Consider the following 72,089-nt stretch of genomic DNA (forward strand, 5'->3'; position numbering starts at 1 on the left):
AATCTAAAACCAATTATATAATTATTGTCACATAGTTAGCAAACGCTGTACGTGTATGATTAATCAATATAAAAATAAATATGAATAATCGATATGAAGATTGATTATTCATATTTGTATGGTGTATAGCGGCTAATTTACACTGAGACATTTTGTATTGATCTTCGATTACTACTTCGAGTTTGTACTATCATGAGTTCCTGAATGCTTTTAACGTTCAAAGAACAAAGTGATAATAAATGACAATGTTCATAAGATTATTATGAATAATTCTAGTTATACACTTAAATTTTTCATTTCGTAAGATCATATACTCAAATTTAGTAATTGCTTATATTTAAAATTCTGTATGTATAGTTGGATATCAAGATCGTTGTCATTTTCAGCAGTCATTTCCTTATGGGTTTGACCGTAAAGAGCTCTCTGAATTGACGTCCTTATACGACTACACGTTCAAGGAAAATTATTAAAACTGTATAATTTAAGAATTATATTGAATTATATCTTCATATACTTTCATGGCATAGATAAATCCGTGAATATATATATATATATATATATATATATATATATATATATACATTTTTTAACCACTAAAGGATTGCTTAACTGAGATTATTTTCTTTGTTTCACGTGTTGCCAAGAGTATGTCTCATCTGTTTGACTTTCCGTGGTCAAATGACGAATTGTTTTCAAAATGTGTCCAAACTGGGCCTGATATTCTAAGTAGACATACACTTCAAACTAATATAAATGTTGCTAGGATAATGGAAGAGAAAGTCAAGAATTGCAGCTTCTCAACCCTTACAGTTTATATGAGGGTATTATGCGCCAGAGTCACTGAATTTGTTTGCTAATGGTCTGCACTACACTTGTCAAACAACTCGCAGCATAACGTAACTTATTTTACTATTTTCTTTAAACAATTACGACAGTTCGACCAAAAATTTCAATGGCTGACAGCGATGCCGGGTCAAAAAATGTAGACGATTTTTGTTCTAAAAGTCACGTTTTAGTCTATTCCATTTCATTTTTAGTTGATTTTATCGTCTTCTTTGAAAATGTGTATTGGTTTTGTCCGGCAGATTAACGATTATACTGTTTTTTCCTGAATAGTGGTTATGTTAAGAATTGAATCAGAGATTATTTACACAGAGAAATCGGAGATTAACGTGTCGCATACTTTCGCCACATACTAACAAATTTAATTAAAAATTAATTTTTTAATCAATCAAATTAGTTTTTAGTTAGAGCTAGACCCCCGGAATAGTGATGGGCTTAGAAAATGTTTCGTTAGGTTAAGATAGGGTAGAATTCAAATGCTGTGATGTCCCAAGGTAGTAGTTTTTTTGTTCATCAGATGGCTATTGTGAATTCCCCTTTATCTTTCCTGTCCTCAACCTATACGATCGACAAGTTTATATAGATATACGTGTATGTACACATATGTATAATTTCTTTGATCATTACAAAAATAATTAAATTCATTTAGTTATATTAAATTATTACTATTTATTATTTATAATTAGCATCATTATAATAAAAGAAAAAGTCTGATTGAAGTCTGAGGAAAAAAGTGTACTTTTCCACTTTATGTTGAAATTATGGATAAAAACAAAGATATAGGAAAAACATAGTAATGTAAATTTGTTGACCCGGAATTGTAAATCCGACTAATTTACTTTGGAAATTTTATCAGAATTGTTGTGACGGCTACTGCAATTTGCTATTGTTCAAATACTAACTATTGTGCTAATAATTGCACTTACACGTTTTTCTCCGTGTGATTTGTATTGAAAATTAAATTTCCGTCAGTGCATGTAAAATATAAACAAAATTTATTCAGACTAAAATAAAGATAGACGTAGGCATATGTAAGTGATGTAATTCACGAAATAAAAATTGTAAATTTTATACTCGGTTCTTGACAGAAAATTTAAATGAAATTTATCTTGTATACATTAAAAACTTTCCAATTTAAAAAAATCACATGCCAGACGTGTAAACCAGAAACTTCTAATTACGTAATATTGTAAAACAAAATGTTTTTTTTACTTTTTAGAATGTATACGCAATTTCATACGTACTGTGGCGTAATATCGTCAATAAGTTTTTCGTTCAAGCAATCCATCATAGCAATAAGTTTATTGGCTTGGATAGGAGGTTCGTAAAATTTTTCATCAATGGTGTCTTGCGGACAATTTGCATAAGCGGTGGAAACGTGAATAACAGACTGGAAAAAATACATAAAATTCATGCTAAAGAATGCCATCATGATTGACAAATAATTGTTTACAACATGCTTTGATTAATGATTATGACTGACCTTTAGCTTAGGCATTTCCTTACATAGAGTAAGTACATCTTTTAGACTTTGTACATTGATGGAGACTGCGAGTTTCAATTTTTCATCGAATCTTACTGTGGCTGCAACGTGGAATACAATGGATACTTCTCGAGCCAAGGTAGCTCTATCGGCCGCAGAAATACCAAGTCCTGGAGTACTGCAGTCGCCCGCAACTGCACCAATCTGATGACGGAATTTCGGTACTTCCTCTTTCAATCTTGCGAAAAGCTAAAAATTGAAATATTTAAAAACAACATCGTTCGTCGTTTACCCATGAATTAGTTATACATATATCAAGTTTCTATACCAGAAACCATATGAAGTTTTATGAATTTTCGAATGCAACTTACTGAGCACTTGTAAATTAGTTGCTTCCAAAGCGATTAGTAGTACGATGATAACAAAGAGATCTAAATATTTTATTCAAAATAAGCGTCTGAGGTAAATTATTAAAATTTTATTGACAATGAAAATATCAATGAAATATCTAGGCATAATTTTAGAGCCCGGGAATATCATCATACACCTTGTCATCATATAACTTGTAACCTTTCATGTGCATTCTAGAAACTCGTGAGATGATCAAATTTTAATTTTATCAATTACCACAATTTCAACTTACCGGATCGTCAATGAGATTTTCGACGCGCTGATAAACGTCCTTGCCCTTCTTTGGACGCACCAGAAGGTAAATGAATTTAATTCCTGGACAGCATCTTAGGAGTTTGTCAATTAGAAGCTTTCCCAAGAATCCGGTTCCGCCAGTGATGAAGATAGTTTGTCCAGCATAGAATTCTTGAAGGGGTGAAAAATTCATTGTCGTTGGCGAGATGTGAGTAACTTTCGGAGTGCACTCAGTTGGGGTCTCCGCCCTTGAACCGCCACTTTCCGCTATGGCTACTTCTTGTCCACCTGATTCCATAAGGACTTCTACCATTTTGTTTCACTAAGACATACAGAATAATATCAATTTTTTTTTAATGAGCGCATACTTCACATTATGATTATTGTCCTTATCTACAAGTAAAATACACACAAAATCTACATACTAGATATTAAATAATTACTATTACACAAAAAACTTCAATACGCAATACTGTAATATTTATAGCATTAAACGGTTGTGTTACCAATTTTAATCAGAGTCCTTGGAAATTCTTTAAGTGCAAATAATGCAATAAGAAGGTCATTGCATGAAAAAAAAATTTAATGAGTGAAGTAGTTATGGATACAGTATCCTTCACACATACTATTGTACAAACCATGATTTCCATACGCTTTGACATATTCAATGTACTAAATAATTCCGAATGCTAAATATATCGCATACATGAGAATCTCGTATAGCCTGACATGGTCCCATAAAAGATTACGATCGTGTCGTAAATACGATAAAACCACTTTTCAAATGTATTATCATCAACTTTCTATCCATCATATGCAGAATCACAAAGTAATATCTAAAAGTGGCATTGTATAAATAGTGCCAATATAATAGATCCAAAATTATATTTGCTACGTCACCAAATCATTGGCTAACTTGATACATTGGTAGCAGAGCCAGACAATAGTGACTTCAGTGACAAATATTTCATTGACACATTCATACACATACATTTATACGTCATATATAATGTACGTCGTATATAACGTCGTCTTATAATAATTAAGTAATCGCACAGTTGATATTTTTTCTACCCTTTTAAAATTAACGTCAACGTGGTCAGAGAAAATTGTGAATATATCATGAAATTGACACGTTGCTTTGAAGTTCCTATAAGTAAAGTTGAGTATGATATATGGAAGTATGTGTATTAGGTAAGTCTTCTTGGCCCATTATATCTGACTAAAGAGTCATCGCTCATTCAATTCGCGTATCACATGTTGAAACGACTTCTTCGCCATATTATGTTAGCACCGCGTAGGACTCTAATTTATGCACGCTTGGAAAATAATGTATATATAACATAATACGTTAACCGGCACGATAGAATACGATTCGTATTTGTATTAACTGCTAAAGAGTAAATCGACGTCAATAATATAGCATTGATTGATATTAGAAAATATATAAGGAGAAACTAAGTTTTTCATAAGCTCACTTTTTAGCCAGGAATGATCATGTGATTTTGTTCTCCGTTTCAAAAGAATTCACTTACCGTATCTCAGACACCCCACACGCCTACTTCCTAGTAATATTGTAATATTTAACAGTGGAATCATTACATATCTAAATATCGGCATTCCATGGCTGAATGATATAAATATCTTTCCGAGTAACTTATACACACTTTATGATTATAAGTGTTAGCACTTAGCCCCAGTAATCTTCAACAATGGTGAGATCCTAACTGGTCAGCGGAAATTATACGAAGAGATTACCTGTATGATTTATTTCTGTCAATTTTGATATTTGTTTACTTTAGTGTATGTTTTCATCTCAATTTAAAAATACAGCCAGATGTGAGTGCATAATCAGTTATTTTATTTAGTGATGGTCATGATTATTATTTTTTAGAAAAAATGAGCAGCGTCAAATCGTTATACAATAATTACATGTTATTATCGTCAAAAATAGTACTGCCAAACATTAAAGCAGATACTGCGCTACACGCTCGTCAAATGAGTGTTAAATTTTTATAATGAATTTTACAAAGTCAAACGTATTGATTGATCAATGGTAACTTCCATAGAGATACGTGGAGTTTTTTTCAAAGAATAACTCGTCATTTCGTACCTATTTTAATGCGCAAAAGTCATTCTGTTTCTTGAAAGTTGCTCTACGAATTCAGCAAATGGATTTTTTTGTAGTGTTGACCATTTAAAAATTACAATCTATTATTTAACCAGCGAATAAAATTCTATATAAACAAACTGCTATAATTTTTAAACGGTCAATGCTACAAACCTTTTACATGATAAATTTATAGAGCAACTTACCAAGAACAGAATCAGCTCTGGCTCGTTGAGATCGGTAGGAGATTACGCAATAGTGTACAATTTTTGCATTAACATGTGCCAAATTGGTGTTTTCAAAGTACAACTTCTCAAGAGAGCAGCCATTAAATTATAATTTGCCAGTTCTTATTTAGACGTGATTGAATATTTCTACATTTCTTTCAAAATACTTAACGACTCAAAAGTATAATATGGAAATGAGACTTTTACAAAGAAACCAAATAGAAACCGTCACTCCACTACGTCACACAAAAAACCTGATTCATTGACATGCGTCACTGAATTCTTAATCATTGTAAAACATGGCATTGAAAAAGACTAACGTATTTACAGGGAAAGCTGAATATTACCATCGATGAACAAAAAAAAGTAATTTGACTTTGAAATATACCATAAAAATATTCAACTCTTTTTTACAGATTTCTTTTTTCAACTAGCAATCTAATAATTAGTATAATTTTCAATTCAACTATTCAGTCGAACAACTAATTCGTCATGACTATACTATGTACAATAGATATTGACTATTGCGATGAAGAGCGTCACACATACCAGACATGAGACGTCGCGATGTGAAAGTTGATCGTGAACTTCAACGGTTTATGCGGCTTCGAAATATAAAACTGATAACTAGCATAAAACGACCCATATAATGCAATTTTTAACATGGCAATCGTGATTCATGGGAACTAGTATGAAAACCGGATATCAAAGAAGGTCAAGATTGTGATATGACAATATTGTCAGAAAGTAAGGTTCGCAGTTCCGTACAAGCGCAGCATAAGCGTAAACTTTCAGAATTAATTCTTTTTACTTTCACCGGTTGAGCACAAAGCTTGTATGCAGAAAATATTTAGCAATATCAGATAGCGGATAGCATTTCCCTTTGACCATCTTTCATGTATTACAAGTCAAATTGACATCAATCATTGAATATAAATCTTAATGATCTAAGAATAATTTTGACAAATATAATATTTACATACAAATAACGATCTTTAATACGATAAACATTTATATTGAAAAGTATGACATGAAAAATGGTAAAATTTAAGCTTGTACGAAATCTCATATTTTAAATTGTATATAAAAAAATATTTTATTTTTCCACACAACCAAGAATTCTTATACTTCTTGCACGTTCTGATAGAGTGTCTATTCTTTATTGTAGTACTAAATATATTCCGGTTCACATAATTTCTAAAATGATTGCTCATAGGACTCGTAATGCATTTCCTTATTCTCATTTTCTTATGGTTTATATGCCATCTTCTCCAATTGGAGTAAAAGTTGTAGGCAGCTCATTACAATCCAACACGGAAGGCTGATTAGATCGTTACGCAAACTCTGTGTAAGAAAAGTCCCACTTGCGCAATTACATGATAACATGACATTTACTCATGTTTTATAATAAGTAAGCACAAATGCGTGTAAGATATCTTCGATCGATATATTATAACAACATATGATAAGGAAGTAAGTGAGTTATGCGGTAGAGCATGCATGGAGGTTACACGAAAAATCTTTCATAAAAGTATTCCTCCTGGATAGTTAAACAGTTCTCTCACAATAAACATTTTCAAAGAAAATTAATACTTGCGTGTAAGACAGGAATAAGCACTAGAGAATGGAAACTTAAATCATGTTGAATGGCAAACATAATGATACTTATGTTTTGGGTGGCGCGTAATTCAAAAAATTCAAAATATTAAATTCTTCGCCATTATTGTTTCTGCACTCGAATTATAATTATATACAGTTATGACAGTGAAGTCTGTTTTACGCGTTTATGGTTAACTTTATATTATGTGAAAATCGTAAATATCACTCAAACGTATTATTTTGCAAAATCTAAATTATCGACTAAGCAAAATTCATCGATATGTTACTCGTTGCACTTTTTTACCGACCGAATATACTATAATGATAATAATAATACTTTAAACCTGTATTTGGACCTGAACACCTTGAACCCGAAGTATTTCTTTGACAAACGATGGACTTCCTCCACGTATTTCCATAAATCGTTTCCACCTTTATTGACACTCAGGGGAATTCCGTGTTGCAAGCGCATCTCGAAGGTAACACGCTAAATTCATTGATTAATACGAGTTTACTCGACTGATCGGTTTCAATTACGACTGCTGCGCGATAGGGAAAATAATCAACGACGTTACACATCATTGGGAAACGGTAACTTCAATAGGAATTTACGTATAGGCAGGCATACGAAAGCTAACTAACGTAAAATTATTTTTTTTATTAAAAATTTAGTGCGAAAAACTATAAATTTGAATATTTAAATTTGAATAGCTGAGAAACCAACGACTTATTTATATCCTTAACATTTTTTTCTAAATTTGATTAAACATTTCAAAATTAACTATGTCTCAAAGACTTAAACAGTTTGCGTACCAGATTCGTCATAGATTATCAATAATCGTTTTATTTAACTCTGGTGAAGTAAAATGCAAAGTGGGACGTGCTAAAATTTTATTAACGGTAAATAAGACGAAAAATATTATGTCCAAATCCGTGAGTGAAAACGGTACCTGCTAAATACTATTCATGATGATCACAGATATACCTCGATTTCAGTGGGTCGTATAACACTAGCCTTTCTCTTTGGACGTTCACGTCTCTGGCTTTGGTCCACAATGTAACGGTACGTGATGCTGTAAAAACACGCACCGTTCTTCTTCCTATGGCACGTTCCGTTTTTTCTGTACTTATTGCGCCCCAAGGCGATAATTTATACGAAATATCAAACAGTACTTGACGAAAGACATAGAAAAGTGCATATATATGCATAATAAGTGCATATGTATACATACTGCACATACCTATCATATATATATTCAATACGAAACCTATTAATAAATAGAATATAATATCAAATAAATTTATCGGATCCACGAGAACCATAAATTATTAAATTAAACAATTTTAATTCGTCATTAATTTATTCGTGGTTTTGACTATAGCGTACAGCTTTTATAGCACCAACTTCTATGTTTTCCTCCTTTTCATAGGGAAGCCAATAGCCATTATATGCGCAAGTATATCCAAAACGATCTTCGGTGCCGTCTTGTCTTGTTGAATATCAGGAAAACATTACGGGCACGTACATTCATCACTCATGGGAACCGCGTCCTGATACAGACACCCAATACGTCATACTCGAAGAATGTGCAAAAAATATCTGCCCTTGAGTGTGTCTAGACCATTGGGATGTTCAAAGTGCCATTAATACGCAACATCAATAAATCGATATGAATTGTAACAACATATATCCTAGATAAATCGTCAAAAATGTATATGTTGTTAACACCAATAAATAATAATTTGCAAATTTTACCGAATACCGTGCTTCTTTTCCTTTTCTGCTTAACAGCATGACGATATGTTTATGGTAAAGTTTATTAGAGATGCATCTACATTTTTAGCCATTTTTGAATTTCTGCTTTATTAATTTGGCTTTTAACATTACGCGATTATTGTGACGATTAGTTAAGCCAGACGGAACGAGAAAGAAGCATATATCTATACAGCGTTTTAAGGAAAGATTCATGCTTAGATCATAACTTCTAGTTGATCGATGACCATGACTTTTAGAAATGACAGGTGTGTATTGACTGACATTTTTTTATGGATATAACAATATTGAAGCAATTACGAGAATTTCGCAGATGCTAATCTTATTTACCACGAACGAGTTGTAGTGGTCAATAATCAATCTGTTGGCGTAATTATTCAAGACTATAATTATTAAGACTATAAGTATAACGTGCAGAAGGTAAAAACTAGCCAAATTTGATAAGATGTTACTGATGAACTATAGTAATTATTAAAACACATTAAAAGGTATATTTATCCATGGTAACAAAACCAGTATGCTTCATGAATAGGTCAAAGTGATTTTAAATGAAAAGCTTGAAATACTTTCCCAACTTGCCTATTTGGGAGGCCTATTATATCTGTTTAACTATTAGTCATTAAATCATTATTCTTTATATTGCTATTGTGACTTATATATCATATTGTGTGTCAGTATATTACGTATTCAAACTCTTATTTCGAAATAAATATTGAGACGCTGCAAATTTGAATTTGCTTAAAAATCTGTCAAATAATTTGTGTACATAGTTCCATGTGTATATTTTCCAAAAAATTTTATGTAAAGTGTACTTTATGACCTCATGCATATATATATATACTTTCTATTGAAAACTACAACTAGATGCAAACTACACATCTTTTTTAGTCATGGAATATACTAGAATCATTTAAAAATCATTAACGATTTATCTTAGGGTGACATTCGTTTGTGACTCTAGACGGCTGATATGCGATTCGCATAAATATTAGGTTTTTTATCGCTGATTAAGCAATCTAATACTGCAAACGAGTGTGAACCATTTGTATATGGACAAAACACCATTTAACAGTAAGTAAATCGCCAACAGAAGGAATTAGGGCAGAACATGAAAAAGAATTGTTCCTTTTATTTTTATGAAAAAAAAAAAAAAAAAATTTTTTTATAAGGGATTATAATATTGAAGCATTTCGGCAATGTTTGATAAATAGAGGCAATTCAATGTAAACAAAGTCACGTACTTCATGAGATATTGGTAGAAGAAATCATTGCGCAATGTATCCTTAGTTATTGTTATATATGATATTTATGATTTTATCAGCTCCACTTTTAATCGTATTAAAACTCTAATACATAACATAAATCATAGGAAAGTTTAATGACGAAATCTTAAATTAAAAAATTTGAGTTTTCGCATTTTTATTTGAAATTTGAAATCAGTGATTGACAGAAATGTTTGGACACTAATTTTCATGAAAATCAAACGAACAAAAAAATGAAAGTTTCAAAGGGCTATTATTTGTCTATTAGTTGTCGATTATTATTTTTTTCTTGTAACATTATTAAATCAATAGTGACGTTACTTTATTTATGACATATTGACTACTGAGCAAACACGATTTTGAATGTTATTGCACAATTTGTCAAGAATGATGAAAATAATATGATAAAAATCAAATATGTCTGATAGAGTTAAATTTCTTCAAATTTCAATGTGACACATTTACACGCAACAAGCAGACGTCATGATAGTTATCAATAACTTTATAACATTTTTCGTATCTGATCATTTTTACGTGAAAAACAAAATTCTCAAAGTACCTAACTCGACAAGTAGAACGAGAGGCTGAAATTATTCGAAACCTTTACGATTCAAAATACGCTCCAAGCAAAATTTACTCTCTGAATTTAATAGCCGTAAAGTAAAAGCACGATGAGCGCTTAAGAATGTGCATTGGAAATGTGTAAATTCCACGGCAATGATAACGGTACGCAGTCAGACAGACTTACTAAGGTTCAACTATGCGCTGAAGTGAAACTACGACTATAGAATGATCACACCAATTATTTCATTCGACACTAATTGGTACAGTATAGAAATAATAGCAACGATTCGATAATTCGATCGGGTTAATATCCCATAAATGAATTAAAAAATGTCCATCGAGTAATTGGGAATGCAGCGCGAGTATTCGAATCGTACGAAAGTATTGTGCAATAAGAGTACAATTGAAGGTACCGTTCTATAGCGTACAAACTTCAACGTTTGAAACAGATACACGAACGATCCAGGTATCGAATTGATTTTTAACCAAGATTAGCCAAGTGATTCACATTGGTTACTGACCCATTCGAAACACTTAAAAACATCGCAAAGACATAGTAACAAAAAAAAAATCGATGATTGATTTCCATTAAACATCAATTATATATAAATCGCAAATAAATAAGTTTCCTAAAATCAATATCATCGGTACGTAACAGCTATTGTAAAATCACAATCTCTCCCGCGCCCTTCTTGATTTTACAACGCGCGAAAATTCAAACGATCCTTTAAACAGAGCGAAGAATTCACCATATTAATACCGACGTATGTCGTTAAATATATAAAACGTGAAGTACACTATAAGAATGCAAAATCACAACAATTAATACGCAAGTAATCGTATGCCGTGTCGACTACACTGCTGGATCGTCGTTCAGGTTACTTTAGTTTCACCAACCTTATTCGAAGCGTTGCAAAGCCAACGCACAAGATGATACTTTCTCCGATGTTGTACCGAGTATTTTCGTAGACCTTTAAGGTGGCCCGGAAGGCAATTTTCAACAAAATCGGCACACTTGCTTCACTTTGATATAAAATAATACTGCTGTTCGTGTAACCCTGGCTCGGTTTTCTTATTGTTTTGAATTTTTATACTCGCGCCAATTGACGACGACCTTACGATACGTGGGACCTAATGGGGGAACCTCGCGAAGAAGAGGACGGTCACAGTGTGTTCGAATCCGATGGGGGACTTGTACTGAAATGGGCCCGCGAAAGGAGGCTTCATTCTGGAGGGGGTGCTACGTCACTACACTTCACCGATTATTGCCACTCCACGCATTTGACGGGTTTTTAATTACTATTTGACCATGTACTTACAGTCTTTGGTTCTAGCGGGTCATCTGATCACGCGTGGACGCTTTGACTACGTCACTGCGCTGTATAATCTCATAGCCAATTAAGATGCAGATAATTATTTAAGTTACGAACTTATGTATTATTGGTGAATCGTTTCGTTATTTGTAGTATTTTTCCATTATACATGCGTTCCGTTTTTTTTTTTTTTCATGTAAGACCGTTTATTTTCATTTAATGGTACGCATCTCGTTACAGCAAAAAAATTATGATTGTTTGCAGAAATCTCGAAATCTGAAAGTATAAGTTGGATGAAAGCCTGACATTTACACTATAATTATTGGTATTTCCCGCAGGAAAGGTACAATCTTTATTTTTATACAGGAAAATTGGCCATATCCTTGGCATAAGGGGTTATATGGTTTTATTTTCAAAAAATTATTTTTTTACGTATTTTTAAAGATACATTTTTTTTTAATGTTTCATTTTATATTTGATGGCAGGTTACATGTCCAAATGAAAATTACTGCCAAAGTTACAATCGTTTGTACAAAATATGTCGCGCTACTCCGCAGGTAACTGCGATATAGCGTGCTCGTGTAGGTGTAATAAAACTTTCAACACGTTTATCTTAAAACAGCATTTTTCGAATCGAAGTGCATTGTAACTCGTTAACGTTTTGTCCGTTTGGAACAGGCAAACTTTCTCCGATAAGGTTAACTTTTTTTTTAATAACAACAAAAAATGTAACGTTTACTTGATCTGAAAAATTGTTTTTTCCTTTCTAATTCGTCGCATTTTCCAAATTCTTTGAATTTTTTAATTCGCGCTCGTGACCTGAGGACTATAGCTATTAATAACACAAAAGAGTTAATACATTTTACCTTGAACGGATTGGACCAGCTGAATCATGCCCACCGTATTCACTTCGCTAAAAGAAGCGATACAGCGCATATATTATAGTTAAGCATATTATTAATAATTTTCTTTAAAATAAAATTTTTCGTAAAGTGAAATTATTTATCTTTGAATAAAAAAGAAAATTTATCCATATAGACCAATATTTTGATATTAAGAAATGTCTGATATTTGGATTGAAATATGTTGAGATATCTGGGATAAAGGTATATATGAACCGTAAATTCTCTTTATGGTCTTATGTTTATTATACCACCGTTAATAAACATTTGCCATTATTTATTGTTACCTGAAAAAAGACCGGTGGCCATCAAAATTAAAATAGATGAGTGTCATGCGGTTCATAAGGTGATAAAAAGTACATACAATAAGCTCCCGTGTAACGCGAGTTCTTAAGACGCGAATCCCTATAACGTGATAAATATATTTCGACTACTATTTTCATATATTTCGATTCTTCCCACAACGCGCCGAATAATAAACACACAGAAATTACCTTATTTAAGAATTAAATCCTTTCGGCACAATTTCCTCCCGCGCTGTACAGGAGTTCACTGTACATCATTATCAAATTATCATTCAAATACGTTCACTCGGCATTATGACGTCAATTGATACATGTTGTGTATAATGATGTACGATCGATCTACGTGTGACATAATATATAAGATCTAGGGGACTCCTCTGTATTCAATCTCATAAAGAGATGGCCCATCCATATTTTACTCATAGATGTTTTACAGTGTTTTTTTTTCGGTTACAAAGAATTGAAAACTAATCCTGAAATTTGCGATACAATGAATAGATAGTATAGTTCAGTCTAGTTATATAATAATATAAGTTATCATAGATAACCGCAAAAAAAACTAGAACAGCTTCTGCAAATTTTAAAAGCAAGTTATACAAGTACACTTATACAGAACATTCTTATTTGTATTACAGTGCATAATTACCTAGTGCGAATCGATACCAAGCATTTGCAAAGAAAATTCACTTGCGATAAAAACGCGTCATGATGCTCACATCAGGTCATTGAAATGATAGAAACGACTTATTATTTTCAGCAACATATTCGTTACTGGGCAAAAAAGTGTGAGTGGCTTTTTTTAAAAAGGCTAACGATAACTGGGAGTCAGTTATTGTTCAATATCATATAACACTGTTGATAAAAGTGCTCACAGAGCCTCAAGGTAAAGAAGTATAAAAAATCATATTACTAAACGATTTTCACTTGGATAACTGAACCAGTAAATGACAGCTTAAAAAATTACAGTAGCAAATGACATTCCATTTCAGGCGTAGTGTCTTACGCATTCGCCATTGAAAAATGGGATACACGAAAAATTTGGTCAAAAAAATTTCAAACTAACAGTTAACCAGCTCAGACGTAAATTTATACTGGATATCAAAGTTCGGGCGTAGATGAAACAGCAACATTTCCATTGAACGACTATTTGCGGATAATCACTGAACCTACGGACTTGAAATTTAAATGAAAAAATCAATATCGCATAAATACGATATTGGAATATTTGCATACGCCTATCATTGGCGGTTTCGAAATGGCATATACATATGAAAAGATCCAAAACCTGGGTATCTTTTGTCTATCAATAACTGAATCCAACCATCCGTTCCACTTTGAGGGACTCAAAGTGCCAATCCACGTGAGAGTATTTTTACCTGAGTTTCACTGTCCCGAGCGGTTCCGACAATAGCCGGAGAGTTACTGTAGCAAATTACAGTCTGGACCATGTCCACCGGAGAGCGTCTGTAGCTCGTGAGCATCGCAACGCATCAATAGCGTCGGAGATGGCTTCTCATAAACAACAAGTCGCCTCAGCGATGATGGTCGCATTGGAATTTCTAAAAAAAGATAAAAGGTGCTGCTAGGTTAAACCCTGGATATCACGGAGACTGCCACTCGGCGTTACTAATGATCTTTTACCTGAAATCGAAATAGGGGAAATAAAATGACCGCGGTTCGATTCCATGAATTAATAGAACTGGTTGATCCGACTATTACAAAAAAAAGATGGACCAATCATACAATCTATTCCAGTAAGGAAACCGCACTCCATTTTTCAATTCTCTGTTGCGGTATTCTTGAAATTTTATATTACAAAGCATTGCATTTTTTTCATATTCTTCGAGTAATGCACACTTGTCTCCTTGGTCCAAGTGCGTTTTGCCATGGTCATACTTCTAAGAATACTGTCGGAAGTCGATCTGGGTTCGAATCTTTGCGAGTATCTATCAGTTAGCATGTTTAAATTTATCTCTCTCTCTCTCTCTCTCTCTCTCTCTCTCTCTCTCTCTCTCTCGTGTCTACTATGGGCGAGTCTGACGTTACTGCCTGCCAGGTTACTCTCAGGAGCGTGTCCATTGGCGAGTACTGCTCTCGAGAGCTTTACTCTCACGTGAAGAGGCACCTGCCTGTACGTTTCGGTTCGTAAAGAGGTGGCCCCTTGAAGTGGAACTGACGTCATGGTTCAACAAAACTGCCTGCACCAACAGCTTAACCAATCGGGACAAAAATTTACAAAAAGAATGAATTTAAATTGAGGAGTACCATTTGCAGCTGTCAAACACTTCCAGTTTGTAAGTTCGCTACTACGAAATTAATTTTTTTTGGCAACAGCGAGTGCCTAAAATGTGACCGCATGATCCAACCAACCAAGGCAAACCTGTTTGCCCCGATATTTACTATCCGGAAAGATACTTTGAAGAATTTAACAGGAACTTTATAATCATAGCTTTCGTATTTAGACAAACGTTAGAATACGATCCGGCACTAACGAGGAACCTGTGTCTACATTTTTTGAATCAACTATCTTTTGATTTTCAATTATAAATTTGAAAACTACATTTTCGTGTTCGTCTAGTAATTAATATTTGGGATTTTTCTCCGAATACAATAATTTGAAATATATATGACGTCGTGGATGACGACGATTGGAAAAAAACGAGTCATTCCCAAGAAAATTAGATGTATATCTTATACGACAGTATCCTCTAATTAAACCTGCTATTCGCCTAATCTCTGTGCTCGGATACACGGACAGATGACGTCACAAGGAGGAAATTCCAATTAATGTTATTCTACCTTATTTTTAACTAGAGCACTTAAATAAGGGCTAAACCATCTTTATACGACAACAAAGCTGTTTCGCTCAATGTCAGTTTCAAATAAGTTTTTTCCTCAATAAATCTCACCTGTCGAACTGCCATCTCTGCATACTGAAACCTAACTACAAGTAATTCTGACACGAGGAAGGTAGAACAATAATCAGAATCCTTTAACAGTTTTTTAATGTATCCAATGGGTAGCCGCCATTGCGCCTGATTCAATTTTTATACATTCCTCGTCAAGTTACATCACATAATCAATTTAATCGGAGCTAAGTCAGAATTCTTATCACGCACAAGAAAACGATTAAACAAAAAATGTTAAGTTTTTGTTGAAAACAAGGGAAAATAATGATTATTTAAAATTATGGTATAGGTATATTAATTTCGTTTATCGTTTATTGAAACGAAAATGATTGTAGATTATTGAAAACGTATTACTCCCCTGAAACAACTTGCTATTCTTTCTGAAGACTCGTATCGAAGTTCAAATGGGACGCTTTTACGTAGCATTTGGTTTTTAGAATTGATATAAAAAAGTTTTCGTTCGCAACGCATTCGACACAATTACCACGGAATTTTCCGATACCTTGAACTATTTTAACGACTGAGCAGCTACTTTTCCATTTGCTATCAAGATCGTGTTATATCTCTATGAATCGAAAATAATCTTCGTATAAGTACCACATATCTATCGTACGATACCTTAATGATATCCACGTCATCATCAGCGTGACATGGGGTGATCCCGACCTACGGAAAAATAAAAGTTTTTGTCGTCACTATGTATTTTTGAATGTCTTGTACAGAGTATTTATTATTTGCCGGTCATCGTGTCCAGACATTTCATCGACAAAATTTTCATCGAGGACCTTTGATCGACAAAACATTTTATCGAATAACATTCGATCGAAAGGAACGTATCATTGCAAATGTAAATATTCGGTGTATTCGACGAATCCACATTCCTCAAATAGACTTTTGTTTATCTGAACGGGTACATTTTTAGCTGTCTGCATTTGTCGTCTGAATTGTACTTAAATATACATATATTTTTTACCTCCATTGCGCGATGAGCCACACATTTGTGTGGTGGAATTCCATATTGTTACTAATCCTAATGGTATTGGTTTTAGTTAAAAAAATATCGTCGGTGAGCGAGTCCTAACGCACCCATAATGCTGCTGTGAGATGAGCTTAGAAGAAATGGTTTAGTTAGGTTAGGATAGGATAGGATAGGGCGAAATTCAAAGGTGCACTATGAAGTGGGCGAGCCAGCGCATCACGCCAGTCCGACCGCACTCAAGTCTTCTAACCCTTTGTGACACAGTGGTACATACGTATGTACCACCTGTATTCCACGGCTCTGGCATTGCTGATTACTGTCGGATTAGTATGAAACTTGTCACTCGGGGATTCTTGCCGTCGCTAATTACGAGTTCGAGACCAGATATGCAAAATTCCTAGATGGCGCCCCCGTACGGCGCATGCAAATATATTACGAACCTTGAACAATATATTTCTGATTGACCGATGAAATTCACAAAAGTTTTTATTCAGCCCATGCGATGGATTGCATGATCCTGTGCCCAATTATGAAATCCTCAAACTCTGATGATGAATCTGTAATCAGCAACCCCAAAAACCCCCGAGTGACAAGTATCATGATAATCCGTCGATTTTTCAATAATCTTCCATGTGCGCGTGCGCCGTATCGGGACGACATCTAGGAATTTTGTAAATCTGGCCTCGGATTCGTAATCAGGGACCCAAAAACCCCAGAGTACGAATTTTCGAGAGAAATCAGCCAGCAGAAAAATGTATGCCTCGAAGGGTTAATTAAATGTCTATTTTGACTAAATGTCCATTGGATAAACGAACTTTCGATTAATTATCTTTTCGACAAACTATTTTTGATAAACTATCCGCAAATCGTCGGCCATATGTTTTAAACGTCTTTCATTACTTACAATAAAATATGCGGTCATTCATTACCTAGTAAGAGTAAATCCAATGACGCATACTGGATGTTATGAACTTTAAGTGGATTTTGCATCTCTGAATTTTCTTCATCGAGCATATTTACATATTGTATAGTCATATATTTCATAGGTTCATATTCATTTCTTATATTTTCATCAGCATATTTCTTTAATATACTTCATGTATACATTTTATGTGCCGAAGTTCTAGGCTGCTCGAGACAGGAATTACGATTTCAGTATTCACAGTTGTAATCATAATCTTTTTTGACATTTTTAAACGTAACAGACCGCTTTAAATAACAAACAATTCCAGTTCAACGTGAAACTGCAATGACCTTGGAAGGTGGGCGGGTAACCAATGGCATTCGAGTTCCACGAATTACTTAAGAGACCTATATACATCTACGTCTATGCCTATGCATAAGTATGCGTTGGCATTGACTTATCAGATTTTTCTGTAATTTCTGGATTTTTTTAACCTGGCTCGTTAATGTCAATAGAGCAAGTTTTATAATAATTATATCTACATAAACAATATTGACTTGCGTTTCCATATCTTGTTGTAAATTAAACTTATATACCTTGAAGATTCTAAAATAATCTTCAGGATCAATAACCGTTATCTGATAATTATAACATCCTGCTGGTCGGTCACAGTTATATTCATGGTGCTGTGGCCAAACGACTCAGAGTCGCCGACCGGACCGAAAGGTTTTGGCGACAAGATGTTCAACGTTTTCCTCAAGGACTTTCTGTGCGATGAAGTTACGTTATGTTAAAATTCATTTGTCCAAAAAATAATTTCTCGTTCCAGTTTAATAGGGTATGTGACGAAAAGCTATCGTATTTATTATTGAGCGTATGAAATGTGCGAAAGTATATTTCAAATTCATTTTTTGTCTGTAATCGTATAAACCTTAGTATACTACAGTTGAATGGTATTAGTATTTAACAAAAGCGGAGAGCACACCAATCACCCATTGATGAGTAAAAGGACTAATTAGCACAGTTAATCACCTTTAGTGATATTGCCAAGGACGTCCTTTGAATTATTTACAATTACAGTTTGTCAGAGTCAGGCATGAAGGTACAATGACGTTTGCGAGTGCTGCATAGCAATGAGGATGGTCAGCTTTTGAAAAAGGGTCTCATTGGCTTGTAGAAACTGAAACAAGATTCGAAAAGCACTTTTGTCATTTTGACTTTATTACATTTATGCCTTTTAGTTATGTAACTACATATAAGATATTATTTCGCTTATACTTTTATTTCATGCAGTATATCTTAAATGCATAAAAGAGACGAGGATCCGAGTCGGTAGACTTTATATTAACAGATTTGTGCAGATTGATGATCTTCAACGCAATGATCTATCATTGCGAAAATGACATCGCAATACAATTATGAAATATATAAAGGTTAAAGCGCTGGATGATATAAAAAAGGAGAATCACATGATGTTTTTTGTAAAAGGCAGCTAAAGACTGTGACCTATAGTTGACTTTCCTCATAGGCATCAAATGTTCGTATAGAAAAATAATCGTATTAGGAAATTCATTATGATCTATGTCAAAATTTATTTAATTTCCATAGTCGCGAGAAATACACAGCCGCAAATCCCAATAGAGGAACAGGTGATATGTAGGCACCACCACTTAGACACACTTATCTATATAAAATAAAATAAATTGCAAATATGGTGATCTCCACGTGTATATATCTATGGGATTCTTTTATATTATGCAGATTTTATTACATTTAATACTAAATAAGAACTGACTATAACAAATTTAGTTTTCGGTTATCCTTATGAGGATATACGTATTATGCCTGTTTAATATCGATTTTTTAAAAATAATTCAAGATGTTATTCTATTATGCTCTGACGAAGAAGACTAAAAGGAAGTACAGAGAGTTTTAGAGATATAAAGAAGTTGCAATGCATTCAAAAAGCAGTACTTTTGCTACAGAGACGAAGTTTAAATCTGATACGCATACCTGATTAAATTAGCTAAATTCATATAACAAGTTTTAAAAAAAAGAAATTTCTACTTTCAGGAATATTAACCATATTTGTATGATGCATGTGGCACGTCACTAACACGTTATGGATTTGATAGATTTCAGTATTATAGTGTGCATCACATAAAAAAATGCATAACTTGAATAAAGAGTACAACAAAACGGAACTGAAACTGGTTAAACTGTTTTCACAAAATGTTCAAACTCTCACGAATATTAAAGATATCATTACGTAAAATATTTTGTCGTCCACATTTTAGGACTGTACTGTGCGTCTGTAATTATTTCTTTCGAAAACGCACATGCGCAATTTCTTTGTCTACAATTTAACATTTGGAATGTCATTATCATTAAGTACATTCGAGATTTTTATCAATCGTCAATCATTTTTGGAGATAAATAAAAAAATAATTAATTGTTATCGAAGTATAAGCATAAGTATGTATGATGATGAATGCATATACATATTCTTGCGCTTAATATTTTTGCAACTAATGAATACCAGTTCAGGTTTATGTTTATATTAAATTCACATTTAGTATTTCAGTACGGAGTGACTTTTGAATCTTTCTAAATTCAGGCGATTGTCGTAACTGATTAACCAGGAAACAGCTCCATGTTTCCTGCTTTATTTAATTTTGTAAACAATAAATATTTGAATATGTATAGAAAACCTAATAAATATCGTACTATGGCATAAGATATTATTCTTAAAATCATCTAATCAAAATGACCGAAGGACACTTAAAGCAAGGCACAACTCGACTGAAAAATGATTTTTAGTCCAGCATTTCGCTCATTACATTAATTGTAATTATCTTACACAACTAATTGCTTCTTTTGATCTGAATCACACGATCGATGATCAGTAAAAACGGTATTAGTACAATTATGGTATAATCATCGACTTCATATATTCGACGATCTTTCCATAAGGAGACATATCTCAAGAATATAAATGTATTACATCTAGACAAGGTGTAATTATAAAATATGCTACCTTATCCTAATTAACAACTTAGAAAAAAAAAGGAAGATAATTCATGTGTTCGTAAGGTAACATAAAATTCCACATAAAATTCTAGTCTCTTCGTAAATGAATTTTCTACCTGTAACAATTGTTTGCACAAAAATATATATCCTAAGCAATTTTTGTTTGGAGCTTGTTTCCAACTATATTGGAGCGATTCATGTTTACATATTAATACATGTAAATCATTAAAGAAACTTTGGAAGTACTAAGTGCATGAAATTTCTTACACATACATGATGTACGTGGTAACATCAATTATGCCTAGCATTGCCTGTCATAGTTTTTATCATGTCCATATTTCAATATGTTTTATTTAAAGAATGAGCGTATGGTGAATTCCAGTCGCGATGAAAAATATCTTCTAGCTGTTGTCTAATGCTGTTTTGATTTTTCTGACTATTATCTTCGAATAACATACCGATACCTGTAAAATCAAAATAATACATTCCATATTACTTTGAATACAGTATTATCAGCTACTAATTTTTTATTTGATGCACTAAATGATATGTAGATGATGCCGCTATTCTACTAATTAGAAACTATCAATAAAAACCACGTTACATACGCACCAGCTGTATCAATGAAGTAATCACCAGACCAATTGCTCGTACCAATATATGCAGCAATGTCAGTAACCATATATTTATTATGATTAACTCTAGTAAATGGTATCTTATCAAAATCCGAAGTTGTTGGAACAATAAATCTCTTCTGAAAAAACAAAAAAAAAACAAAAATAGAACATAGAAACTAATAAGAATATTTTAAATAATAGACTTTTAGGTTACTAACAACTTCAATCTGGACACCTTTGTAGCTATGTGTTAGATCCTGTAAGGATTTAAGGAAAAAGTCTTCAGATGTTCGTGAATGTTTCCACCATGATATTAATAGCCTGACATTTATTTTATGCTCGATGGCAGCTGACCTTAAAGCATTATCGATGATGGGCCAATATCTGTAATGTGCAACAAAACATATTTAATATTTTGTTAGACATGTAATTGATTTATTAATAAAGAATTACATAATGTGTATAAATATTAATAAATTATTTAACATAGAAATTATCTAAAAACGAAGTACATACTTTACTTTAGGCGTGTAGATGGTTAATGGGAAGTAGTCCATGACGGAAATGTAAATAAACTTTTCTGCTTTCTCGACGCAATGCAATATTGCATCAAGATCGTTGGTTCTGCCAATTGGAGAAAAGGGAGGCGGCGAACTCTAAAACCCATTCGGAATGGCAGGTTGATAGACATTCTACTATCTTACGCACTCCAGGCAGCATCATTACGACAAACATGTCCTTAATACCAAGAGAAACGAAAACTATACATACCGCAATAAAGCTCCTGTATTTATTGCCATTCAGAGTAAAGTTCATAGGATTATCCATATTTATTTTCGTTCTGAGAGATTCGGGCCATGAAGATGGCACTTTGCCATCTTTACCAAGCATCCAATAAACCTGTGGAAACGTAGGAACTTTTTAAAATCATGTAGTCATTGAACGACTTCTCAAAAAACGATCTACATTAAAAGACGTATAAAATATAATTTTTCCAAGAGATAGTTTTCTCATGGATGAAAACGATCCTGAAAAAATCGAAGGATTGTAAATTTGATTCTATGTTATACTCACGTCAAATATTTTTCCCAAATCCTCTGCCAGACAGGAACAATTTAAGACGAACACACCGAGCTCTTTCACTTGTGTCAAGGATCTCCAATCCATATTTGCTGAACCAACGTAAGCATGCGTTCTATCTATGAGCCATAACTTCGTGTGCAATACACCGCCCCCCAGTAATCCAGCAAAATTTAAGCTTCGCACCTTGTGTAATAAAAAACGACATTTTTCATTTCACATCAAATTTTCATGGTCCATTCTCGAACAGTGACCGCTCCAATAAAAGCTTAATATAATTATAAAATATCTTCGCAATAATTGATCAACATTTTAGCGGTCTCATAATAAAGTTATGTAATAAATCATGGCCAATTTAAATTTGCGAAATCCCTAAGACATTAATTATGATATAACGAAGCGCAGGTGCGTCAAAATTTTACTTGACGCTTTGTAAGTCTTTGAGAGCCAACTGTTTTCAAATTTACAAACGATTAATTGTCTTCACAACTTAAACCCGAGACCAAGCTGTCCAGAAGAAGGGAAATCAATACAGGCTTATTGAACCACAAGATTAATGACAACCAGATTTTACATCACAGTTAAAAGCATTTGAATCGAAATGCATTGTACAAGGCTTAATTACAATGAGTACATGGTTCTTTTACCGTTTCCTCCATGTTTGCATACATGTAATGTAATTATTCTACGTAGATTTTCAATTTATTACATGAAATTCACATTTCATCCCTTGAATAAATATACATAAAATATTTTAATATTATTACCTGTGCATTTGCTTTTTTGGCCAAATATTCCGTGTCCACATTGGGACTAAGTTGGGACGGGGCATTTTGTGCAATTTTTAATCGTACACCCCTGTTTCTTCCTGCTTCGAGAAGCGCTTGGAAAACGTCCTCACCCTGCAAATGCAAAATTGTCGATATTCGGCGCGATTCACGGAAATTAAGAGGGGATAAATTATTATCCCTGGCATTGTTACTCACTTCTTTAGCACTGTCGTCCGGATAGACATCCTCCCTACTCATTGTCCAATACAAGGACGCGATTTCTATAGTTTCTTGTGCAGATCCAATCAGTTCCATCCAAGAATAATATGTGCTGTCGTGCATTACCGATCCATTGCTGTAATTCAAACCGATGGGTATCGACTCTACGAGTGATACTCTACAGCTATCCATGCAGGTCAGCGAAGAGTCATTGTTTGAATTCGTTGAATTCAATAAATGCTTGTCTGCTGCATGATCTAGTAGAGGCAGTAGAACCACCAGCACGATCAGGATTAAGATTACTGTGATTGGAATGCAACTGGGTCTGCACCATCCTTGCGCACCCCACCTGCAATTGTTAATAAATTAAGAAATTCATTAACACAATTCAATATAATATGCGTTAAGTGCATCAAGTGGCATTCGAAGTAAAAGGCTTCTGCTAATGGTTATGATTTACGAGTGCTTTTATATAATTTAAACTCGTGATTACGACAAATACAGAAATGGGCAATAAATTGTGTACATAAATATTTCGATTATTCCACCATAAATATGAGTAAATTTAATGTATCGAGCTATAAATAAACATTTCAACATTTTTCAAAATTATTAATCATGACGTTCCCACTGAAATCCTACAATTCTATATTCCAATGCCGTTGCAGCGTGTATTTTACGGTTCACAAAGTCATAAGGGCATTCACTGACTTTTAGAATTTCACTTGTTTGAACAGCGACAATGCACTTCCCTGCGAGTTTTGTTACATGAGCTAATTTTATTAGGGTACTCATTAATAATTCATATACTATGTCACGTATACATTCGATAACTCTATTATAATAGGCCAGTGATCGCAAATGGAAAGGATCCTTGATATTTCCTCTTTTCTTCTTTCTTTCGTTGCTCTCTTTATTAAACGGGGCGCTTCGAATTGCCCTGCACATACGATGCTCATTTCTCTGGAATAATGTTTCGTTCCGCGAAGTCTATCGATCACTGTTTATCCAGCAAGTATACATATTCAAGACACGCCAGTACTTGAAAATAAACTTAAAAATCGTCCAGCGAGGGACCTCGCCTGTTCCAAGGCTGCTGAAGCAAATCATCCCAGGACGACAGACAGTGCTGTTAATTCAACTTATAAGAGCTTTTCTCACTCGATACGCAAAGATAAAGCAAAGTGAAGAATATATGTCTGCCATGATAATGTCAACAAATGGAGATCTTGTTAAGTAAGAAAACATCAATATATTACAGGTATCGAATGTATCAATCGTTCGAAATAAATATTTAGCAGTACGTTAGATCAAAATCAGTTGTACTTACTTCGAATTCGTAAGGGGGTCATCTACATCGCCCCTCAGCATGAACCCAGATTGATCCCACAATTCGAGATCATCATCACCGGACGGCGAATTTACATCCAACCTTGCATTCTCGGAAACAGTCTGGAAAATTGTATTATTTGAGTATTATTACATGAATAGAGTGAGCGATAAGAAATTCCAAATGGTTTTCGTTGTCGAACTTACACAGCTGTAATTATTATTGAGAATATATGTTCGTTAGAAAAATATACATGTAAAATTGACAAAATAGGACACGATTTAATTTGCACATTCACAAATATAGCGTGAACCCTCAGGTTTATTGGCAATGAACCACTCCATAAAGTTCCTTAATCAAGGGTCGGCAGTTATAGGGATCTTCGATGCTGTTTTTCTGATCCGTTTCTTTGGGATAATGGCCACCATTGGTATAACCTCAACCAACGAAAGAGCGGTTTCAGTACTTTAGTTCGATTATTGCAGGGGTGAATCCAATATAAAATTTATTTATCATTTTGGTTCTTTACTGACCCTATCCCCTGATATCATAAAAGTTACGTAACATTTTGGGGCTACCGTAACTTCCCATTGTCGTTTCGTGAAGTTACTTTATCTCGTGGACGAATCACTGCGACGAAACATAGACATGTGTGAAAAACGGTTAAGACAAATAAAAAGTAGATAATTTTTAAATGATAAAGAAACTTGAAAAGTATTAAACGTGAAACATGCAAAAGCAGTCCGTGCCGAAGTTTTCTTTGTAAGTAATTTCATCCCTCTACTTGATAATGCAAACTTGTAATTTGCATTTGTCTTATCGCCCGAGTACTACATTGCACAACCCCTTCCGTTCATATAAATTTCAATCAGATTCGATAATAATCTGAATTTGCATTTTGTCAAGTCCACAAGACCTTTTTATTTAAAACGTTCTAAAGAGATATAGAAAGTGACCACAAGCACGAAAAAAAAACTCAATAAAACTTCATAGGTAGTTTTTTTTTGCAAGCTTTCATCACTTTTACCACTTTCGTCACTTTTCACGAAGTACAATTAAATTTTATCACACATACGAATATCATATAAAATTAATTGAAAGAGTAATTTAATCCACTGAAATTCATTACTATACAATCTTCCTTAAGACGTTATTCTCACTGCAAACTTAATGTAGCCGTAAATTAATAACGTAGAACAACCTTTCAACGAAAATACTACAAGAATCATAAATGTGTTTAAGCATAATGAAAACTATATACGCAATCTTATCTCGATAGTATATTCTAATCGTATTTTCTTATTACAACATATAGAATAGACTTCTACTTTAATTAAAGTGCTAGTTGTACTCGCGATATTCCCCCGTCCCCCAATATTTTCTTGATGTACAAATTAATCTGCGAAAAAGTGCGGTCGATGAATTCCCTAATGTCACTGCATTATAACCTATAGTTCACACAACTCTGACCTTGGTAGTTTTAATATCGGCCAGCCAGATAAACTACACTTACCCGCAATTGTTCCTCTTTTTTTCCCACATTTTGAAGGCCGACTCTAGTCATACTTCGTGGATACGATCAATAAAATAGTAATATCAAAACACACTGTCGCGGAGTATATGAAATGAGTGTCGTAAACAAGTACGTGACAACGAAATTCCGAGGTTAGGTTACCTACAGTAGGAACATAGCGCAGCTTGTGGAACACTCGAATGACAGACGTGGCAACATCGTACTTGGCGCCATGTTTGAATCCCCGTTTTCGAGGTTGATGCATATTTGATCGTCTTTTCTACTTCATTGCAGGGGAGTTCCGAGCATGTTATTGATCGGTTATAATATATTATATTCAGTTGTCACGAAGCTGAACCCTTTGACTCGACCATTTACGAGAGAAACAATGCAGTTGATATGAAAAATGATTAAAAATCTATAATATGTCGAACAATTCGAAATAAATTAAACGACGGTCCTATGTGAAAGAAATCACTTATGCAAACCTCAATTTGAACATGATAATTTAGAAAAAAACGAGATAATACTGCAGCAAAATTGAAAAAAGCCCGTGGTTTTCACAATATGAAAATAAGACAGCTTTAGATCCGTTTCGAAATTCATTAGTAGTAGGTACTTTCAGTGTTTCGTGTCCTTATTTATATTCGCACACATCTAAGGCTACGTTCCGAAATTCACTGCTAGTACTACGAGTATCGTCGTGTTTCTATTTACCTGCGTACAATTAAGTGAGACGTAACCATGCTCGCAGTACTAGCAGTGAATTTCGGAATGTACCCTGAAAGAGATGCAATCATATTGATACTAGAACCTAAAATTACGGGACGTAGACTTTAAAGATCTGTTATTACTAAACTCAAATACAAAAACACGTTTGACTAGCGCAGTCACAGTTAATTATCGTTCGGTATAAAGAGAAATGTATGCACATATAATACAGCATCAATTTCCAAGTTACTTCTCTACAATCTAACAGTGGGAGGTGTGTTTGCCGTCGTCAATAAAAGAAAGAGACTTGTCCACCAATGTTATGCTCAGCAGTGCCACATCGAAAACGTCAACAATCTAGAAATTGTCTTAAATGCGATCCGCGCGCGCACGCGCACGAGTGTATGTGTGTGTTCCCTCAATGCTTTGCTATTAGAGTAATGCGTTTTTAATATGAATTAGCCGGGAAACATACTGGGACAATTACCTTGATTAAACTCGTCCTTAGTTCATCCCCGTACCCTTCCACTCTGAATGTAATGCAATTCATTATTTATTTCGTGTGAACGGTCTGTCTTCATTTTCAAACCCACGCCTCACTTTGTTTTTCCCTCTAGAGTCGGAATGTTGATTTTGGAGCGATGTGGGCGGTAGACTCGGCCGGAGATGAGGGATACGACGGTATAGATCGCGGAGGGGCAACTGCGGAGTAGACGAACGGACTCCAAAGGGGCGACTGATAATTAAACGCACGGAAAGGCCTTGCTAATTTATAAGTGCTAAACAATTATTTGCATGCTCTGCGAAGTATTTGTTATTCACGATTAGAGTAGTGGTCCGTGAGACTGTTGGTGAGATATAGAAGTGTTCCTTAAAGTGAGGAATATTAGCGCCGTGGTACAAAACTGATTTTTTCCATGCTATAATAATAATGCTTCCTGACCTACTTTGGAGTTTTATACACACACCGACGCGTCCTTATAACGAGGACGTGGTCTTGTCAACTAGCATACGTAGGTACTGTCACACTGCGATTTATTGGGAATTATCAGAGGAAAACTGACAGACTGCAGAACATATAACAGGTGGAATGAAACAAAGCAAAATGTAATGAGATGATGTTGCTTCGTGCGAAAAATAATTGAGTGCCAGGTTGGCACCCCTCGTGCCGTAGGGTGTTACCGGACACAGACAAAAGACAATCAGAGTTCTTTTTCTCGTACGTTTTTTGGCCCTTGGTCATATATTTTTTACACTGAATTTCCTGTCTCCCTCGCTCTTTGTCCTTTTTCATTCCGCCACCCATCACTTCCTCAAACCCTCACAAGTCGCCATTTTTACGTCATCTCCCCTCTTTCTTCGTGTAGCATCATTTCCTGTTTCATGAGCGATACACGTAGATACTTTATCGGTTAAAAGAGCTGATAAAATTACTGGTCACACCCCTGACCTCACGATCGATTTCAACTATTTCGATCGATAAGGACAAGCAACTCGATCAATATAGTAGGCTTCATATCGCGTAGCAAGATCTAATTTATGGTGCTACGTTATGACGCTGTAACTGTTGATGCTAATATTTCTGTTCTTGACGCAGCGATGCGCATTTATATGCTATAGTTCGTTAAACGTAGTGTTATTACAATTACAATATGAAATTACCTGCACCATAAAGCAGCAGAATTCTGAATTTAATTTTTAGGATGGGTACAAGTGTATCCATAGTGCGTGTTAAACAGAAACGATAGTTTCTGTCACTTTTACAGATTTGATATACAATGTTTCTATGCAATTAATTAATTGTTCATCCTAAAGTATACGCTATGATTTTTGTACTCGAACACGTTTGTAGCAACTTTTTGAAGTTTATATATGTATAATATGATAGTGGATCAGATACAATTTCAAAATTAATACATTATTTGGAAATCGACGCTACTCGACAAAATGTTCTACTTGGAGATGTTTTTATTTGATCACAAATGATATGCGATATTAAATATGTTATAATCCAAATTAGAAATTCCAAAATGGTACTACAGTGGTATTCTGGTATCACATTTGAGCGATTATTCATGAAGCTGTTAGGAAAGCACTTAGAGTTCTTTACTCTTTTTACTCCAGAAAAAATTAAATTTATAAAGTTATCGTTTGTTAAAAGTTTAGAACAAGTTTATGACAGCCCCATAGACAAGTTGCGACAGGGTAAACCTTATCAGTACGAATGTGATGCTCCATCGCGCTGATACCCCTGCTGTGCCTCTTGCGCTTTTTGAAACAAATGGTTGTCGTTAACTTAATACGCAAAGAGACTAACGGAAAAGCGCCAATGAAAAGTCGATGGTCCATAAGTCAGAAAGCGAAAACAGATTAAATGATTAAGAACGACGATATATTCATTGATCCCTCGTAGAAATTCTCCTCGGGCGAATAAAAATGATTTGAATTTCTCCAACGATACGGAGATTAAAATTATTATACGTTATTATTAGCATTACGTCGATACCGTTTTCTGCATCACGAAAAACGCTGAAGTATACTTTCAATCAATTACATTACAGAAAAGAAATGTTGCCGTTACGTTATTAGTTTAAAGCTACATTTCTCCATATACGCAAACGCTCTACAAATAAAAATGCCTTTATTGATTTTTTTTGTAATCGATGGCACTAATGGTTTCTCATAAAACAACCGGACACGATGAAAAACGTTTAATCGACAAGCACACATCACTTACGTGTTTGCGTAGGTCGAGTCACGTCGGTCTCCCGTCGCAGCAAAAAGCACAATAGCGTATGAGTTGCGCCAAGAGAAAATTTCTAATTCACCAAATATATTATCCAGTACTCCGACGAATTGGAATAACCGACACTGCACACGAATTTATTGTCCTCGAGGTGTATCGGGATATCACGGTATTCTACTGCGGAAGCCGCGAATGGTGGATATTTCTAAGAACAGGAAACTAGGCCGCGCAGCTGTCAGAATATTGTAATTACAAGTATAATTTCGAATTGCATGGTATTATGGTACACTCCGTTTCGCAAAACTTGGAGCGTACTTACCTGCAGCTAGTGCCAGTTGGCGCGTGCAGCTAGTTCGCGTGTCTAACCGCGAGGGCTGTCTCGGGAAAACTAACCTAGCATAAACTAGCGTAGGCCACAGCGACCGCTTTGTTATATGTACAATAATAATTGTACGTCGAGATTACGCAACTAATGTACTCTATTTCGAATATATGATCCTGTACGATCGAATTCCGTCATTCTTTCTGAATCATTAGCATTCGACAAATTCTAGCGTCATTCACCGATCTCATCCACATTTATGTGTACGGTTAATTTCAAGGACTCCCACTAATGTTAAGTCAGTGGCTCCCCCTGTGATTTTAAGACTAAAATAACGAATGGATATAACCATCGACATGTAGCATGGCAACGCGATCCCTACTTCAAACTCCTTCAAAAAATGTCCGCTCGAATAAACAAAGAGGAACTGAGGTGGAAGCCAGTAGCTCTCTTTTTCTAATGCTCCCGTTGGCTACGTTTTCTATACTCTCGTACTACGGCTGCTGATTAGAAAGAGACAGGGCTTGGCCGCCACCAGTCGCCATCTTTTTCTATCAGCCGACCCGTTGTACTTTTTAAGAAATCTTGTCGTCAAAGTAGAAATCTAACGTATCAGTCTGTCTGACGGTTTTAAGGGTGGCGTTCGTGTAATTCGATGTATGAATAAAGCTTGTGTATGTTACATTTTTACAAAGGCATACGATCAGAGGCGTATGAATAATTAAAAGTGTGGTGAATACCAATGAACGTTTCTAGGGGGTTTCGTGTGATCTAAAGATACTAAAGATACTACAAAAGCGGGAGAGTGCACAAACTTAGCAAAAGGTTTCGTGAAAGTTTCAGACGTAAATATTAGCGAAAATTCGTCTACGTGGCATACACTCCACTAGGATAACAGGGGGACGCAAGTGGTAAATAAGATAGAGGAGTGAGGGATTCTCGTTTCGACGATTTAACGGGTGTTTCTCGTGATAAAGCTAAGATCGGAAAAAAGCATGTACGAGGAATGGACAAGCAAGGAATTACGGGTTCCCAACTAATACAACGATTTCCGGTCTATGGCGTTTTGTCACGAGACCTTACCCCAATACCCAGGACGATCGCCATGGGAATTGGCTTCGAGGCATCATTGCCATTCTTGGTAAGACATTAATTTAACATTCGTTCTAATGAAGCTAGTGTAATGATGGTGGATGTCAGTAATCTTACGTGTTCTCAGTGTGTCCCAAAGGTACGATTTTCGTACTTATTGTCCTCTGTCATGCATTCTTTTCAAACGAGCTGTAACCCCACGGACGTAGGTTATCAGTATTACAAAAGATTTACCAAATTTTTAACAAGTTCTTCGCACGCGTCAAATTATTTGTCTCCTTCGTGTAACGTTTAATGATGATCGATTAATCCCACCACGCAATACTGAATATTAAAATGACATTGAATGGACATATGTTGGTCAAACAGATGTCCATTGGATACCATTTAAATATTTTCTATTGCACGGGACTTACAATCAGTACATGATCTAGAATGAAATGTGTTTGAATTGCAATTTACACCATTATCATTTGTCTAAGTATTTGCAATAATCGATTAAAATGATTCAAACCGAAATTTATACTCCTTTTGTAACGCATTCTTTTACATAGTCTTATTAGCAGTAACAAGGGAAATTCATAAAATCATCTATCTGGCTCTTGAATTGGTGTAGTATAATTATAATAAATAACAAGTAATAGCAAAGTTACGCAGGATGAGGTTCCTGCAATAATCCAAGATTCCGTGATGGGCGCGTCAGTGAAAATGTTGAAGAAAATGAAAATGCACGTGCGCATAATCACTCTTAATAAGCACTTGGGCAAGGGATGTTCGTGTTGGAGTACAGTTAGGACCGTGAATTTTTTATTACCACCCCCTTACCCTCCGGCGACTCCCGTATCGCCATTGGCCCTCATTCCTTCCATCAACCCTGCTTCCCTTCCTTCATATAATTCCAAACAAATTTAATTTCGGCCAGTCTCTTTTTATCGTTCCATGGCGAAAACACTGGCGTCAACGTCCTCCGCATAAAGCGCGGACCAGTAGACGTAGAAAAGCCCTGCCTGCTGCACCCTCCCTCCTTTTGGGGTGTTTTCCGCCCCCCTAAGCTCCTTGCAAGATGTAATCTCTTTCCACGTATTGCGGCGTGAATAACATCCCTGCATTTTTCGTTTATGTCTCTCGCGCACGCAATGACCCGCGAAAGTGATATAAAAGCAGAAGGCGTACAGCTACGGGAATAATCAATCAGCAGGGGGCGATCGTATCCTCCGATGAAAACGTCTTCGCCAAAGCTGTTTCGCCTGGTGAAACACGTGGCGGATGTTTGACGAAAAAAGCGACACGCCATTACTGTCACACTGTACGCAAAAGAATTTGTAACAGACTTAGAAAAATCGAAGACATGCAACGAGATAAAGACGAAATAACTGTACTTATTCGACAAAGTCGTATTACGAATTAACTATATTACGCAAATTTTCTAGACTGTTCTCGCTCATGCTAAATACTAACGAGTATGACTATCCGATTGCAATCTTGGACACGTAATTCCATCGGGCTCTGCAATTAGTACCACACGACTACTTATTCTAAATTCAGTTCTGAATTTTTCATAATCCTTATCCATACTCGCGGATGGACTGTCCTCTCGTTTAATAATGACTATAAGTTTATTTCAGAGAGTCCGCTTGAATTTTCCTACAAGAATAAAAACGCATTGTTCATTCCGATGTCGTTCACTTTTTTTTTAGATTTCAGTAGTGTTTCTCAGTTACGAATTTTATTTATTTATAAATGAACGAACGCATTGGTGGTTAAATACTGACTGTTTTGCAGATCTGCGCGCAATATCAGTATTATGCTTCGGGCGAATTCGTGCTTATGTCATAGCGAATGGACGATCTATACACGTGGTTAATTCTTAATTAAGTGCACTACACGTAAACAGTGACTGTGCACTCAGGCGCAGTTAGACCGGTATACTCGCTACGTAGCATTCGAATGGTGTAACAATAATAACAATTGAACGAGCATGAGATTGAGTGCTTTTGTTTTGACTAGTTCCACTGTTTTCACTGTAATGAGTATAATTACTGGCGTAATTATTTACTGGACTGTTACCGCAAGTTATGGCTTCTCTTTGAACAATTGATTATGTGGGCACTACCGTGTGATTTGTTTATTACGCGATGCTAAAATGCACCATTTTCTTTCTCTGAAAACCATACGTGTTCGTAATAGCTTGGTGCACATTAACGAGGATATGATTTGAAATGTAATGTAAAACTACATGGATTTAAAAGCAAGTAAACCTTATTGTTGTATATTCTATTTAATTCAAAGCTCGCATAAACATTTATGCGATAAGTGTATGTAATTTTTTTGAAGTCAATCAAATTCAGAGATATTTTCACATTATTACGATATACAGTGAAGACTATATCTCGATCTGTAATTTTCATTATTTCAAGATTTATTATCGATGCAAAAATCATTTTTAATTACAGTTACTGAAAACTGAAGTTGCGTGCATGAATACTTTTTGTAGAGATATCATCACGTAACACAAATAAATTTTTTAATGGAACCGAAACCTTTTACACGACGTGTACTCGTTATTCGGAACGAGAACACGAAAAATAATGTTTCGAATAAATATTGTTCACCAATGAAACTGGTCTGGCTTAAATATGGTATTGTTGAAATTTTACGTCTAAACAAAACATATAACCACTAGAAATTGTACACGTACATGTGTACGAAAACAATGGGTAAACGCCATAAAGTATTCAGTATAGGTAAAAAAGAAACCTGCGTATCTCAACAGGTTGAGATTTGTCTGATATCACAAAACTCCATCATACAGAATGGCGCGTATGAATATCTTATGCCTAGAAATACGTATAAAAAATATAGTCGAAGTGAAGTAATGACAACAAAATAATATTGATAGGGGAGGCGCGTCTTACCGATGGAAAAAATAATATTAGCTGTGAGGAAGATGATTACAGAAAATATTTTTGTCAATACGTAAAAAAAAAAGGAAGCATTCCAGAATTATACAAATAATAGTCTTGAGACTACCGCGGCCATTGCTCGTATGGCTATAATTGGCTTCCCGATCGGAACCGGGTCTGGAAGTCTCAACTTGCCGACGTTTAGCAAACATTGCAGCTTGCTTTATCAGAGCTTGGCTGGCACTCCATCATCAATAATTCCTACGTATTCTCGTACGAACATCAATTTACTCATCGATTGCCGAATGACAGATTGTTCTTTGCTCTGTCGAAAGCAGCATAAAATTTTAATCATTGCACTACGTTCCCAGGTAGTAGGGCACTTTTAGTGACACACTATATGTATATCGTATACTTTGCCGTACTTGCTAGTACTCCGTTTATCATAGACAGACTTTATATAGATACTCTATTGAGTGTTAAATTTATCGAAATGGCCTTGTAACACGCAATGCCAAAGACGGCCCTCTCGCATGCTTCGTCTCACCGCATCGTCATAAAGAGACTCGATTCCACGGAGGCACATGAATTTTTTTCTATCCGCAGAATGAAAGAGACTCTTACGAAAAGTCGTTCTTTAGAAACGACCTATCATGCGCACTCTGATAAGAATTCAGATTGCAATCGTAGGAATATTAAAATATAGGACTAAAATTTCCAAGTAATTTGCATGAGGCGAAGCCATAGCCATTTTGTAGAATAATGAATACGAGGTAAGTCTGTTAATACAGGTAGCCACGTGTACCAGCTGACGTAGGCTCAGCTGCGATGGTAGTGGTGGTATCAGTACCAGTTACTCTCATCCTGAGCAATCCAATCAAAGAAGGTGCTTGCTGAGAGTCTAGTTCCGGAATTGGGGACAGAAGAGGAGGCAAATGAGACGTGAAGAAAGTCTAATTCCTTGGAGAGAACTCTGAAGGGACACTACAGTGTCCCTAGAAGGTTCGAATGGTCGGCAATTCGAGACAGTGCTCTGTCGGTAATGTCCCCTGCGGACATCAGCGCCGGCAGGATTCTACGACGGCGGTTGGAAGACCCATCAAATCCCTTTCAAAAACGGATCGGACATAGGAGAACGGGTTTCTTGATTACCCGAAAACACTTTCGAACCAAGTCCAACTGTTCTGTGGTCAACGAATTTGAAAAAATAGCTGTGAGTAATCGAGAATTTATTGTTACTGTCGCAGACGCGAGAGACGCATTAGGAAATGCACACGATTAAAGTTACTTTAATAGAAATACGTAAATCGTTGTAGTTAATGCCACGGTCGATAAACGTTATTGTAACCGAAGACGATGTCATTCTCGTAGCCAAAACCGTGAAATATTGATCTATGTAAATGACTGTAAGTCATAAAACAATAGTTCGTCATAGTACAGGATGCTCCAACGCGATGAATTTGCATGAGCAAGAATAGTTCGTAATTTTAGAGTTGATTCCATTGGACGTATGTGGGTTGCTCCATTTTTGTAAATGTACCCTTTGAACTTTAAGGGTTTTCTAGTATAGTATAAGCATGATCGTTATTCTAATTTTTGTATTTATATAATTCTGAGACATTGCGTTTTATACATATATGCTTTAGGTGGGTTGACGGTTATGTCTCTGAGTATATTTAATTTCGCAGACCCTCCTTACACAATCAACAAAGCTGATCCCTCGCATCTTGTGTACATAATAGAAATTAAAGAACGAGGCTTTTTTAGATGACACTGTGCTGATACTGAGTATCGATTTACCTGGAAGGACTCTGAAAATATTTTTAGATTCTGTTTGCGTTGAAAATATCGATCAGCCTTGTAAAAATACTTTAACGGTGTGTACAAATATTTATCTTCAAAATTTGAAATATTGCCATTTATCAAAAACGTTCGTTTCTCTCAATTTTTATCTCTGTATTATATAGGACCTTTTGTACTCTTTGTCGATGTAAGCATATTTCATGTATCTACCCTATATCTCAGATTTCAGTTGTAACTATAGAGACTGTAGTCAGCCCGCGACATCGTCCCTACTTTTAGGGGACTTATTTACGTTTCGGGTTCGTAAGGAGATAGCCCCTCACAGTGGAACTGATGTCCTAGTGCAACTATAGACATGAACGAATTGTCGACTGATGGAAGCAATACAACATTGAAAACGATTTTACCGAGAGTTTGTGTCTGATCTTTGGCGTTCTGCTTTTGTGATGTGGCAAAAGAACGACGACGTCCTGGTCCTTTCCTTGACCTCCTGGGTCTCTCGAGAATGGTCTACTGGATGAAGATGCACTAGCTGCTGATGAGGATGAAGCCAGAGTTGTTGATCGCTCAGCATTTGAGTATTTCGAATAGGCAACATTCGTAACATGATTGCTGCCTCCGTATGATACGTTATGAGTATTGTTTACCTGCATTTTCAAAAACCACATATCATTAGTATGTACAGAAGAAAATATTGGTAAGTGATGTGCTGTCAATGTCTACATATTTTCAAAAATACTTCAAAATCCAAATCCTCATACATAGATTTTTATACATAGAATAGATATGCAATTTCTTGTTTTCTTTTTTTTTTTTTTTTTTTTTTTTTTTTTTTTTTTTTTTTTTTTTTTTTTTTTTTTTTTTTTTTTAATCAATTTATTTACCTGTACAAGAATGTGACAAGCTTGCGATGCGATTTGAAAGAGACCATCTTGTAAATTGCGTCCTCGATGATCATCACTTTCAGTGTTACTCTTTCCCCATCCGAAAAAAGACATTTTTCAATATTGAAATGCAGGTCTTAGTTCTCTATCTCGATGACGCATGTCGAATTCATAGGTTTTTTCCTTTAGATCCTGCAATCGACGTGTTGATTAATTAAAATTTTGAATTCAACTTTTCGAATTGCGTGACATTCATTAAATTTAAGTCAACGTCTATAGGAAATATCATTTGTCAGATTTCTAAAGGAATTAATCTTTGGTCGATTCATCATTTTTCTGTCAACCTTTTATTTGCAACATTACTATTCGCATTATGAACCTGTACACTTTTTTACGGGAACACAGTTTTTGCAATATAAATATATCTAATATACGTACGAAGCCAACAAAGCAAAATAGAGTAGAACCCCGATTAACTAGAGTCGGGATATTCCAGGAGCGATTTAATCGTGCGCCTTCCAGTGCCTCCCGTGCGTGACGAACACCGGGTGACCGGGCAAGGTGCGAGACATGTCTGAACTCAAAATACACTTAGTGCCTCAATATCTATGTAAGCAACAAGAAAGCTTTATATACTGTTATATAACAGAAGTAAAAGTTCCTGTGCATTACATTAGAATTGTCGGAACAATAAATTACGTTTAATTCGAATCAATTGGGGTTTCAGTTATCTCCGAAACCTTCGATCCCAAGCCACCCAGGTTAATCGGCGTTCTACTGTAATTCACAAATCAAGCAAGCCGTGCTATCTGAATTTCTAAAATTTCAAAAATTTTATTATCAATGATAGACACGTATATGAATAATATTTGTTTATGTGAGTACTTTGTTTCATTTTACCATATAAATTTTCGTAATATGGCTTCAACGACCTTAATATTATATAAATTTTTTTTAGAAACCATAAAGCAAATTACGTATTTGATTAATTTCTTGGAAAAATTCCTATTGGGATAATTTATATATGAATGGTTTTTGATTTTCGATGCGAGCAAAGATTTCGATCTAAGAACTATCGGTGAATATAGACATTTAATTACGCTGCTGGACTTGATGAATCATTTGATCTTTATCGCAGATTCCAATGATGAAATTATTCGAAGAAATGGTGGTGAGTAATATCATGAAGAATTTCTCATGCGTCTCGCACGGAACTGTTGAATATACATATAGCCAATGGCTAAATATAGGTAAGCACATACAATTTGATTACGAGCAAGATTTATGATTTTGTTTTGGGACATTAAACTGCGGGTTCACCATACGTAGCAGCTGACGATGGGCAGGTGCCACGTTTTCATTTATAAGCATTTATAATCAACACTGCTTTTCCACATCCGGAAACAAAAGTCAATGTTAATCTATTCAATTATTTGAAAAGCAATAGAAAAAATAATAATCTTAAGTCTTGAAGAAATTCTCTATTATACAATTTTCGTTTATATATCTGTCTTCAAAAGATGGACCCTTTTATTACAAGGATACGTTCAAACAATATATTACTTTCTTACATAAATTTCTATGTAATCAATCTAAAGCAATATTGTTTTTAACGAATTTACATACTCTTTAAAATTTATCTTGCATAATGTTTTTTTTTTCATTTATGTAATCAATTTTGCAAGAGTACTATTTTCTGTCTTGATTGTGCACGTATTTACAACAGATCAATCTTGTATCTTTACTTTTATATTGAAATTTGCAATTGATCGTTTTACGAATGTACATATCCTAGTTGTTCAATCGATAAACAAATTTACCTATTTAGTACGTGATTGATAGATTTTTCTGATCGCTAGGACAAAAAAGGTCTCACGGTGATCGATAGCGTCAGTTAATGAATTATATAGTTCAAGGGTAGTTTCACAGAATAATTGTTAATGTAGGGATTGTAATCTAATCTAATCTACAGGACTGACGTGAATAGGCAGGACGAGAAAATTACTACTTACGCGTTACCACGCAGTCTGATAGTTCTATGGAATGTACATACGTGGTTGTTTACATGGAGAGAATTTGCCGTTAATTTTTCGTATGAAATTCACGATAAAATTTACCGTAAAAACCAGCAACCGTGAGACATCGTTACCATTTCGTTACTTATTGCTTATAACATACAATATTTTGATTGGCTACAAGTAAATTTGACAGTGCACATGGTAAATATTGTTACTTACAATTTTTAATGTGTTCTACGGTAAAATGGACTTGACTGAATGTAAAATTTTCTGTTGTTTTACCATTGCAAAACGTATAGCGTTATACTGTAGAACCATTTCAGGCTGTTCAATCAACCTACATTTATTAAACTGAATCATAGTTTTATCATACTTTATTACTTTGAATCATAACTAAAACAAATAAATATAAATTAAACAATAATTTATTAAGCCAACTTCAAAAGAAAACAAAATTGACAAACGATTTATTACCAGATTTTGCGGTTAAAATTTTAGAAGTCTTTAGAAAAACGTATAAAAAGTCACAATTTTTTTCGTGCTTAACTGCAAAGGTATGAAAAATAGTGCACTGCGTGGTTAAATTGAATGCAGCACATGAGATAATTCGGCTGTTTTAAATGACTTTTTTAATTCAATAAGGTCTTAGTCTTACACTAGACATTTTTAAGTTTCGACATTTTTCTCACACATTTCAGTAAAAACTGACGTGTCATGCTTATTTTTTAGTATATTTTCGTGAATTGTTCTTAAATACATATAGGTATAGATAATATGTTATGAAATATCATAATGTCTCGTGATTACCATGATTTTTACGGAAATTTTGTATGAAAAATTCCCTTTGTATAGCTACCGGCATAAGGGTCCCTAATTATGTGCCCAATATTATAGACATAGTAATATACGCATATGTTACAATAAATTACAAGCATTTTTTATTGTTTCTGGAACTGAATTTTCAAGAATAATAAATTTGTTGTTTTTTGTAATGTCGATTCTCATTTACGTTTATTTCTTATAATTTTTTTTTTATTAAATCAGCTGTTACAGAAAGCAAGAACAGTATAATCACCATTGAACTGATAATGATAAGAATTTTCATTAATGCTTGCTAGAAAATATTTGTAATTATAAATGCTGTATAAAATTTTTGTTAAGGATCTCTGTGTATCTTTAAATTAAACTAAACCTCAAACGATTTCTCCATAAATGCTGTTAATCTAATTTTACATACGTATACGTATATTACTCCAGGACAGTTTTATATCCTGACTGTATTTATTTTTCAAAAAGAATATCGCAAGTCATCCATGTGTAACGTCAAAATGATAAAGTATATACGAACTGTCGATAAAGTAGGTAATGAAGAACCGAGTGAATCTACTTTACCGATTTTTAGTTGGCCCGTTTACAGTTAATGTAGGTTTAATGATAAATGATGATAAAACACCAAGGTAAACACTGAATTGAATATAGATTGAATATGGATAATAAAGATGATTGAAAAATTGAAATTTCAAAATCTGAACTATGCGCCAAAGGAATTGAAATGAACTCGTAATTTGGATTTGACCTTAGAACTTTTACGTTGATTGAGGGTTGCTGTATCTTCTGATTGATCTCTGACTTCTGATGCACGAAAAAGATTTATCAACTTGAAATGTAGGTTCCTCCTTTGGATTACTTCTCTCTCCTACATATCTATTGTCACTTACTCAGAGAACAAAGTATTGAAATGTTCAATAGTTAGGGATTTAATGATTAACAGAAATAATATATCATGGAGGAGAAATTATGATAATTATTCTACGCAGAACGATAAGAATTAATGGACTAATTAATATTAAGAATTAATCGTTCGGACGTGACACATGTTTTATACTTTATAGGAGGCATATATTAATTTGTGATATTTAAACTGTATCAATTGCAACTTATACGAGAATCAGCTGTACCGAAGTTCTTACATTTATTTTGAATGCAGCAAGGAATAACATTACGTACTCCGAAGTCAAGTACACTTGAGCCAATCGATCGAGTCAAATCCACTCGACGGATACAAGTTTTATTTTACCACGACAATAGAAGAGGATAGTTCGGTCAAATAGGCGGATCAACGAGACGTCAAGTATTGAAGTGGGTCATAAGTATTCGCAGTACCAATATTCCTCACTGGATGATAACAGTATCAACGTAATAGAAAGGGATAGAGAAGAGAGAACAAAATACAGAATTCATAGAATGAGTTCTGTCATGTGTTAATGTACACAGTCCGAGTTATTGATGGTCCGTGGAAGGGATGTTTACAGCACTGGCAAATACTAATGGACGTTCTTCACTGTCATTAAATTGTTTTGCATTGTACAATTGAAATGACTAAAAAATGTAAATGCTCATTATAATAAGAAAACGATGCAGTGCAAGTACGTGGATCCAGGTGCCACCAAAAATTTTCTTCTCCAAGTCTATCGATAAACCTATAGTCCGTGGAAGGCATGTTCACACTGCCGGCAAATACTCATGGACGTTGTTTATCGTCATTAAATCGTTTTGCATTGTACAATTGAAAAGATTAAAAAATGTGAAAGCTCACCATAGTAACAGAGCGATGCAGCGGAAATACGTGGATCTACGTATCGCCAAAAATGTTCCTTCTAAGTCTAACGGCAGACTTAGAGAGTGAAATTTTTAAAAGTAGAAGGAATAACATTGGCGACTGGAAACTGCGACATGGATATGAAACTGAGAATAATGGTGGGAGTATGTATGTTGCTGATTAACAATAGAGTGATAATGAATTCCATAAGAGGAAAAAGAAAATGGGAAAATTGTCAAGCTGGTCAAGCAGTGACATGTGATGAGATACATAAGCAATTATGTTGTACTCAAGGTGTGAAATTTTATTTTTTTTACGTTCTTATCTTTTATGTTAGAATATAAATTATCGCAATGAATGTAATTATTTTATCAACTTTGAGAACACTAACAACGTATTTTTACGTGGAGGTTGAATAATACTGCTCCAGATGTAGTTACGCATATAATGGAATTATGTATTCCTTGTCTGATTAATTTTAAAAACATAATTAAATATGGCTGATCGATTGAAGATTGTTGAAATATAAAACTTGAATGATTATAAGATACGATGAAATTGGGTTTTTTCTAATATATTTTGTTTCGCCTATAGCACAGATTTTGTTATATTCCTATTCTTTGGGATGCTGTAAACAAGTTTGCTTATAATGGTATTAATAATTTTTTGACTAATATAGAATAATAAGGGTCAAATATGAAATGCCATACGCTGTGTTCTATGTTAACTTCAGATTAAATCATATTTGTCTATTGTTACTGGATTATTGCCAAAAAAATTGAATTTAATATAGCTGTAAAATAATTTATTTATTTTATAACACGCATCGTCATTTCACATTAATTAAGTCGACTCGATTTATATTCATGTTATATTCGTTGAGACTCATTGCAAAATATTTTAAGAATAAAATTAGATATGAAAATAATCCATAAATATTACTACTAAGATAGTTAAGTATAGATACTAAAAGTTATCAGTATAATTTTGTCAAAATAATACGAAAATTAATTTAAAGTCATATTCTCCTGTTTTATCAATTTTGAATAGTCTGCAATAATAAAATTTGTGCACGGCTTAAAAGCATACAATATATACAGAATTACAATAAACTTTATATTCAAAAGACATTCGACCGTATGGCACAATGGCCTATAATGCTCCCCAATAAACGGTTGCTACATTTAAAAAAATACGTCAACAGAATATTACGCAAAATATGGAATATAAAAAAAAACCAATTCAATTTAAAATAACTTCGATACAGACAAACGTACAAGTAAAGTACCTTGTATAACGACTATGAAAGCCGTATTATATGCAAGTATTATACATAAACTACAAGCAAATAGCAAATATAAGGAATCAGGAAATTTAAACCGTAATATAGTCACAATTTAATTTTTCCTCATGCGCCCATACGTTCTATACGTATTCCGAAAATGAGTACAATAATACACTTCGATTATCGATCTGATATACCGAAGCAACCTGTTTTTGATGCCATTGGATACAATACAAGGCATGCTCCACAGTACGTGCGCAAACGAAACCTGTTCCGCTATGCCGCTATGTGTACAGAAATCTGACCATACTCAAAGCTGTTTACATGACAGCAACAAACTAACGAAATATTATTTAATAATTACACAAATTGACATATCCCACACGGTTATTTAAGTTTCATCAGAGACTAAAGCAGCTACTACAAGACACAAAATTTTATAACTAATATTTACCATTTTCGTAGCAAATGACAATCGATGTCAATGTTCTTCATGTGTCGTCATCTCTTATAAATAAAGCACTGAGAACATTTTTCACAAAACAAAGAACACTGAGTGCGTAGCGCATTGCACTTGTAACGTTAACTTTACAGGTGGAACAAAAAGGCTGTCCGCCTCGAACAGTTGATCATGGAGTATCGATTCGATTATTGTAGTTCACTATGACTCATCGACCGGCGATGTCGTGTATTATTGAAAAAGCACGATTCAGTGAGTAAGCCAAGAATTGTGCTTTGACGTAAAAGCTCTTCTAGGTGGGAATAACACGAAATTTAAAGCTCTCCGGTATCCGTCGTAGGAGCGACTTGTAAGTTGAACCTGGCTAGGCTCTAGGTACGACGAACGAACGTTTGTAGGTTGGAGGTTCTAGTTGGAGGTTTCGGGTGGGAAGGGACGGTCAGGGGGTCTGCCTGCCCCATGGCAAGCCTGCGCTTAGACGTCTTGTGTGACCTCGATACACCTTACTGGTGAATACAGGGACGAGTCACGATTCCGCCATTACTACTTATTGTATTTTTTTTGTACTAGGAAACTAAATTCTCGTGCCTTCTAATCACCTAGGAGCCATATTGGAACCCGAGTTGCTCTTTCGTCTTAATCTAAATATTTCTTTCGCAAAATCATCCGCACGACTGTTAATGAATTTTGAATGGACTATTTCCTGTGTCTATCATCCAGCGTAAAATTTGTGCAATTTCGTAGAGAACAATATGCATTTTTATTAGTGTAATGAAATTTTTATTTTTCTTCTCATTGGATTATTATTTTTGTAATCTGTACCTGCTTGACAGGCATTTCTATGTCGTGAAAGTAAAGGAAGAGAAATATGGGGATGGTAATGCTCTGATAGTTTTTCATGGGTTTATTCCAACATCCTGATAAATTGCACGGGATGTTGTTGCACGTAGAGTAACTAAATTTTTTTATAACTTTCCACCGTATGAGATTACAAAACGTTACACTCTGTAAATATTGTACGGATAAAAGCTGAATATCAACATTTTGCAAATACCTTTGTACTATGACCCATTTCTGCACAGGTTATGATCAAATCCGGCGTTCGGTGTACAAGTGCATTATTTCAATTTTGAAACGTTAATCGAAGCATTTACACCATAAATCTGTCAGTTAGAAATTCGAGAGCATTGATATCTATTCCACTCTGGACTTAAACTACTGGCGCGTGAAATACTTTTTTTTAATTATTCACGTGCAACGGTAATTGCACATATTGCATGTTAAAAAAATGATTTTTCATGCAATTTTAAGGTTAGAAATGTTTAATTCGACCTAACTTAAATTCAATGTTTTAGCCACATAAATACATAAATACATATTATAACGACGCTTTCTCTGCGTGACTGATAAATAATAGATATCCTGAAAAATTCAAAAAGTAAAAGAAATATACCCACTTTTCACCATCAGTTACAGAGAAGCTGTACCGTTTAACTGTCTCCAAAGTTTATCCCTCACCAGCTCTTATGCGGTGGGGCCGTGAATTGGGATACGAAAAACGAAAACTGAAATAATTAACTGGGGAGGTTCACCAGAAACTTCAGAGATTATTCCATAATAGCCATAGCCGATAGTCATAGCCGATTTATTTTATAAAAAAAGATAACATTAATAATCAATAATATGGAATTCAATTAACAAAAGAGAAGACAGATCGAAATGGTACGGAACGCAATTTGACAATACCCGAAACTATATTCTAAAATAATGTTCCCCCTGGAACAAAGCTCCAAGCGATACGATAGTCACTGACGCACCCGTGTGCTAGGGAGAGGATTCCGCGTTCATCTCTGCTCCCTCGATATACAGCTCAGTGCCGCTACTGCAAACTCCGTATGCCCTGTGATCGTAAAGACACTGGCCGAATATCCGCGTAGTTGGCTTTCTAGGGTGTGTGCTTGGGTCTTGCTGACGGTCGGCCGCCAAATCCGTAGCTGGCTGTTTCGGGTCCCGTGATACTACAATTTTTTCTGAATCCTCTCGAATCAGCTTAATGAAACCAAAGTACAGAAGAAATGCTCCCTACAGGAAAACCAATACGAATCCTCAAAATAAATTCAATTCAACACCACAAGAAGGCTCCGTAACCCATCGGGACCCACGATGTCGCCAAATTCACCTAATTCGTGACGTGGCATCTTGATCCACGTCACAATATATATTTCTTGTTAACCTTATCTATTAATATAATACAATTAATATAATTTTTAAGATTCAATTAAACTGGAATATTTTATGGGGAATGATTTTAAAGGGGAGTATTTCCTGTATTAATAGGACGTTATAGAAAAGGGACCGAGGGTCTTTACGAAGCACCGGAAAGTGAAACATTGAATGTCTCTTGGGAGTCATTGAATAAATAATTTATGTAGGCAGACTAAGTTACGTGTATCGTAATATATAAGTCACAAGAACGCATGAGAATTGTAATTAGGTTTCTCAGGTAGAAAATTACGCCATTACGTTCGCTAGCGAGTAATTGAAATTCTTTTTTGCACAGGAAGATATCTACCTACCATACACAGAATTTTTCCATAAAACTGAGAAACGTAGCTGCAAGTGAATTTAACTTTTATTTTGAGAACTCTTCGTTTGTGGTATTCGATATATGTATATGATGGTAGCTAGACGAATACCCGAAGACATCCTACGTTCAAGATCTTTTTTTTGTGTGTTATAAATAAAGGAATGTTAATGAAGTTTTACTCGCTGCATAGTAAGTTTACATATTTATCATTCCTACAAAATTCATCGTTTATTAACATTTAATAACTTCAAAGGCAGGACTCGTCGAGGAGTAACCAATAGCAATAAAATGTCTGGTCTGGAATGCGTTGAGAAGGGTTAATCTATAGAATAACAATATTTCAGATTCTTTATAAATAAATGCGCCAAAATCTTTAGTCCTAATTAAATTATTCCAAGAGCAAAGGTACGTTTTTTTCGGGTGCCTACGCGGAGCACCTGTCATTCTCCGCCATATAAAATTGTACTGCGGTCAAAGTTTTTCAGACGGCTTTTATTAAACTCTATGATGCATAATATATGCAGAATTTAAAATTCGTATATAATTTTCTAATTTTCGATTTTCTTTCAAAAAACAAATCATCAACTATGATAACAGCACAGCTGATAATTTACAGCGTTACTATCTCACTTTGAAAACTACCATAATTCTAATATAAGATCGAACTCGTTCTCGCATCTTTCTATGATACCTTTTTTGTGAAAAACTTTGGTAATTCCACTTTTTTAAGTATGACACTTAACATCACCAAACCGTTCAGTCGATTGCCTTTTTAATATTTTAGATATCAAGATAATTAATATGAGTAATCTCCAATTGAAACGCAAACGGGAGCTTTTCCGATGTGCCTTTGTACTAATATTTCATTTTTTTAAAATGACAATCATTAAGAGTTCCGTAACCGGGCTTGAGATTTTTTTAACATTATGCTACGTGATGAAATTTTAGTATAGCATAAAATTATTAATTTCTGAAGAGTATCGTCTTACGCTCGGAATGCCTTAATTGAATTAGTTACCGAGACATTTCCCAGTATCGAGCGTCAACGTTTTTGCCCCTTATCCAACACGAAAGTTTGGTGACAGAAGGACTTCTTAAATATTCAAGTAATAAAGTTTCCCAAAAATGACTGATCGATATATCGATTAGTAGGAACACTACGCAACTCTTGACATTATGAGGGATGAGTCCAGCCGAAACACTTGCAATACTATCCTTCTTATCACGGAACATGTCGAACGATGATGTCACTCAAAGAAAAAAACTTCTGACTACCAGTCGTAAGTCTGAAAATAACAAATTTATTGAAATTAATATTTTTTGATATCATTTTTTTTTAACGCGATACAATTGATAAATAAAATTGATTTAGTGAAAGGAGAAAATATTTTCTAATAATTCTGTTATTTACGAAATATATACTTTTTCATGAGGATGCATGTAAATATATACAAAATTATCAACATAGAACAAGATTATACAATAATATAATGGAATGAATTGAAGTATTTGCAGTATATTATTGCTTCGTGCATTATATTAGCGTAAATATAATATGATTTTGATGAGTGCTATCTAAATAGATATAATTAATTTTAAAAAATATTTAGCACGTAATATCATCATTATATTATACTTTTAAAGATTTTACATATTTACTTATTATTGTATATTCTTACGTCTCGGCTCGTAATAAAAGGGAGCGATCGTAATAATATACGTAGAATACATTGTCATGGAATAGATTAATATATTTCATAGTATACAATGAAAATGACTGTTATACATATATTCATCGCATTCCATATTAAGAATATACGTATCATTTAACATGATTAATCAATTGATATTTAATAATTGTTACATTTTTTTATCAAATAATACTTGATAGATATACATTGAGAGGTACCATGTGAAAAAATTATATACAGTATTTCATATACAAAAATGAACATATACATATAATCCATAATAATCTACACTTGGCACGAGACTCTAACAAGTCCCATGATATATTAAAGTTATATAAACTTATAAGATTTCGATTGAATATTGAGTTCTTTAAAGTACGGTGACTAAATTATTGATGAATCAATATCACTGTCATTTGTTTAAAACATGATTTACAGTATTTTTTGGCAAAATTTAAAAAGACAAGTTGTGGCCCCGGGTGAGTCAAGAGGACGTTAAACACTCCGATTATAAAAGAGCAACAGTGCCTGTGATAACACATGAGTGTGGTACCTATTGCATGTTTACGTACTGAAAAACGCCAGTATTAATATAAAGCCCCTTAAAAATTTTACCGGAAAAATGTATTGTACTAAAACACGTATTTCGCCATTTTTCACATTAAATTTAAGTTCGATACTCGCGTAACTCACTTTTCGAATACCTTGTATATCTCATATGTAAAAATAAGTCAAACGAAATATATCTCGAATTAGTTCCCTGCAAGGATAAAAAAATGAAGAACAATTTCGTGCAGATATATTGAAGTGTGATGGCACCCTCCAATTATATTGTAATCAAGGGGCTTGTCAAATGGCACCGTCACATATAGCATGTAGTAATATCACAACTGTCGCGTGTTCATTTCTGGATAAAGTTGGATACCTGCTCAAACGACAATGCACGTATCGTATTGATTTTTAATCTAGGGAACTTCCCTAACAGAATTCTCACGTGGCGTCTTTCGCGCCAGATTCATGAATATCAAAATCGCTTTGTCATATCATCCACATAAGAAACCCTTACCAGGGAAATATTTCCATTGTTATTATTGTATAGCACGATATTCCTGTGTTTACGATGTCGTAAAAAAGACTTCATAATATTATCACTAAAGTGAAATTGTTGTTATTGATTTTTGTTACCGATAAAACTAACAGCAGACAATAACAATTATTTTTGCGTAAAGCTTTTTTTCTTGTTGGAAAATATAAGCATTACATTTCAAAGGGAGATCGTTCAATTGGAAAACGTATTTGTAGAATTAATAATACAGTATTTTATTATACCTATATATGTATATACACATACCCCTTTTTATTTGTAGTTGCTCCATATGATTATTTTCATATAAGTTTATTAACCTCGTTTAATATTCTTGGATAGCATTAGAAAATATTTAATACGTTTGAAAAGGTAACGACGAACATACTTTTTTGAAACGTTATTTCTCAAGTTATTTTGCTGTCAACTCAAATTCGTTATACTGACAAGGAGTACGTCCTTCTTTAACAAATACATTATACTGCTCTATCCCCTCGTGCCGTTATACTATATACATACGCTATATGTATATACCTACCTTTCAAGTTTAGATAGGCGCTGTAGCTCATAAGAAATGCATTACCTGCCACGTCAATATCTGTATCAGGGGACGATATATTCCAAAACTAAAGCTACGAATATTCATAAAGCAACCGTATGCGTTAATGCGATTCACGACGTAGGGACATATTTAATCTTGAAGTTAATACGTGCCAGAACTTTTTTCGTAGTTGCTTGACTTGGTAAATATAAATGCTTATATCCATTCAGCCAACAAGATAACGCCCATTATTGCTAACAATATAAGTAGTATAAGTTAGCGGGTTTTGGACAGTGGGTTCTGCACAGACAATTACCGACACTTCGAGAGCCTATGAAGGTTTGCATCCATGCTAAATCAACGACGTAAACTCCCCTGATTTCAAGGAGTGATGTCACGAGGATCGCCGATTACACAAATCGAAGACTGATTGTAGGAATTTTACGTTGGATTCCAAGAATTTTATCACCGATTCCAGAAATCGCACACGGTCGAGAATCTTCTCGAACATTCTAAAAGATCCTAGAAGCTCCTAAAATATTCGACGGTTCGCAGGATATCTCTCAGAATCGACACCGACAACGCCCTCTCTCTCTCTCTCTCTCTCTCTCTCTCTCTCTCTCTCACTAATTATATTCCTTTGAAATTTCATAACGCACTTAAAATCAACCTCGAGGTTAAAGAGCCTTATTTCGATCGAATGTTCTAGAAGCTTCTCAGGTGATAGTTAGAGAGTGTTGTCGGTGAATTTAATTGTTTTTTAATTTAATTTAATTGCACATACCAGAACAATTGTTAAAACCTATCAAGATACATAGAACAAAGCGGGATGCGAATGAAACTTCTAGTATTTTTTAGATTCCAGCACATGAGATGCTGGTCCTCATAGTCATTGCCGAAGGCGAAGCAGGATTTTACACAACTGTCGTTTTTCTTTTATTTATAACCAGAACTATTGATAAAAAAATCATCAGGAACTATAGAATTATGCTGTATGCTAAAGGTTTTACGAACCTGCGCGGAGTTAGAGAAGGAGGAAATCGTCGAAGCTTGATGTTGGTTCTAGGGGGTCAAGGTGCAAGGGGCTACCTCAAAATATTGTGCGAGAGGACCATCGATTCTGAGACACGAACACGAATCGTCGATAATTTCAGGAGCTTCTAAGACCTTCTATAATGTTCAAGAAGACTCCCGATCGTGTGCATTTCCTGGGATCAGTGATAAAATTCTTGGAATCGTCCCATGTGAGGTCGTCATGTTGTGACGTCAGTCCTTGAAATCATGGGAGTTTAGATCGTTGAATTAGTATGGATGCGAACCTTCGAAGGCTCTCGAAGTGTCGGTAAATGACGGTGCGGGAATCCCAGTCCAGAACCCGTCGACTTATACTACTAATATAACTTTTTAAATACTTTCGTATATTAATGTTTCATCAAAGAACGGTTGATACACGGAGAGAATTTTTCGTTTATTTTTCCTATGAAATTTACGATAAAATTTCCTACGAAAATTACGATTACGATATACGTTACCGTAAAACCAGTAATCGTGGGACATCGTTACCATTTCATTACTTATTGCTTGTAACATACGATATTTGGATTGGCTACAAGTAAATTTTACAGTGCACGCGGTAAATATTGTTAATTGCCATTTTTACTGCATTCTACGGTAAATTTACCTGATTCAATGTAAAATTTTCTGTTGTTCTACAAAACAAAATCTGATTGATATAATCAAAAACGGATTGATATGTTGACACCATTGCAAATCGTTGTAACGTATTTTCTTAACTTGACACTGACAGCGAAAATTCGAAAACTAATTTACGTCATCTTTGACCGTCCACCATTCGTCCGCATGCCAGGCGGGTGCCGCATAATTCTTTTTTCGTCATTAACTGACGAGCCGGTACGACCTAAGGGTTAAGGTGGGACAGTCTCAACTCCGTCCCTCCTACGTCCGAAACCCATCAGAAGAGACGGTAGCTTAAAGAATCCTTTCGAATTTTGGAGACATAAAATTGAGAAACGCAACCGTAGGCGCTGATCATTTGGGGTCGCGTAGCAGGTCGGGTAGCAGCCTTAGGCTGCTAGGCTGAGAACGAGTGATGCCCAATTGCGCAAAGACCCAATTGGACACGAACGTGAACTTTTGTATCATGCTTGTATTTTTCGTATATTTTCGTGAGTTGCTCTTAAATATATAGTTAATGTGTTATAAAACACCATGATGTCGTAAGAAAAAAACGATAATTTTTCATGAAAAATTCTCTTCGGGTACAGTTGTCAAAATGGAGTTACTTCGTAAGGTATTCCTCGTACATACGTCGCTTATAATATTATCATGCAGTATTATACTTCGGACCATGGATATTCCAGGCACAATGTTCAATTAGTGCAAAAATAGACTGAAGTAGGTACTAGTGATTATAGCCGCACCTCACATAATACATTAGTCAAGTTAGTACATTCGATCCATGTAACTCATATTCGCTAGTGCACATTATTGAAGCCGCCATTATTACGACATATACAGCTCATTGTATTAACAATAATTCATGGTATTCACCTAGAAAGTTTTGTTGCTGATGAATAAAATATATAGGGTGTATTCTTACCATTGAAACACAACTTATATGGAATAAATGGACTAGATAAAAATGAGTTCTTTGGAATGAAGATTATCTGTATGAAATTTTCAAAATATATGCAATGTAAGTATAATTTGAGAGTATGGGTATATGTCGCATGAATTGCATTTAAAGGGATTTTTAATCAGATATTGTAAACATGAGAAAACGGAAAACTTCGGAATTGTCAAAATATGCGGGATTGATGTAATACAAAGCTTAATAATAAATGTTATAGCAGTAATAGGATAGAATATGTAATTGGCTATTCTACACGGGGAGAATGTTTCATTAAAAATTAACATAAAACTCATCGTAATCACGGGACATCATGGTGTTTCGTAATATGTTACCTGTATATTTAGAAGCAATTCACGAAAATACACTATAAGGTAAAGATGACACGTCAACTTTTACTGAAGAGTACGGTAAAAATTTTGAAAATCGAACATATGTAGTTTAAGACTATAGCTTCAACCTTGTTGAACTTAAAAAGTCATCTAAAATAATCGAATTATCTCGTTCGCAACATTTACTTGTACGTGGAGCGCACTACTTTTCATACCTTTGCAGTCAACCACGAAAAACATAGTGATTTTTTATGTTTTTCTAAAAACTTCTAAGATTTTTACCGTAAAATCTGGTAATAAATCGTTTTTGTAATTTTGTTTTCATTCGAAGTTGGCTTAATAAATTGTTGTTTAATTTATATTTATTTGTTTTAGTTATACTCTCACGTAGGTGCAGAAAATTCGAAATAAGCATTCGAAAAGTGTAATTCGGGTTAATAAATCTACGTTTATTGAACAGCCTGAAGATGGTTCTAGCGTAGAGATCGAATGGATGAGCTAACTTTAGCCGATGTAACATACCTCAATAACACTATACGTTGTGACGTGATTTTTTGACTATTGTCAATTGACTACTTTAAAGCAGTCTGTCTTGGGACGCCGATCAGGGTGCCTCCAGCTGGTTCGCACTTCCGTGCTATTTGTTGATAGGTTTTCTAGCTGTGTTTCTTATGCCGTATAGAAAGATCTCACTGATGTGATTCTCGCGTTGCTCTCGCAATATCCAGAAAATCCTGTAGAGTTTTTGCGTGTCTTTCGGAGGTTCAGTGTTGTGCGGTGCAGTGCGCAGCTGAGTGTCCCCTGGATGCAGTTCTTGGTCTTCACCGATAAGCTGAACCAGCTCCGATGAGTACTACTAATTTATTAATTGGTGATCGATTGCTCTCTGTTTCCGGCACTATTTACCTGACTCTCACTCTGACCCTCTTCACCTCAACCTAGCAGCCTGAGCGGCTGTGCATTTCCGTAATCGTTCGCTTCCGTTCGTGCATCCAGTTGCGTTCGCGGATTTTACGCCACCCGAAAAATCAGCACCTACATTTTACACATTTTTTTTTTTACATTTTCCGCATTTCTCAATTTTACGCGTCCCCAAAAATTGACAGGATTCGTTAAGCTATCGTCTCTCCTGATGGGTTCCGTCAGAGCTCTCGCTTTGACGGAGTTGATACTGTTCCACCTTAACCCCTAGGTCGTACCGGCTTTTCAGTTGATGGTGAAAAAAGAATTATACGACACCCGCCTGGCATACTGATGCATGGACGAAGGGTGGACGGCTGAAGATGACGTAAATTATTTTTCGGATTTTCGCTATCGGTGTCGATTTAAAGAAATACTTTACAAAGTTTTTCAGTGGTGTGAAAATATCAATCAGATTTTGTTTTGTGAAACAACAAAAAATGTTACATTCAGTCAGGTCACATTTACCATAGAACGCAGTAAAAATTGCAAGTAATAATATTTACCGTATGCACTTAAAAATTTACTTGTAGCCAATCCAAATATCGTATGTTACAAGCAATAATTAATAAAATGGTAACGATGTCCCGCGATCAGTGGTTTCTACGGTAAATTTTATCGTGAAATTTATAGGAAAATTAACGAAAAGATCACTTCGTATAGGCTTAAATTTAATTTGGTATTATATCGTTGAAATTTTAAGATTTTATCACCTAATATTGATTGATAACTTTATGATAATTTTTATTTAGTGTTCACGATTCATGAATAGTCCGAAAATACTGTTCGATTGAGGTCGTTCCGAGTCAGTCAGTGATAAGAAAACGTCTAGCGGGAAAACACATTGTATAAGTGATAGAGTAAGACAGATTATCTCATAACACAATATCACATAATTCATTATGCTCCCTCTATGCAACCACTTCCATTTCACGTGTGGGCTTGCACACGCAGTACCCTTAGACAAGGAAAATACGATTATGTGCGATTATGGAGAATGGGAATGTTAGCTTTCTTGCCATAGTGGAAGCAAAAGTATTAAAACGTGCTCTCGAGACGTGGAAGCTTGCCAATTTCTGTGCCTTTTCTCGCCAAGCCAAAGAACCAGTCTATTTCTGTTAAAATGGGAGAAAATTAAATTATGACCAAAAGGATTACTCGACTGATGGCAAAATTTACAATATAGCTGCTAGCATTATCTCCTTGAGTGACTTTTAATAGATCTAATTCTTTGGTACAATATCTCGCAGATACTCAAATGTAAAAATGATTAGTTATTGGCAAGACTACAAAAATTATCTAACATAATGTTACGCTAGTTTTTAAAATTTGCTTAAATATTTTTTTCAAGTTTCTAACTACGATAAAGAAAATACGCGAAAATGGATCAGGGAACTCCGTGGAATGCAGATGAAAATAGGGGAGTTAAAAAAAGGAGAAATTTGATAATGTCAGAAATTCATTCCCAACTTGACATCTGAGACTTATACAGGGTATACGAAAAATTCCGTATCAAATATTTATCACTAGAATCGTGATAAAATTGGAAAGAAAATGATATTTGCAAAATTGAAAAATTTTAATCGGTTTTGAATATAAGTGAAATTAAAAATTGCAAATTTTCACTAATCAAGATCGTTAGCTGATCGACAAAAATCAATAGCGTATCAGATTGGCGCACCATTTTCCCCAGTGAATATCAATATATTCTCTCACTCGCTAAATATAATATGTCGGTCGAATTAGGCAAGGCTCCTCCTAAACGCAAAGAAACCTTTTGTCTTTCGACCAATGTACTTTAGCGAGTGGAGAGATGAAGAAATTTTGTTGATAATTGTTAGGGAAAATATCCTGCCAATTCGATGCTCCACTGATTTTTGTCGATCAGCTATCGCTCTTGGTTGGTGGAAACTTTTCAATTTTTAATTGTAATTTTCTTGAAAACGAATCAAAATTTCTCAATTTTGCAAGTACAGTTTTCTTCAGAATTTTATCACGATTCTAGTGCTATATATCTAATACGCGACTTTTCGGATACCCTGTATGACGAAAATGGCACAGGGACTGATATCTTTATAAAAGCATTCAGAATCGAAACAGAGAATTAACCAAATAGTAAGAGGCTCCCTTTTATTGAGAACTGTCTCGCACGAATAATAAAAGTTCTAAAAAGTTTAACAAAGGCAAAGCATGGAACGAAATATAAGATAGTGTTATCGATTTTTCATGAAAATAGCGAACGGTTAATTGAGACACGTTGCTCCTGGTACGAAAGTTCTTCAGTTACAAAATGACAAATTCTTTATCGGCAAAAAAATTTATACGAGATACTAAATGACCACTTTTTATGCTCTATACGATTAAAGTTAACTGACCATATGCTTTTTAACAAATTTCCAAATTGCTTAACGTCTGCTAACACGCAAAGTTACATAGCGCTGTGGACAGACCATTACTATAATAACGATTTATAATAATAAAAATGTATTAATTTCGTGCGATTTTTTGAAATTAAGCGAATTTTGAACGAGATATAATAATGTGAGACGGCATAACGAATAACATGGCAAAATATATGTCTCTGTGCCGTCTCAGACACTTTCGCCCTACAAGGATTACAAAAATAATTTAATTAAATAAAATACACAAAAATGTTACCTCGAATGAAATCGCGAAACTGTGAACACACCTTAAGGTCGAGAAACAAAAGAAAACGATAATACAAGAGAGAAAGTCCGTAATTTTATATGCTAAAGATCTCACCGATAAATCCTCCCGCTATCTACGCGCAAAGTCTCTCCCGCCACATTCCTTGCCGCGTGTGATAGGTGTTAACTGAATGTTCAATTGTAAGATTCGATGTCCCTTGTCTCATCCCTCGTCCCTTGTCACAATCAATTACACTATTGGTCGCTGACAATAGACCGGATAGCCGATAAGCTATCTTGTTCTGCATGCCAAAGTTAAATAGAGAATTGCGCACTTCGGTACAGTAGCTGCTTAATTAACGATATAACGTTAAGATCTTTCATGACGATTTCCCCTGTAAGTTATGAGGAACTTGAAAGGAGATAACATAGTCCATCTGTCAGGAAACCCTTTCGGTCGGATGGACCTTTCCCTGCAGTCCCGGCTATTATGTTCCTCTGAATACGATAAACTAGGCCGGGCTGGGTTCCTTCGTAATGGGGCCTTGCAACATGGTCTACCACGTGGTCGAAGCTTCAGGGCGTGGACACGTCCCTGTCCTCGTGTCTCCGGGGATCCGGAAATCAGCTTAGGGTTTGTCACAGCCCAACGTTACCTTGGCGTGACTAACGGTCCCTTTCGAGACGTGAGGTGCTCGCGATAAAGATCGCAATCGGTAATAACGGTAATGAACCAATGTCGTATACAGGCTATGCCTCGGTATCTACGCGTTTGCTGCTTTAAGGATTTTGTATTAACTTGATAGAGAGTTGTCTTCGATACGAGTCCTTTCAGATATCTTTTTGAGTTCTGTGTTGTCCAGGAATTTAAGATGAATTTCGCGATGTTATTATGCATTTAACCCTATGTAGCGATACGTCACAGTAATACCGATCGAGTTCAATGTATTATCCTACAGTGTTAACCGATGGCACTAAGATCGATGGATTGTCCGTCCCCGTCACTCCTGGCTCAAACCACCTAAGGGGGGTTTACGGACAGTTTATCGAAAACACTTTATCGAATTCATTTTATCAAAAACATTTGATCGAAAAGTCACTTTATCAAACCTTTTTTTGTCGAATGGATATTTGTTCGAAAGGGACATTTGATCGAAAGACGTTTGCTCGAAAGGAGCATTTGATTAATAAAATAATAAGTTGAATAATAAAAATTGAACATTATAGAATTAAAAATTAAAAATCACATCAAGCAATAATTTTTCTCTGAAAATCGCATTCCAAAATATCCTGGATATTTAGTCTACAGGATATTGCAAGAAACAACTTATTACATAACTGATCAATAGTACGTTTTCTAACCGATCAAAGCAATGGAGTTGTGACCTGACCTGACCTAACAACTGAATTATGACATTTTCATTCAAATGTCCCTTTCGAACTAAAATTGTCCTCTTCGATCAAATTTCCCTTTCGTTAAACTGTCCGCTTCGATGAAATGTCCATCAGGTCAAACATGCATTCGTTAAAATAATCGTCGATAAACTTCTTTCGATAAAATGGATTCGATAAAGTGTTCGAACACGACCTAAATGCCGATCGCTTGAAGAATTAACCCTTTCGTTCGGCGCCTGTACGATAATTCGGAGCACCTCTGACACGTCAAGTCATATCTTTGAAATATCAGGTATTCACTCCTTCATGTTATAGTGGTAATTATTATGCTCGATCGCATTCTTCATTTTGATGATTTCTTAGGCAATACGAGGACCCTTTATTGTATCCTTTCAGCAAACCATAAAGCTGAACACATTTTGCAATCGACACCACGTGGAGACGATACGACTGAAAATTATTCCGACGAAATTAACGTCTATTAATTTGCGTGTCCGAAATGAACGATTGGGAAAACACAATTGATTCTATCGCGAATGGTGCCTTTGAATATGTAAGATCCATAACTGACCGTGGTCATTGAAAGGTTACGTTAATTTTTACTTATCGTACGAGTGAATGTGCATAATGAGAATGAGTATTCATTTTATCTTTACTGTACGAAAGCGTGATGTTAAATTTAGTATTATCCTACTTAACTCTGGAAAGTTGTTGAAGACACGGCGTACGAAAAATAGATCGCTTGATCGTTGTAACTGGCATATCTGGATTTAATTATATTTAATACCGAGGCAATTCTATTTACGATTATTCAATTAACTCACAACGTGACGCCTAGAAAGATAAACTTCTTCTAATCTACGTTAAAAACGTATTGGGCTTGGACGTAAAATTTATGTAGTTTATCCTTCTACGGTTAATCACTCGATTCGTGTATATCGCGAAGAAAAGTCGGTGAATCGAATAACCTGATGAACTATAGAGTCTAAAATCTAAAAATCTGTGAATAAGATTTCTTACTGACTTTCAAAATAGTTAATCTGATCCCTATGGTAAAATGGCTGCAGGTAGATGTAAATGACGTTCGGCACAAGGAGTCTGTTTCTTTCTTCGCGTTACAAGAGCGAGCCTGGGGCAGGATTTTACGAAGTAAAAAATGAGAAAACTCCGCACTTCAGAGCTGATCTGCATAAAGCAGATTCTTTATGGCTCCATGCTGGTGGGCTTTTTTTTTAATTTTCCAGGAGGAAAATTCTCACTAAAATTAGAACGCGCCGCAGCTCGGAGCTTCTTGTACCTTGCGCCGCATGTCTGCAGCACGCGGCAGAAACATTGTAGCATTTCTGAGGGAACAAAGTAAAGACGAGAACAAAGTAAATGATACAGGAAGGGCGGAGGTTTTGATGCTGGAGAAGATGAAGTGGCCGAGTGGCGAAGTGGCGAAGGGACGGGGAGGTACCAGAGAGACGACTGCGAATGGAGGAAGGAAAATGGCCTATGGCGCAGCTTTGTGTTACGGACAGATTCGGCCTCTGACTAACATCAGCTGAAACGGACCGCTTCCAGCTAGGACCCTGCTCTTGATGTGGATTAACAAATAGATGCGTTCACCTGTAAATATATGCATATTATGGGATGGGATCTTTTCAAAGAATTAGTCCGATCAGTTACTTTTTTTTTTCACGTCAACAATGTCAACACACGTGCTTAGGTTAAATAATGCTTACAAGACACATTTGCATGCAATTGTTAAAAACAAGGATTTTGTAGAAATTTATTTTTCAGATATTGCATGTGTAAATTTAATAAACACTGGACCAAGCAAACCCATAAAAATTACGTATGTCAGATTTCTTGTTTCAAATTGCAAAAGTGATATAACAAATTTTTTAAATTTTTGTTTACTTTATATATACCAATTTATTTTACATTCAATCACTCTAATTTCGAAGTTCGTTAAAAATGGTTCTTAGGATATTTTGGGTATTACAATTAAAAGCACTAAGTACAGATTTAACGTTTTTTAAAACAGTATTTGATTCTTGGTGTATTTCTAGATATAAAAAATACTGTTAAAAAATGTAATTCAGTGTGCATTAGTAACTGTCTTGCAGGAGATACATTTTACATCGGTAAATTCGTATAAAGTCCCTCGCTCTTCGAATTACTTGTTAAGACCCACAGTTTGTTTGACATGAGAAATTTTATTAGTGAATGAAACTAGATTGGTTATAAATCAATGAGTAAATTATATTTTACAAACTTGAGCGTGCAATAGAATTTTGGAATTATCCTTTCTCGGCGTATCTCGCCAAATGAAAATACCTTTACATTCACATATACCAAAATAAATGCTTCGCTCCTACTTTCTCTCGACTCGTTCCTTTATTATTTTTCCATTTTCGGTACGATTACTTCGAATTGCTTTCTTTAACATTTTAAATGTGTTTTTCCTTTGCAATTACGAATTTAAATGGCTTCTACGTGCTACCTTTACAGTCCCTGTGGCTTGGTGCTTCCCCGTTGGAAAACGCGATGAAACGGAGAAAAAAGGAGAGTAGCGTAGGGAAAAATCCGCGCACAAAAGAAAATGACATCAAAAACACCTCTTCAACCGTCTCCGTCCTGTTCTCACGAACGTCGTACTTCACATTTGGTATACTTACCACGTGCAACGTGCGTTACGTAACGACCTTATGGGAATACAAGCTGCCCGTATATTCACGGTACGAATGTATTCACGAACACGTCCATACTTACGGCCAAATTGCAATAAATTTATCTCCAATGAATTCTGCCAAAAATAATCTCAAAGATCTCGTCGCTTTTGATTCTGTGCCATTCATTCGAAGCAAACATGAAAGGCAGTTATATCGCAAATATATATATGTATACACGCATACACGGTATATGCCACAAGTATAGACCCAATCAAGTAAATCTTCCAGAAATATCATAGTTGGCAAAAGGTACTTTTAATGCAAAAATTTGAATTTTATTCACTTAAATAAATAAAAAAAAACGAACACAATATAAGAAATCTAAGTTCTTAAACAAGACACAATTTTTCCAAGTAGGTTTATTCTTATTCAAATTATTCTTCGCTCTGCATGTAATCTTCTGAAAGAATAATAAAGAGATTACGTCACCATCCATGTACACTTATACAGTATAGTAGTCCGCACGGATGCCAGTATGTAAAGTGGGATAAGTATCAGAAGAGAAGAGACTCCGTGCATTCTGACCCAGATTAATAGGTGAAAGGAATGTCATGCAGTGACGAATGAACGTGAATAGGAAAGATGATATTGAAAGGGCGAGAAATATTAAAAAGCCCGAAGTGAAATGCTTGGAGCATGAAGAGAAAACTTAAACAGCGTAACCCAGTCAAGTATACGAGAAGTGGATAACGAGATAATTCAAACCGCCTCTAAATTCGAAGGCAGTAAGGGCCGCTTAATTAACGTACTATCAACTCTGCGGCTACAGTCATTAAACGTTAAATCCTGACTGCTTACATTACTGGGATTGCCGAGTAAATATTCGAGTATCGTCGGAACGACATCATCGAGACCCAGCTTGATTTTCGTTTTCAACTTTTTTCCTTTTGAGCCTCCATTATTCTCTGCCATTCTTCTTCCCCCCCCCCCCTTCTCTTGAACGAAAATAAAGATTAATTAGACGATGCATTGACATTTAGGAAAAATATCTGACGTTCATTATTTCTCTCCGTGAGAGTTATGGTTAGGTTTTTTTTTTCTTCTAATGTTAGTTAAGCAAAACCTATAAATTGTCGTTCGTTGTAGATTAAAAAATCCACCTAAATAATTGCTTTCTTTGTATTCCTCTACAGTTTTTTAAATTCCTCTTCGCGGTTTAAGGGGTAACACCACTGTAAGTTTTTTCAAAAATTGATTTTTTTATTAGCTTAAAAAATACTTTAGACCCCCTGAAATGTGGGGCAAAAAGTCTTATACCGGATTTCGGACTGATGGTTTTTCTCGAAATACGATTTTTCAAAACGGTAAGCAGCATAACTTCAACAGCTTTCATTCGTTTCGTTCCAAATTTTGACCACAGATTAAAAATTACATTTTCAAGAGAAGTACGCAGGGAATTTTCGATAAGTCAATTTATACATTATTTATAAACAAATGAATGCCATGTCTTACAACGAAAAATGAACGACTTCGTTCTAACACTCGCAAATCGCTCAAAAATCAATATTTCGAAAATCCCCAGGTAGCTCTCTAGCTATTATCATGAAGATTAAGTGGAATTTCTTCTCTGTTCCCCGTTGAAATCTGCACAAGCTGCGCTGCGTGTCGCAGTTCAAGTCAAGTCGCGGCTCAAGTTCAAGTTGCCTCGGACGAATGGCTCAAATGTCGCCATTCTTATTCATATTCGTATAATAATTTTACTTTTTGCGCCTCGATATAATGTTAATAACTCCACCAAATATTATTATCCTACTACCATTCCTTCCTTGTCAAAAGAATTACCAAAGAAACGTCTTTTTTTCGGGCGTCCACAGTGACGTTACCCAAGGATAAAGTCAAATTTTCATACTACAAATACTTTGTCCGCTCGTTCAAAAATTAAGATTAAAAGATTATTTCCTGGTATACGTCATTGCATTGGGATTTTGCCAGAAATAAGTGGAAGGCTCCAATGGAAGTCGGACTATTAATTCCTATCAGTGTCAGCGTCTCAAATGGATCGTATAGATCTGACTGAATGACGTAATTAGAATAGAAATGTCGTTAGATCCTCGAGGCATCTCCAAGTGCTCAGTCAATCCAGTCGGATACATTCTCATTGCCTTTTCGTCGGTTCATTAACTCGTGTCGGTTTACGTCCGACATGGACTGCGAGGGTGGAGGTGTAGTACGAGGAGGTGGAACGGCGGGGGGGCGGGAGACGGTGTTTTGTTTCTGTTTCTACGAGCGACAATTGGTCAGCGTGGCTCGTTTGTTTCGTGACGTCACGGACTTGTTCGAAACAAGAAACTGTCTGGAAATAATGGGAGCCGTGAGTGCTGGATTATTATATCGCGGCAGTGTTCTGTCCCATTAATTACCGCGGTAAACTTCGTAAAAATGTCCGGCGCACGAGCAACAGGACACTTTTCTTCGCTCGGATAATACGTGTAGAACGTGAAGCGGCCATTGTACCGTTGTCCCGTTAAAAAGCGTCGGTTGATCCTTCGAGTTTAAAGACTCCGACGCTCCGTGAGTAAAAGACGTTTCTTCAACGGCGGAGCGAAAACGCTCGTTTTCGGTCCGTTCGGGAAGAGCGAAATTCTCGGATGGGGAAACGTGGAAGATCGAGAAATTGAACAGGAGTGAAGTGACATTTGCCGGCGAATCCAACGACCAGCTACCACCGGGGCAATTGTTTTTTTCACGTAAGCTGTACGATGCACAGATGTTTCATTGTGATTGCCTAAGTTACCAAACTAACCTGCTTATTTGCACCGAGCCACGAATCACCCACCACGCGAAAACTCGCGTTCGCTTCGCTGTTGAAGAAAATAGTATGTGAACCGCGAGAGAAAACGGGCGTTTGTGCCTTGTATGAAGTCGAGAACCCGTCGCGGCGCAGAAACGCCCGTTTCCGCTCTCGGTGCAGAATATACTATTAGTTCGTTGCCGTGAAAATTGCATGGCCTGCTGTTGTTCCGATCGATTTAGAAGTTCGCCGGTCACTCGTTTACTTCGAGGGTAGATCCTAACGTCAATGGATTGATTCGCAGCCAAATAAATAAATTGAATTAACCCCGACGGACGCACATGTCTAACGAGGTGCCGGTGGTCGCCAAGAAGTTCCTCATCCGGGACCACGTCGAGATCAGCGGTAAGAAGTGTACTGTACACAATGCACCATTCACGAACAATGGAAACAATAGTGACCTAAGACGTTCAGAGAAAGATATGGTGCACGCGTGATTGTTCATCAGGCTTTGTCTGGGCTTGATTTGTCCTATGACCACTTTTTTTTCAGGCAGAGTTCTTGCGTGATGAAAGAGAAGCAGAGGAGGTAATACGTATGAAAGGAGAGAGAGATAGTCTTCTCTTTTGAGGAGCAAAGAACAAGAAATTGTCTTCCGATTGGTATTTTTAATGGCGGCTAATGACAGTCATGGCAAATTATTCAGATCCGACGGTTCCGCCTGCGAGTTTCTTTCGCGAGTGCATGACGGGTAATGAGAAGAAAATATCGAACGCCGAGTACCTCGGTAATACTAGTCATTCCGGTCCATTACTTATGGATACCACCGAACTATTTTCAAGCCTACAATTACCCACGGGAAATTTAACCGTTTGTAGTTACACGCTCTTCCGGCTTGACCTATCTGGATAATGATTTCGAACTGATTTCGGCTCTGCCAAGAGTTATACTTATCCGGGCCCGAATCTTCGTAGTACCGGACATAAACTCTCTTCTATTGCTTCATGACGATTTCAGTCTCAAGTTTAATGAGCTGAATCGTTTTGCATGGCGAGTGCTTCATCCGTCGAGTTACCATACCTACAACCGTGGTTCAGCTATTTGCTACTTATACAGATAGGTAAAACTTGAACTGTGCAATGGAATAGCAAGTTTAATTTTTTCGAATGCTAATTCATAAATAATTTCGATAAATTTTTAAGACCATCGAATCGATCGCTGATTACTTAACAATTTTTAGGCGCCTGTAGTAGCAAAGTTTGCTGTGTTTGATTAGAATGACACTCGATTAGATGCACTTTCTAGCGAATAAAGATTCGGCCGCTACAGAGCCTGACTCGTTGGCATTTCTTCTATTAGTTCTCTTTTGTCTGGCTCCGTTTACATTATCAATTGCCTGTTTCTCGGTGTGCCAGGATACACACTGGTACTATTAATCCCACCGTACAGTGGCAAGATACAAAAGAAATTCGATGCTGCTACTTGATTGGAATTGGAAACTCTTGCCTGTATAATTACTAGAATTCTCTCATTCGGTGATTCGCAAGGCCATTCAAGTTTGTAAAGGACTAGGAGAAATTGTTACTATAGATATAACAATAGTTGCCACTGCAAGATCCTTTGTATGTCCAACAGCGTGCGGATACCTAACCTATGGTATAGGAATATACCGACGTAACGAAATACCAGACTGAGTATTTCCAGATTTTAGAACTGAATCGTCGGAATGCCATTGGGCAAAGTCTCTCTGTCCGTTGGCATATTCGCCCGTTTGCTTACTCCACGAAATGCCGTAATATCGTGAAATATTTTATTTGCCAAGGAGGATTCAATCTGTTTTCCGGTACGAGAGAAAGAGAGGATCTGTACGTCCCTTTTCTATATACATAACCGTTATACGTATATAACCACGTCTATAACAGCTTCTCAATATTCCGCATCTGGAAAGCAAGAGGATAGAAATTCAAGAAATGCCACTAAAATTTACGTCGAGAATAAGTGAAGATTCGCATTGGCGGAAGGGGAACACAAAAACGTACCTTACATATTTTCCCGTGGTAAATGGATATACGTCACATAATTTATCTGGAATGAGAAATTACTATGGCATATTGTACGTCGAATTTATAATATTTATCCAGTGATATGATACATATATGTATGATGAGACAGTCGAAAATAAGCATATGTGACGTTGATGTCGTGATCGTTTAGTTACTTTTGGACTTAAACTTTTATGATGTAGATATTGTTCTTCGTATATGAAGCATTTGAGAAATATGTCTAAGAATGTCAAAATACTACTCTTTTTCCAGAAATCAAATAATTGTATATATATATATATAAATGTACGGGCGAGCATAAAAAAGCGATAAGTTACAGAATAACAATGTTTCTTCCCCATTTAAAATATATAATCTATGTCAGGTATGGATAAAAGTATTGGAAGAGTCTATATGACATCTGAATTGTGTATGTGAGGAAAGCACAGGAAAGATGTGACCGTAAGTAGAGTTTAGGTTTAACTGAAGTCGCACGAATTGGGGCCACTCCATACTTATTCTAGATTTATTTTATACTCGCTAATCGATATGCACAGTCAAAGTATCGCGCAAGAACGATACGAGTCTAGATGAAGTATAGAAGTGATATAAATCAAGTATAAGACGATAGCACGACTGCAAATTTTAATTCACGCTATAAGATTTATGGAAGATCGCACGATTAATGTGAACGAAGATATATAATTTTTAAGCTGATAACTAAACCATGAAATGAAAAGTATCTCTAGCTAATTCCGGATATTGAAAAATTTTGGAAATCAATAAATTTTTTTTAATACTATTTAAAAATTAGTGCGATCGATCGATGAATTAGGCGTCGGGACGTTGATTGGAGGTAATCATCGTCTCGGGTAGAGACTTTGGTCCCTTTAAAGAAAATGCAGAAAATAAAATTTGTTACTCTCGTCATTCGCTTGTTCCTTCACATAATCATCCCTTATACAAGAAACGCTACATTCTCTGAAATGGGTTTGCGGAACACAGCGGTGATTACTCAGCCACTTATCATAATTCCACCTCCTCTTTTCTTGGCCGGTCGATTTTCAAGATTTTTTGTTCTTCTCTTCGTTTCGTCCTCATTCTCGCCGTTACTCCGTGAGAAACGAGGGATGCTCTTGATCTCGGTCTATTTGAAAAAAAAAAAAAAAAAGGGGAATTTAAATATTTAAACCAGCGGAATTCTGCGAGAGGGTAGAATGTCGACGGTATGCAAACAACTCACGGCAAATATTACCGACTCTGAGAAGACTACCTAAAGTAGCTGTACATCGTTCAATTGTTTCTTTTCTATTTCACAATTCTAATGCGTATACAAACAATGAATCTTCGTATCGGTTTAATTTTTCTTTTAAACATTTATTTCTGTTTACATTAACAACAATTATCTTGTATACAATTATGAAGCTACTGTAAGGTCTCGAGTAGAAATTTTCATCTAAAAAAAAATCACTCCACGTGGACACTCCGATGGTTGTGAAAGATTAGAGACACAGAGCTCAGAGTCTCAGAGAAGTACAGCTTAAATATTACAGAAGTACGATTCGAGTCTTCGAAAAGCACAGTCAAAAATTATGTGGTATCATACGAATAATAATAATATTGGGAAATCAAGAAATTATGAGCTCATATCAAAGATCATACTCATTGGCCACGTATGTCATATGCTTGAGCTCATTAGTGACACGAGTCAGCAATAATATAGACATGTCCGATATTTGAGTTTTCGAACAATGTTTACATATGACATTTGTGTTAGTAGAAAAATAGGATTTATACTTAATAGAATGAAGAAAAATCGTCGATTGAGTAAACAACGTAAAAATATTGTAAAATATTTCTATTTCAAATCTTTTTTCGAAATAGCACAGTTCTAGAATACCTAAGGTTCTTTGCTCATTTCTCTCGAATAACAATGACGTTTAAACAAGTGGGTTATCCCTCGCCGCGAAGTGCTACGGGATTTTGTAAACGTAGCGGAACACGAAAGACAGAAGAATTTCGTTAAGTAGCATAGTTATACCATATAACCGAAAGATCAATGTATCCCGCAACTGTGGATTTTATCGGGCGATTTACCATCTCGCGAGTTATCCAGACTCCGTTGTACGTATTTGATTCCCTTCATCAATATCTCAGTGCTATAGCCAATCCTGTTCTGGAATGACAAACACCACAGAGATCGTTCTCCATATTTAATGTTTCGCCTGCGGCCATGAGATTTCAGGCGGCCGCTTCTGATTTCGGTGAACCAGGAATGATCCTAGTTATTCGTTATCCCGAAGTTCGTCAATCAAACCGCATCGATTTAGCATGTCGGAGCATTAATACTCTGGCATGTGACGTTAGGCGGAACCGTTCGTACCAATAGCTGCACATTCAATTTCATATTACCAACCATCACGTAAACAAGAGATACGCACAAAAGCATTACTTTCATCTGTAGAACCAATCACGGTATAAATTAAAAACAATTTATGTAAATTGTATAATAATGAAAAATTTATATTTTTCGAAAATTTTGTTTACATCTTTTTTTCTTAAATTTCTATTCGTATACGAATAATGGATATAAATAACTTATGAATTGCATATGAAAAGAAAATACGCACTGATCTCATCGACCACGAGTAATTGGCTAATTCTCGAGATCATTATGTCAAAGATGCAATTCAAAATCTTGGCTCTCTATCTTTATGGTTTTGCGGTCATAATTAATTTTGGCCGTTATACGCGCGAGAATTCAGACTGTGATAGAAATTCAGACAGAGTGCAGTCCTATCGCAGACACCATCTTGTCTCTTCCGAAGAATATACGAGGCCTTAAGGCGAGTTTGTTCTGTTTTTTGGACCTCGTTCTCGTCTGGGACGCGTGCCGACGTCGCTCGTCGCTTTTAATGAGGCGTCGCGACGTTCTATTTGCATTCAAAGCTACGCCCCTGTACCACTACTGTACGCACATGGTGTATATCTGCATTTCATGAAATTAAAAAAAAAAAGTGAATGCAAGACCCTGGTGAAATTGGACTGTTTTTGACAAAGTTAAATGTTTTTTTGACATTTTGAAAATTTCATATCCGTTAACACAGATGGTGATCGGGCAATTTAGTTTTTCGTTTGAAAAAAATTCTGTTGGATTGTCTCAGATTTCAACGTACTGTAAATAAAAGCTATTACTAATTGATACTTAAGATTCGTCAATATCGTCCAAGGATTTTTTCTTAGTATTAGTCAATCGATTTTATATGATTAAATTGGATTGATTCGACCGAGGTAAAAAAGTTACTGTAATTCCTTAATACATGGTTACCGTTATAATCGTCGCTTAATCATTTAATTGGCATGTTCATATTTTACTGTGGTTAAGTATACTGGCCGTATTGATTTTCCAATCTTTAAGTGTTGCCTGCCTGAATGAATGTTGCTCACCGACTGCTAACGTGTCTCTGATCGATTTTCAGAGAAATTATACAGGGATTAAGGGTGCCTATCGAAAGCTTTAGGGGTTGAAATCGCCATTTCAGCTTTTACATGGTATACAATGTACACTGAAATTTGTTACGGTATTTGTGAAAAGCATCTTTAGCGTTACGTGCGGAACAGGTCAAAAGGAAGCTACCATATTTCCAGTCATATCTTTTCAGAAATTATTTTATTATTTCTTTTGTTTCTTACGTCGTCAACGTTTAACATCATTTTACAAAACAGATAACGAAACTGAAATTTCTCCTTGGAGCAATATTTTGATTACTTCAATGTATATATACTACGCAGTACGTAGCTTATTAATTATATAATCCGTTTAACAAAGTTCAAAGTATCTCTCGAATTTGTATGTTTCCAGCAATACGGTATCGCCAAAAGTATCGTGAAATGTCGTACTTGAAAATTTGTAGGTTAGAAACAGTCTTTCAATTTTAGATAGGCGAAAGAGTATCAGCACCGTGTCGTACGGTGTCTGAACTTTTTTGAATTTGCTGGCAGTAAATTAGCTCGTTAATGCATGTCAATATAATGTTCTTTGGAGCAGCAGCAGTTACCTTGGTATTCGTTATACGCCAATTCCATTGAAGAGGCAAAAGGGGTTTGCCGAACTGATACTATATTGAAACAACGACATATTACGTATTGCACATTATGAACAGTATACAGTGGATATCTTTGGTGAAATAATGATAAAATAATCCAACAATGCATCAAGAGGCTTGAGATACGTTCTGAGACTCACTGCCAGTACCGCGAGTATGGTTGTGTCTCACTCAGTTACATGTAAATAAACAGGGATGCGACGATACTCGTAGTACTGACAGTCGAATTCGGAACGTATCCTTGGTAGAGTCTTATACTATAGTGCGTATAGCGTAGCTCTAGTCAAAAAAATTCAGCGACTCCGTATTGTAGAATGTTGGAACAACGATTAAAAATGAAAAGTTAGTTTGTCAAAGACAGTGCATCAGTAAGTAAATATAAGCACGGTATCAAGTCAGTTGACGTTAATAAATTTTTCATACGCAGTCGTCTAGTACTTGATATGAAATTGCTTAATCGTATAAATATTTGTAAAGTGGGTGCACAGTGGATAACTAATTTATTGTGCGTACCATATTAAAAATATTAATTACGAATGGTTATGTTCACGAACCTTTTAATTTTAGTGTCAAGTTGTTTCTCTTCCTTTTCGTATAATCACACTTGTCGCCAAATTCTGATTTAAAAACTCTTAAAGAAAACGGCTTATATTATTAAAAGGTTATTTGTACCATATTTAAGTATTGTATTTAAATAAATATAAAAGGCTAGAAATAACACATATTTACCCATAAAATAACATGAAAATGTTTTACAACGATGCCGCCAGACGAACGAATGTTGTGTTTCTTGCGGCTTCCGACAGATAGCAGCAGCATCACTGAGCGCACGTGCCATATCCCCTCTTTACGGTATAGTGCATAAACCCCACTGCTAGGAGTATCCCTACGACGTTTCACGGAAACAGCCGAAGCATTCTCTGCGGCAGTGATCGAGCGATGCTCTTCCCCTATGGTGCTAGTACCCCCACTTCATTTTTAGCGGTTCTCCCCACCGTAGGAATCATCGGCTGCATCCCCACCATATACTATTCCATAGAGCCCTCACTGGTGAAACTGTTCTGCCTGCAGAGTCGAATGTACGCTCGCGCAGTGCAGAGGTGGTGTGCGTTTTTCCTGCGTTACGTTTGTTGCTCTCGCGGACGCCATTGTTACCAAGCCCATTCGGTACGACGCTCGGTGAGTTCGCTTCGACTACTGACAGTGCAAACGTGCGCGCGTTGCTCTGTCCATGGAAACCCGGAAGAGGCATTGAAGCTTCATATTATGCCGAGAAAAAAGCAATACTTTTAGGACGGAAGGAGATGTCTGTCAACTAAATAACGACTGTTCGACTTTTTCCATCAGAAAATCTGCAGCCGCTTCTGCTGCTTACTCCTTTGACAGGTGTCGAACGCGCTCGAGTGAATTCGAGAGGGAGACTGAATTTCCGCGTACGCGCATTCGAAACTTGTACTCCCTTTAATAGTGATACCTTAATTTCTCTCTTCAACCCCCGAGACTTCCCATTTCCGCATCCACTCACATTTATGTGTTAACAGTGCAGTGTAAGTGCCAGTGCATTATGTGATTGTGTCTCTTAGCAAGGCTATTTTTTTTCTTCGCCAACCCGGTCACCATCTCAAATCATCTGTCAAGGTCAGTAGCAATATAAAATACCGTGATGGCCTTTAGCTCTTCTTTCTCGTCTAATCAATAAATTCTTGCAAAGTAAAGTGATTGTGCTTTTGGCACATTTTGTTTTTACGTCAATTGACTGATTGTATCCTCGTTATACAATTGCCATTATTTCACTTGAAATATTCAACTTCCATACTTTTCTCTATCTTTCGCCTTGCTTCTTACGTCGATCTGATTACTTCCCCAACGAGTCGCGTCATTACGTTGTTTTTTTTTTTTTTTTTTTTTTTTTTTTTTTTTTTTTTTTTTTTTTTTTTTTTTTTTTTTTTTTTTTTTAATTTCAAGCGTTGACAGTTAGCGACATTTCACTTTCCTAGCAAAGTTAAGAAATAAACACGGAACTTTGTGCATTCTGAGATTGGATCGCACGATGATAATTTCGTTCCCGAAGCAAATGTCCGATTACCACCAGTCTATAAAAAGCGTAAAAAGTGTAATGGCAAATGCATATAAATACAATAAGAACGACGCCGCTACTTTCCTGTTAATCAGGTTCAACATAATATATCAAATTATTTTACTGGGCTTTTAAAACCGGAATGTACTTATTACATTATAGAATAAAACAAGAAGGGAGACCATGTTCAGAGGACACGGCATTAGGCGATTCTCCTATAAAAAAAATAATCTGATTGCGTTGCAATAAATGTATCTCGATAAGTATTACATGACACGTTATCGCCAAAGTTGTAGCAAGAAGCCGCAGTTGGGTTTCTCTGATCAAGTAATATTTTGCGAATTTCACGGCGGGCAGTGAATCAATGAAATAAAACTACTGAAAAATCCTTACGAAGGATTCGTATAGCCATGCGTTTCTCAGAGCAGAAGTAAAAGGTCAGGCCGTTCGTTATTATAGTGAGTAACGACATAATCATTTACATAACCGTAACCAAATCTGAAAGAGCCCGACGTGAATCGAATGAATTCCTTTATACACCGGTTGGGTATTTTGAATTTCAAGGGATCCCCGGCAACCTGTGTAAATAAATCGCATGGCTACCCACTACGAGCGCCCTAAGATCAAGCAGGATGATTTTCGTGCCTCGTGTCATCTTCGGTTTCTCTACGGTTTCCATGAAGAAAGAAGCCAATCTCCACGAAGGATTCAGGTCGAAAATAAACTGCTTCAGATCTTTCCTCCTTTTTTCCTTCACTCAGTCTTTCTCTCTGGTATATCTTTTTTTTGCAATCCCGCTAGACTTTTGTTAAATCCTAAACGACCGGCTCGCATAACACCTGGCGCTCTTGGCGTCGTCGCGTTTACAAAATTACTGAAAAGATCACGGACGGAAGGGAGGCAGATGACAAACAGGGAGACTTGAGAGAGATAGAAAAAATGACGAAATCAGTCTCGACAATATAAGATATTCGATCGCACGATATTCTAACATTAGTTTTCTCGAGGCTTCGAATAAATATTTTCAGTGTTATTTTCTTTGCACATACAACGTTAATCGATACGCTGTAATGTAGCTCTCGCAGAATCTAATCTTCGTCTCAATTAGCAAAGAGCAACGTGCTAAAATTAATTCTGCGACAATGACAAAAATTCGATCTCTTTATTAGTTCTACGACTCTTTTCGAAATGCATCAAGTAAATTCCCCTTCCTCCCCCCTCTTCCTCATATCACGGAATGCATTTACACGTGCATTCCTAGAACATATCGAACGCCTTAGACGTCCTAAGGATAAAGCGATAATTGAAATTAATTTTCTTGGCT

The 72,089-nt window shown here is 35.5% G+C and overlaps 3 protein-coding genes across 9 annotated transcripts in view; 1 reads left to right on the forward strand and 2 right to left on the reverse strand.

Moving 5' to 3' along the window:
* LOC107263769 (fatty acyl-CoA reductase wat) overlaps positions 1 to 11,696 on the reverse strand; it is a 16,125-nt gene extending 4,429 nt beyond the window's left edge. The window contains exons 1-5 of the mRNA XM_015731324.2: positions 11,405 to 11,696; positions 2,970 to 3,293; positions 2,327 to 2,575; positions 2,088 to 2,233; positions 1 to 3 (exon numbers count right to left, since the gene is read on the reverse strand). The exon at positions 1 to 3 is cut by the window's left edge and continues 107 nt beyond it. Coding sequence (XP_015586810.1) covers positions 1 to 3; positions 2,088 to 2,233; positions 2,327 to 2,575; positions 2,970 to 3,284 — 713 coding nt within the window. The 5' untranslated portion in view covers positions 3,285 to 3,293; positions 11,405 to 11,696. The remainder of the gene's footprint in view (positions 4 to 2,087; positions 2,234 to 2,326; positions 2,576 to 2,969; positions 3,294 to 11,404) is intronic.
* A 7,325-nt stretch (positions 11,697 to 19,021) lies between these two features.
* On the reverse strand, positions 19,022 to 43,588 carry LOC107263793 (phospholipase D3). Of its 6 annotated transcripts, none has more exons than XM_025080917.1 (12): positions 43,196 to 43,588; positions 36,840 to 36,929; positions 36,363 to 36,602; positions 24,866 to 24,987; positions 23,533 to 23,884; positions 23,314 to 23,448; positions 22,541 to 22,732; positions 22,238 to 22,366; positions 21,983 to 22,122; positions 21,685 to 21,850; positions 21,462 to 21,603; positions 21,189 to 21,313 (listed from the first exon to the last, which is right to left on the reverse strand). In XM_025080917.1, the coding sequence occupies exons 1-12, from the start codon at positions 43,196 to 43,198 to the stop codon at positions 21,189 to 21,191; spliced, it is 1,836 nt and encodes a 611-aa protein (XP_024936685.1). In that variant the 5' UTR covers positions 43,199 to 43,588. The 6 variants fall into 6 exon arrangements, with proteins under 6 accessions (XP_024936686.1, XP_024936684.1, XP_015586857.1 ...); XM_015731369.2 differs by having other exon boundaries at positions 36,840 to 37,031; XM_025080918.1 differs by lacking the exon at positions 36,840 to 36,929 and having other exon boundaries at positions 19,022 to 21,313; positions 43,196 to 43,586.
* A 26,178-nt stretch (positions 43,589 to 69,766) lies between these two features.
* Positions 69,767 to 72,089, forward strand: part of LOC107263639 — a gene marked incomplete at its 5' end in the record, with an annotated part of 118,119 nt that continues 115,796 nt past the window's right edge. The window contains 1 exon segment of one of the 2 annotated variants that reach the window (XM_015731068.2): positions 69,767 to 70,326. 2 annotated transcript variants of the gene reach the window in all.

The sequence above is a fragment of the Cephus cinctus genome, unplaced genomic scaffold (assembly GCF_000341935.2).
Source record: "Cephus cinctus unplaced genomic scaffold, Ccin1 Ccin1_scaffold0160, whole genome shotgun sequence".
NCBI classification, from domain to species: Eukaryota; Metazoa; Arthropoda; class Insecta; order Hymenoptera; family Cephidae; genus Cephus; species Cephus cinctus.

Coding starts and splice junctions, on each gene's coding strand:
- LOC107263793 (XM_025080916.1), bottom strand. CDS start 36,953: ATGTCTTTTTTCGGATGGGGAAAGAGTAACACTGAAAGTGATGATCAT. Junction 23,885..24,865: donor GACCCCCTTACGAATTCGAA/GTAAGTACAACT, acceptor TAACAATTGCAG/GTGGGGTGCGCAAGGATGGT. Junction 21,314..21,461: donor TTACTTCATTGATACAGCTG/GTGCGTATGTAA, acceptor TTGATTTTACAG/GTATCGGTATGTTATTCGAA.